The sequence below is a fragment of the Macrobrachium rosenbergii genome, chromosome 22 (assembly GCF_040412425.1).
Source record: "Macrobrachium rosenbergii isolate ZJJX-2024 chromosome 22, ASM4041242v1, whole genome shotgun sequence".
NCBI lineage: Eukaryota > Metazoa > Arthropoda > Malacostraca > Decapoda > Palaemonidae > Macrobrachium > Macrobrachium rosenbergii.
Window position 1 is genome coordinate 16113601 of NC_089762.1, and position 72089 is coordinate 16185689.

Consider the following 72089-nt stretch of genomic DNA (forward strand, 5'->3'; position numbering starts at 1 on the left):
AAGTCTGCCCAGAATAATTAGCTAAGTATGCCAACATTCGCTCAGACACAATCCTTAACTGACTCCAGTTAATAATAATGCATGGGCAAAATTGACACAAGATAATCTTGACAATAATAAACACAGGCAACTGAAACACACGGAAAAGCAATACTATAACACACCTTTTAACAACAGTATTAATGGCTTGTTTTCTCACGAACAAAAATAAATAATGTAATCACATCACGTGTATAATTTAACGCCTCGTTCAGGGAAGGCCTTTAAAATACTCTAGGATAGTTTAAAGGGACTTCAGGGGCTATTATTTGCTTTTTTTTTATAAGCGACAGGCGAGACTTGAATGATTCCTTACATGAATCTAAAATTAAATCATGAGCCTTAAATGCTTCAGAATAACACTTTGCTAATACAATTGTTTTCCACAATATAGAGACAACTAAGCAATGAAGAATGCCTTCAGTAACTTCCAAGACACGAACATTAACATTTTACGTAAACTACTTTACTTCTACCTTTTCTGAACTAACTCAACCTGGTTACTTCCCCACAAATGCTTATACAGCACCTATATATAAAAGGTAGGACTTAACTTTGTCTGTGCTTCTGTGTGAGTCTCATCGTCTGTGTCGTGACTCCAACACTGTGTTCTAAACAGGAGAAACTGCAAGCTCAGGTTGGCAGGAGCGATGTCCTCAGTTTTCACACAGTGAAAAGGGTGATCCCTTGACTATCTCTACAGATTCCTGGAGGTATCGACTTTTTCGACCTTGGCGCTGTCGCTTGACTCTCGGGAAACTTTGAGGTGATGAGTCATTACTGTACTCCTCTCCAACCGCCTACTGCTGACCTCAGTGAGTACATGCTCCTCTAGGAGTCTGGGCATATGGAAGCAACTTCTTAGGAAACTCTAAAGGAAGAAAGATCATAGCTGGTTACTGTCATTGAAAGCTTGTAGGTCTATGCAGGATCTTGATGCTTGATTGGTTGGCTCCTATAGAACATAACATCTTAGGAGGAAGTTATCCGTTGTGGACATTATTTCTGAAGGGCATTTTCATTGGAGGAAATGGGATCCATCGCCCCATGATTGTCGGATGCCCAGTTAAATTTTTCTGCAGGTGCAATGTGTTTTGGTGTTGTGCACCTTAAATGACCTGTCTGTCATTATAACACTGAGGGTAGACTGCTTATCATCTCTTGTCTTTGAGGACTTATATGTGGAACGATGTAGGTTTATCTTCGAGGGATTTGCATAGGCCAGAAAACTGAAATTAGATGATCAGTCATAGTAAAAGACGGTCTTCATGTTCGCAATGGGGGATCAACACCCTTTTGTTAATGAAATGATGCAGAGGTGGGCATGGCCCTCCCTTTCCCCACAGCCATGTATCATGGACAACATGCGTGAACTCTTACTTTATTATAAGTGTGGTAGTGTTCTTATATATGAAAGAAAATTTGAGAAAGAATATTCATAAAAACTAAGAATATTAGTAAGAAGCTTTTGACGAGAACTGCAATCTCACAACAACACACACGCACCCATACATACATTCACATATGTATAGTTGTTATGAACTTGAAGTGCTCACATGTGTATTATATATATATATATATATATATATATGTATATATATATACTATATATATATATATTTATATTTTTATATGCACATGTATATAAATATATATATATATATATATATATATATATATATATATATATATATATATATATATATACACACACACACATACATGCATATATATATAAATATATGTATAACTGAATCACGAAAATATGGAACATGATGAATATATAAATAAAGATAAAATCCACGAATAAAAGGAAACATAGTGCTGCGAGGCTTTTCGCGCTGGGGTCCTTTACTTAGCAGACTCAGTCTGCTGAGTAAAGGACCTAGCGTCGAAAGGTCTCGCAGCACTCCAGTTTTCCAATACGCTAAGTAAAGGACCTAGCATCGAAAGGCCTTCCAGTGTTTCCGTTTCCTTCGTTGACTTTATCTTTATTTATATAAATATATATATATATATATATATATATATATATATATATATATATATATATATATATATATATATATATACATATATATATATGTATATATATATATTTTCATGATATTGCCTTGTAATACGTATCTATTGTTGGGCCCCGTTTCTTTTCCTTCAAAGGGCCTAACAACTAAGGTAACGTGTATGGGGTAAGCGGCATGGTAATTAATTAAGTAGGAACAACTGATTCTTTAAAACAATTAACTAAAATCCAAAGGACTTATGGTTAGGGGAAATTGATTAATTGTTCCTGTTTCTTCTTTTATTTTGCACTTTTATTCTTACAGTTCCACCTATAGTTCCTCAACTGGTTCGAGACTTTGAAATAATGGTTTTGAGAGACTTAACGAATTTGATTAAGGGGACTAATGTTCTGAGAGTCAATTATGCACTACACACTTATTGCGCTGTCTTCTGTTCCCCTCACTTTCGGGCTTTCTCTCTCTCTCCTTTCCGCTTTTATACAACTCTCTTAGACTCCCGTTCAACTCTCTTCTTTTCCTGTCTGTCTGTCCTTATATCTTCTATTTTTCCTTGTGTCAACCATGACGTCATATTCTTGGCAGGTACTGCTTTTCCTGAGGCACCTCCTCCATTTGTTTCATTCCAACTTTTGGAGGTGTGTTTTAAGGAATTCCCATTGTTCATTGGGTATTTTGCCCCTCGTAGGACATCCTTAGGTCTCTGGCATTGATGGCATTTGATTGGCCAAAACAACTAGGCCTGACCTGTGGGAGTGGCTTATTTCCTTGGGCTCTCCTTCGAAGGCAAAGGGGGTGAGGGGTGTTTTTTCAAGCCTTAGCTAACATATGTTCCCAGGCGTTTCCTTAAAAGGACCCTCATGGATTTCGAAGGCACGGCCAGATATGATTTCTCTTAGCACCTCGTTAGTACTTGTGTGTTCTTGAAGTTATGGTTGGCGATTTGTTGTGACAGGCAGGGAGATTTATGAGTTTGTGGTCCCTTCTACTGACCCAAATGGGAATAGGATATTTCCACTTCGAAATAATATGTTTTCTCTGTTCTCTCGAATTCATATAGCATTCCATGATTTTGATATGTTTACTATTCTAGTTATAATGTGGTCTGTATAATAATAATAATTATTGAAATATCATATGTAGTGTAGTGTCAGGTCTCAAAAGAGTTAATGATTTGGGTAAATTAACAGTGTAATTTAAAATTAGCAATACATTTTAATAACAATGTAGTATGTGACTACGCATTTTGTCCCCTAGCAACAAGTGTTCTATACTCGTGATTTTGTATGTCGTGTTTTGGTTTGGTTATCATCATGAGAGATAACGAGTTAACAAGCGAAGGAATGACAATTGAGTTGTGTAAGGTTTTGTCTCACACGAGAAAAGAGGAATGATTTCACAATGTTTCATGTACTGTCCTGAAAACCAACTTTGGTTCTTTGTCATGTTTTGAAAGTGTGCCATTTGTGACTGGCCAGTTGATGTCTGTTTTGATCATAATGGGGTTTCGTTAAGAGCTTCGTCCCATATGATTTTTTGTTCGAGTTACATATGTCTTTTTGAGAGTAAATGCACATCTCAATTGATTACATCATGTTTTGTAAGATTATGTTGCTCTGATCATGTATTGTTCTGACGTCGTCTGATTGTTTCGTTTCTAGTTGGAATCCAAAAACTTGTTCGTTCTGCTTTCAGAGACCATTCATGTTGGTTCCCTCTCTCTCTCTCTCTTTCTTCAAAAGAGAGTAATTATTAATGTAAAATATTTGTGTGGTCACAAGAATTAATTTTAGCTTTTGAGGTCTGAATGTGGGAGAAGTGTGTAACGGCGCCTAATAAAAAAGTGTGTTTTGTGAATCTCAAGCAGCTGCATTTCAGGTGATTTTGTGAAAGTTTTCACAAGTTTGTGTAAGGTAAAGTGAATTTTACTTATTATTACCATGGTATAATAAGGTATATTAAGGAAATTTTGCCTTGATGACAATATTATTGGTAAATCTTTTGTGCATTTTTGTGTTATTGTGTTTGCAATCTCTTGATTTTTCCCATTTTATGTATCGGTGATTTATCATTTACTTACTTAGCATTTTAAATATTTCTTGATAATTTAACATTGCATACTTGGTTTGATTTTCATTTACTAAGATTTTCTTTTCAAACCTTGTGTAATTCTTAATAGTTTAAATTTTGCTTGATTAGTTTAATTTCTAGATAAAGTTTTTGTGATTTAGTTTTGTTTATAATTCAATTCAAGAATTAATTAAATTTTGTGTTGTTTTCAAGTAATAGTAATTTTTTTTCAGATTGTGAATTCTAATTATAAATTTTGAATTTAAAAATAAATTTTTATATTTAATGTTTTTAAAAACAGTGTTTCATTTGTCGACCACCAGTGAATAGGATTAATTGTGTGCATAAGGCAAAGTGGTAAACATGTTTTGCTGAAGTGAATTAAGACTAGGGAAACAGTTAAAAGTTGTTTGATGGAGTGATGCCCTTTTGCTCTAGTATATTTCTTGTTTAATTGTTGATACCTCACACCTGTTTTGATAAATGTAGTTTCATTTTCTGACGTGATTAGTAAGCTTTTTAATGGATCACTGTTACCTTTAGAGTACTCAGTTGTAATTTTTATAGTTATGAAAGTTCAGGTATTTGGCTGCAGTGAGGTACATTCCTGAATTCTGTGATTAGTTGTTTAATAAGCAGGTACTTGGTATGCTTCGTGACAACATTAAATTTGGTGCCGAGACCCAAGAACAAAACAAAATATCACTCTGGTTTATGGTTGATAGTGGTGGTGTTAGGGATATATTTTGATAGGGGAGTGACCACAAAGTTATTTTTTGCATTGTATTGGGAATTATTTAGTTGAATACCTTAGAGAAAATGGCTCTGTTCAATGTGCAGAAGTTTTTAGCAGCTCCTTCCATCCAAGAGTTATCTGAATCTAACCTGACTAAGGCACAGCGGACTGCTTTAGCAGTGGCATGTGGGGGTAATGTGTCTAGTGGTATGATTAAGGCACAAATCAGATGTATTGCAATCCAAGCATTGATGGACTCTGGTAAAATAAGTGAAGAGCTAGGAGAGGCACAAGAATTGTTGAATGTAGCTGAGGCAGAATTTATAAATAAGCAAGAGCAAAAGCAAGAGAGAAGTGATGCAAAAGCAGAGATAAGACTTTCAAAAGCAGAAGATAGTTTGATTAAGCTGAAGATGCTGGCTGAAAGAGAGAAAATGCAGAAAGAGAAAGAAAAGATAGGGAGAAAAGAGGAAGAGCAGCAGAAGAAGAAAGAGAAAGAGCAAGATAAGAAAGGGCGAAAAGAGAAAGAGAAGCAGAAGAAAGAGAAAAAGCAAGACATGAAAGGGAGATGAAATTAATAGAAGCTCGCTCCAAGTTACCTGTAACACCGTCTAACCCTACTCAAGGTAATTCAGACCCTGTATTTAATGTAGTAAGAGTACAGAAGTTAATTCCAAAGTTTACAGAAGAAGCTCCAGATGACTTTTTTGATCACTTTGAAAAAGTGGCTTCAGGTATGGGATGACCAGAAAATAAATGGTCAGTCATGGTACAGAGTGTTCTCAATGGTAAAGGAAGAAGTGTCTATATAACCTTATCAGTTGATTAGTGTAAAGAGTACAAGTTACTCATGTGCTGCAAGTTTACTGGATATTACAATGAAAGACTCAGATCTTTGAGAATGGATGACAAAATGACTTTCTTGGATTATGCCTATAAAGTAGGAAGATGTTTCAAATGATAGTTGGAGGCTGCTAAAGTTAAATCTATGGATGAACTTGAGGAGTTGGTAGTCGTAGAGCAATACTTTAGAGGAATTCCTGAACACATAAGAGTCTATTTAAGAGAGAGAGAGAGAGAGAGAGAGAGAGAGAGAGAGAGAGAGAGAGAGAGAGAGAGAGAGAGAGAGAGAGAGAGAGAGAGGTTAAGAAACTTGACAAAGCTGCTGCACTGAGTGAGGACTATAATATCATTTATAGCAAAAGGAATTATAATGTCAAGTACCAGAACCAACAATGCACAGGTTTTAGATCTCATCCAAATTTCATGAACGTCACTATTGGGAATCCTTCTAATGGCGATGCCAATACAAAGCCCAGTAATACCCCTCAGCAATTGAATGCTAAATCCTTGTCAACCAGTTTCTCAAGACAGATACAGAAGACTAATGTTGTCTGCTAGAAGTGTGGAAGAGTAGGACACTACAGTCAAGATTGTTATCAGACACAACAGCAGCCAAGCCAGTTGGTTAAGTGGTTAAAGGTAACCAGGTGAAACCTACTACAAAGAGCAGTGTAGGGAAGACTGAGACAGTTGGGAAGGCTGCGACTAAACAAGCTGAGTATTTAGCAACCAGTGGAAATGTAACCTCAAGCAGTGAGTGGCTGAGCAGCTTGGAGGCTTTTAAGCCATATATCTATGAAGGTACGCTGGCAACTCAAGGAGGGAGTGTGCAGATACCAGTCAAGGTATTACGTGATACCGAGAGTAACCATAGTGTGGTAGTTCGTGGTGCTCACCCACAGTTTGAGAAGAATCTCATTATTTTAAAGGGTACAGGAGGAGAAGAGGTAACTCCAATATGCCGCTTGCACCTGTCGTGTGAACGGGTGACAGGGAATGTTGATTTTACTGTAAAGGACTCACTAGCTGTTGAAGGTGTACATGTTTTACTGGGTAATGAAGTTGGTGGTGCACCATTTGTTTCTTGTCCTATAGTGACAGACAAACCGTTGAGGATTAATCCTACGGTAGATTTAGAGAAGAATAACCCACACCTGTTTCCAAGTTGTGTAACTACCAGGAGTATGAAGAGAACTATATCTACAAGTGAAGAAACTGAGGATTTACCTGCACCAGAAGGATGAAGTGAAGGATCTTTGGGCTTAGAAGAGCTGTTCCAGGAAAGTGAAGTTTCCATTAGTGTTAGTAATGAAGAGATTTCCCAAGAAGACACGGATCCTGTTGTTATTGAAGAGACTAAGAGTAGTCAAAGTGTTCCTCAAGGTAGTAGTGAAACTACAGTAGCAGAGCTAGCAGATATTGAGAGTTCAGCCTTTGAAGTTGATCAAGTGACTAGAAAGAAGCAAATGGAACTGCAGAAGAAGGATACAGCGTTGGCTGATTTGCTCTTCAGAGTTGTTGATCAAGAGGAGATGTAACAAACTCCTACCTGTTATAATTAAAAGGAAGGATTGCTAATGAGGAAGCATCGACCTGCAGATATACCAGGAAATGCTGAATGGGGTGAATATCATCAAATTTTGATTCTATATCCATTGAGGAAGCAAGTGGTAGAAGTAGCACACAAGTCTGGACATATGGGAGTCAAGAAGACTGTTGAGAAGATTATGAAGTATTTTTTCTGGCCTGGACTTCACAAGGATGTTAGCAGGTTTTGCAGAGAGTGTCACACATGCCAGATAGCTGGAAAACCGAATGAAACCATTCAGGAAACCCCCCTACAACCCTTAGAAGTTAGAGGAGAACCCTTTAACAAGGTGATTATAGGTGTGGTTGGGCCGCTTCCAAAAACAAAGAAAGGAAATGAATATTTGTTAACATTAATGTGTCCACTGACAAGGTTTCCTGAGGCGACTCCCGTAAGAAGTGTAAGTGCAAAGGTAATTGCTGAGAAGTTGGTGGAGTTTTTCTCCAAGTCTGGAATACCAGAAATTGTGCAAAGTGATAGAGGAACGAACTTTACTTCAAAATTGTTCCAGGATGTGATGAACTTGTTAGGGGTGAAACAACAGTTATCAACTGCTTATCATCCAGAGACTCAAGAAGCCTTGGAAAGGTTCTACCAGACATTGAAAAGTATGTTAACTAAGTATTGTTATGATTCAGGAAGAGAATGGGATGCTGGTTTACCCTTGATGTTGTTTAAAGTTAGAAATGCTTACCAAGAAAGTATGGGATGTTCACCAAATGAAATGATTTTTGGTTGAGACGTGAGAGGTCCAGTGAAGATTCTTGCAGAGAATTGCGTAGAAAATCAAGAGGAAATCCAAGCAGAATATGTGAAGAATTTGAGGAAAAGGTCAAGATAAATTAGAAAATTCTCTTTAGAAAATCTGAAAATAAGTCAAGAGAAAATGAAAAGAAGATATGATGCTAAGACTAAGCTAAGAAGTTTTAGTGTAGTGCAGCAAGTTCTAGTGTTCTTATCAGTGAAAAGACTTCCCCTTATCAATAAGTTTCAAGGTCCTTATAAGATTACAGAAAAGTTAAGTGATCGAACTTATGTGACTGAAACACCAGGAAGAAGGAAACGACAGAGGGAGATACATGTGAATCTTTTGAAACCTTACATCTCAGACTAAAACTGAAACGGTGTCAATAACACAGACAACTTCATCTAAGAATTGGGAGCTGAAAGCAAGATGAACAATTCTTCAATATTGAAAATTCTGGAGGTTAATTTATAACATCTGAGTGTTGAGCAGTGGTGAATTAAGTGAGGTGATTAGAAGTTTCCCAGAAAATTTTGCAGATGTACCTAGGTGTACCGATCTGACAAAGCATGCAATAAAGATCGGAGAAGATGGAAAACCTTTAAACTGAGAGCTTATTGCTTTTCACCTTTTATCGTGATGTTTTGAAGAAAGAAGTGGAGTATTTGTTGCTGCATGGATTAGCAGAACCCAGTTCAAGTCATTATAGCTCTCCTTGTGTGTTAGTGAAGAAACCAGATGGCTCATTTAGGATGTGTACTGATTATAGGAAACTGAATTCTATCAGTGTGGCTGACAATTATCCCTTGCCTTTTATTGATCAATTACTTGATAATATTGGGCAAGCCAAATTTGTTTCCAAGATAGATTTGTTGACAGGTTATTATGAAGTTCCCTTAGATGAGAATGCTAAATTGCTGTCAGCTTTCATTACTCCTTGTGGACTGTATCAATACACTGTTTTGCCATTTGGTCTGATGAATGCACCTGCAACATTCCAATGAGTGATGGATCAACTGCTAGGATCCATAGAAGGAGTAGGTGTTTACCTTGATGACATTGTGATTTATTCTAATACATGGGAAGAACATCTGAAGATTTTAAGGAAAGTGTTCAAGAAACTATAGGAAGCAGGACTAACAATCAACTTACAAAAAAGTGAGTTTGGAAAGGCAACTGTTCAGTATCTATGATTTGAAGTTGGAAAAGGCCTTCTCGCTCCTGTTGACCCCAATGTAATCTTCTGGGGAGGAATTTCATGATATTGCCTTGTAATATGTATAGCATTCCGTGATTTTGATATGTTTACTATTCTAGTTATAATGTGTTCTGTATAATAATAATAATTATTGAAATATTGTATGTAGTGTAGTGTCACACCTCAAAAGAGTTAGTGATTTGGGTAACGTATTACTAATTTAAAATTAGTAATACATTTTAATAACAACGTAGTATGTGACTGCACATTTTGTCCCCTAGCAACAAGTGTTCTATACTCATGTCATGTTTTGGTTCAGTTATCGTCGTGAGAGATAATGAGTTAACAAGAGAGGGAATGGCAACTGAGTCATGTAAGGTTTTGTCTCATATGAGAAAAGATGAATGATTTCACAATGTTTCATGTACTGTCCTGAAAACCAACTTTGGTTCTTTGTCATGTTTTGAAAGTGTGCCGTTTGTGACTGGCCAGTTGCCGTCTGTTTTGATCATGTTGAGGTTTCGCTAAGAGCTTCTTCTCATTAAATTTTCTGTTTGAGTCACATACGCATTTTTGAGAGTAAATGCACATATCTCGATCGATTATGTCATGTTGTGTAAGATTGCATTGCTCTGATCACGTATTGTTCTGACATTGTCTGATTGTTTTGTTTCTAGTTGGAATCAAAAACTTGTTCATTCTGCTTTCAGAGACTGTTCTTGTTGGCTCCCCCCTCTCTCTCTCTTTCTGCAAAAGAGAGTAATTATTAACGTAAAATATTTGTGTGGTCAATGGTATTAATTTTAGCTTTTGGGATCTGAATGTAGGAGAAGTGTGTAATGGCACCTAACAAAAAAGTGTGCATTGTGAATCTCAAGCAGCTGCATTTCAGGTGATTTTGTGAAAGTTTGATCAAGGTTGTGTAAAGTAAAGTGAATTTTACTTATTATTACCATAGTATAATAAGGTATATTAGGGAAATTTTGCCTTGATGACATTATTATTGGTAAATCTTTTGTGTATTTTTGTGTGTTATTGTGTTTGCAATCTCTTGATTTTTCCCATTTTATATATTGGTGATTTAACATTTATTTACCTATCATTTTAAATATTTCTTGATAATTTAACATTGCATACTTGATTTGATTTTCATTTACTAAGATTTTTTTTTCAAATCTTGTGTCATTTTTAATAGTTTAAATTTTGCTTAATTTAATTTCTTGATAAATTAAAGCTTTTGTGATTTAGTTTTGTTTAACAATTTAATTCAAGAATTAATTAAATTTTGTGTTGTTTTCAAGTTATAGTAAATTTTTTCAGATTGTGAATTGTAATTATAAATTTTGAATTTAAAAATAAATTTTTGTATTTAATGTTTTTAAAAACAGTGTTTCATTTGTTGACCACCAGTGAATAGGATTAATCGTGTGAATAAGGCAAATTGATAAACATGTTTTGTTCCTTTAGTTTTGCTGAAGTGAATTAAGACCAGGGAAACAGTTAAAAGTTGTTTGATGGAGTGATGTCCTTTTGCTCTAGTATATTTCTTGTTTAACTGTTGATGCCCTCACACTTGTTTTGATAAACTTACTGTTACATTTAGAGTGCTCAGTCATAATTTTTATTGTTATGAGAGTTCAGGTATCTGGCTGAAGTGAGGTAAATTTCAGAATTCTGTGATTAGTTTGTAATAACCAGGTACTTGGTATGCTTCGTGACACACACAGACACACACACACACACACACACACACACATATATATATATATATATATATATATATATATATATATATATATATATATATATATATATATATATATATATATATATAAAGTCCATGTATATGGCATCATTTAGAAATGCCACACTAATTCCGGTAGTTAGAGAACCTGGTCTCAAAATACAGCCCAGTCTGAGGCAATCTGGTGATTGTCTCATAATAGCCAATATGCATCAGTTGACGTAAACTGAATTAGATACCTGGCACTAGATGAAATTGTGATTTCCTGGCAAGGTGAAGATAGTTAAGTGGATAATGACTTTATCCAAAAGATACTTAATGACGACAGGAGGCTGATATCCAAAGAACTAATGTATGTATATACACACACACACACACATATATATATATATATATATATATATATATATATATATATATATATATATATATATATATATATATATATATATATATAGTCAAAAGGAATAAGCGAGGAGGTTATATAGGAAGAAACAGGATGAGAAATTGGCTAAAGAGAGAGAGTTTGGGGCATATGAAGATTGAGAGAAATTCCAGGATTGGCTCATGATGTTAGGAGGGGGCATTTGTGATGCAGGAGAGTGGAAAGAGGATGTGAGAAATCCAGTGAAGGAAATATATATATACTGTAATCTCAGATGCAACTGCAAGACAAAACAGAAGATTGTGTATGGTAATTCAGGATAGATAAGTTCATCAAGAAGGTGTGAAAGGAGAAGATGGCATGGAGGGGCGAGGCAAAGATTTGAGAAGAATAAGTAACTGTTTTACAAGGAAGAAGATACAAAGGAAAAGGGTACAGAAAGGAATTACAAAATAAAAGATGTATATGGAGGAAAGCATCCGACAGAGCCTGGGTTGACAGAATAAGTAACAGAGAAACTGCTGAATGTTGTAGATAGAGGAGAGGCAGAGGTAAATGATCAAGAATGGAGAGGGTTGATATAAGTATGTGACGGCTCTTGAAAGTTACTCTGGGGGACATAAGAAGGACATTTAAGAGGTCGACAAATGGAAAGACACTAGAAATTGATAGGATTACAAGTGTGGAAAGTGTCTGGAGGAGAGAAAGGTTCATAGGAAAGGATAAGTGGAAAATTATTCCCTTGTAAAAGGGTAGCAATTTGCTCAGTCGTTGCATCCTAAGAGAAAAAATATATTTTCACAATGTTCACAGTATTTGCCGTTACTATGAACATTGTAAAAATATATTTTTTCTCTGGTTGTGTATATACATATACATACAAACACATATTACTTCATCCACGCACCATCTTGCTGAAACCTACACAGTTCTTTCCTCCAAATCATTCTGATTGATTTTCAGTTTTTCAATATTTTATGCATATATATATATATATATATATATATATATATATATATATATATATATATATATATATATATATATATATATATATATATATATATATATATATATACACACATACATAAAAAATATTGTTTGTCTAGTGCGTGAAGAAAAGTCAGTAATTTCTGTTGAAAAAATAAAAATTCAACAGAATATACCATGAAACAATAAGTGAAGCATTTTCTATAATCACTGTTTTCAATCTAATAAAAAAAATGTCAAGGAATGTTTACCTCACTGATATACAACCAAAATTAAATAACTAAAAAGCAGGCAGATGGAGTTCTTTTTAACCCTAGAGTAAGTACGAATTAACTAAAGATATATTTTTAACTCTGATATCCAATTCTCTCTCTCTCTCTCTCTCTGGAGACATCTTCAATCTCCAGAATAAGTACGAACTAACTTGAAATATATTTCCAACTCTGATTTCCAGTCCCTCCTCTCTCTCTCTCTGCGAATAAGTGAAACCGACATGGTCGTCATGTGGGTTAATGGTACAGAATAATATTATCTGAGACTGATGTGTCCTACCGAAAGCGTATGATATACGGAAGTTTCCCATACTGAATTTTCTATTCATAACACCAACTGCATTGTTATATTACTTAATAGAATATCAGTTTCCTTTATTTTCAGTGTAATCAACTGAAATGACCAGAAGGTAGAAAAACTAAGTAAAAATACCACACAAAGTTTAAGAATCATAACCATTTTCTCGGCAAGTACCAGCTTGATATGTGAGGATACTCTTCCTTTATTCTTCCAGCTTAAAAAGAACAGCGAGCAGGAATTCTCCTTGAAAAGTTACTCTGCTATGAGTGGTTTTTGTTGACAATTCATTCTTTCTTTTATGCCCTAAACCATTTTTTTTTACAAAAAAGTCTGTCTCGATTCAAATAAAAAGAAATTCATCGCAAAATCTGTCATAAAATGGTATGACAGATTTTTGGAGTTAGCAAAATGCGTTAGTTCATCTCCAAGGAACACTGGAATATCAAGGTGAATAACTTAAGCAGCAGAAAATAACACCACACCCCACAACCTTTACCCACGATTTCAACCCATATTCAACTATAGAGTAACTAGCCCTCCCCCTTTTTTTGTAAGCTCAACAAAAGCGATTGGATACCCAAAACAACGAGGTTCCTCTGAAATGTATTTTGGAAAGTGTGATATATTGTTGTGGTCTAGAAAAATGTATCATACTAAGAGCACGGTTTTCATTATAATCATGAAATGTCACAACAAATGCAGGAGGCCTAGTCCATATGCTCTATTCATTACTTTTAACAAATGCCAAGTCTTTTCTGACATTTTTTAAAGCTATAAGGTCTTCAACTTTCACCTCTGAGAGTGGCGTTTGCACAGGATATCGTTTATACCAGAGATATATTTTCTACTTGGTTCCTTTATTAAACTAGCCCGTCTGTGACACAGAAAAAGCGCAGGAAGCAGCATCCAGAGGTATATGTGTACTTAAGGTCATCTGCAAATGTATGCATGCATGTGTGTAGCATGTATATTTACATTTGCTGGTTAACGTGAATAAAAACAATTTTCCTCTGTTAGTGCATATTATTATGTGTATATATATATATATATATATATATATATATATATATATATATATATATATATATATATATATATATATATAAAATGGATGTATGTATGTATATATGTGTATGTTCCAGAATAACTCTGAAACGCATTGAGCAATTTCAACCAAACTTGGTATACACGTGATTTATTATCTGGAAAAGAATACTGCGAGCACCAAAGGACACCAAAGGGGGTGGGGGTGGGGAGGGCTTACCTGAAACAGGGCTGGTTCTGGCCATACACTTAGTAACTAAATAAACTTTACAGGTTTATCATACCTCATTCCGGTATACATATGACTTTCTATCTGGAAAAGAATACTGTGGGGGGTAAGACATCACTGGGACCAAAGGGGGTGGGGGTGGGAATGGGGTGACATGTAAAAATAAGCGAAAACGACAGATATTAGTGTCTAATCCATAACTTTTAAGGTTGCTGAGATGAATGGTGGCACTGCCGATGCCATTTAAGTCCAAGTTCAGCCTCGATAGGAAGAGGGGTGAGAAGGGGTGAGGAATAAAATGTCAAAAATGACAGATATTAGTGTCTAATCCATAATTTTTGATTTGAGATTGCTGAGATGAATAGTAACACTAACGATGCCCTTTAAGTCTAAGTTCAGCCCCGATAGGAATGGGGGGTGAGAAGGGGTGAAAAATAAAATGTCAGAAATGATGGGCATTGTAATTGAAGCAACTATCTTAACAGGAAAGAGAGAGAGAGAGAGAGAGAGAGAGAGAGAGAGAGAGAGAGAGAGAGAGAGAGTAGAGTAGAGGGGGTTTAGGGGGAGAAAGAGGGAGAGTTGGATATATATATATATATATATATATATATATATATATATATATATATATATATATATATATATATATATATATATATATATACATATAGTTTTTGTTTCACAGTGATCCTTTATGTGACCGCACAAATAAAACATATTTCTTTTTGAGATATCTGTATAACTGAATGTATCATTGTAAGTAATTCCACCTCCATCGAGTACGCTGAATACGATAATAAATCTAATGTAAAGCAATATCACTCTCTGGTTTAACTAACATCACGGGCAAAAATGTGACAAAATCACAAAAGGGTTAGTAAAGCCCAGCCACAAGAAATAAATATGGAGGTCAGGGGATACAAAGGAAGGGGGAAGGGCGTAAGGCTTTTCTCCGCAACCTGATAAATTATGATGAGAGCAAAAAGCAGAAGTAGGAGTCTTTTCTCAGTCAGTATAGAAAGCGAGTGCCATTATACTGAATAGTCTTCGGTTTGGACGAACCACCGCTGAAGATGTGAAAATTAAGCAAGTGCCTAATTCCAGTACCACCCAACACTGACCCGGCCCGGTTTTTGTTGAACATTACTCCAGCCTCCGCAACAGCAACAATCGGAATGAGTTTGCCCGTATTATATTCGATAACAAAGGAAAAAAAAAAGTAACCCACAAAGAAGCCTTGCGTTTATATGATCGCGCGCTTCTGAGTGGATACATTGTAATTATGTCCTCAAATTATATTGCCTGAAGAAGTGCCAGTGTCTATCTCTTCAGGTATGGTTAGCGTTGTGCGTATTATAATGGCGCTTGCTTTTTATACTGATTGAGAAAGAGCTCCTACTTCAACTTTTCGCTTTCATCATAATTTATCAGATTGCGGAGTCAAGCCCTACGACCTGCCCCTTCCTTTGTATCCCCTGACCTTCATATCTGTCTCTTGTGGCTGGGCTTTACTACCTTTTGTGATTTCATCACTTTTCTGCCCGTGATTTCTGTCACTTTTTTGCAATGGCAACGCCATAGCTCGAGAAAAATGTGGTAACAAAGGAATGAGGATTATTTAGGTTTTAGATATAGTTTTCTTAGACGTATATGGCTTCTCCGTGATTATGGTCAGCTCAGCTCGTTTGCTGCATAATTATACAATATATATATATATATATATATATATATATATATATATATATATATATATATATATATATATATATATATATATATATGTGTGTGTGTGAAAATATATTTTAACGTAGATAAATTCAATGTGTGTGATATTTTTTAATTAAGATAACTGACAGTAAATCAGCCAGTTTCTCCTAACACCACTTGCTATTCACACGCACTAAGAAAACGGCGTCTCTTCTAATGCTGTGAGCAGCCCGTACATGAGCATCAGGAAATTTGAATTTTGGTGGCAAACTTGAATGGCATACTGTAACTTTAAAATTTCATTATTTGAAAAAACAAACCCCGAAAGACACCCCGCCAGAATATGAGCTTTCAGAAAAACTAAGTATCACGGCTGTATTTTTAGCGTTATTACCTCACACATATGTTAGGTCCCTCACCCACCCACCCCCTACAACATCGTCTGAACGCCAAGAATCGAGATCTGGATCCCCAGAACAGCTGAACGGATTTAGATGTAATTTGGCACGATTAGAGACCTTAGTGGGAAACCTCTAAAGCCAAAGTTTCATTCCGATCGGTTGAATATTTCCAGAGTTATAGAGAGCAACAGTCGGGGTGTTTGTGTACTCCGGGTGGCTAGGCTTTACTAACCGCCAACTACTGTGGCAGTTGATATATTCAGTGTCTGGATATTTCAGGGCCAATTAACATATTTTTCGTGATCCTGTCTAATGCCGTAATTAATAACAGGAACTTCAAAAAACGTAACAAACAGCGACTTGTCATGATTTCCCCCAATTTTACCTCGTACATTTTCATCCCTGGAAGCAGAATAAACTGAAGAAGCTCAAAACTGTTTACCACTTACCTCCCGATTTGCTATTGTTAAAGCTACAATACACTACATACAAATATATTCTAAACAATATGAAAAGTGAGCTACATATTTCCATTTAAAGGAAAGAGAAGCAAAAAAGTATGACGCCTCCCATGCTGATCAGAGGAGAATATGCTTAAGACTTCAAGTAAAATGTTGTGCACATGCAATGTACTTGTGAATTTTGAAAATCCAGACGTAAAATGTTGATGTGAATTTTACGTAATAATCTCTAGTCAACGAGACGGCCTATTTGCTTAGAATTCTGAAAGCTCAAGCTAGTCACTAGGACGAGTTAAACTCTCATATACTTGATCTACCAACTTCACGAAATCTAGGTACAGCCTTGCCCTCAGAGTATACTAATTTCCTTTGAAATGTTATGCGTCCTGTGCGTCTGAGAGCCGGACAGTCAGAGAATAATGAATCAGATTTTTGCTGGTTGCTAATCCTACTTCCACAAATGCGATCTTGAAGAGCCGTGCTTGCCACTTTCGGATATCTTGTGCATATGCCTATTTATCAGGGCTTAATTTAGATTTCTGACTTTCTAATGGATTTGTTATTTTTGTCATTTATCTACACAGTAGATAAATTAGACAAATTTATTTTATTCCACCTCAACACAGGGCATTAGTTAAGGAAAAAAATGTATCCTGCATACTTGGTTAGAATAGTTTTCACGCACTTGGTCATTTAAACCTTTTCAAGGGAAATGTTTCAAAAGTAACTGCACTTCCAAACAAAAAGTCTTAAATGTATGGATATCAGTTTCCCTGACGACTCAAAATTATTGAAGAGTAATTCCTAGGCTCTTCACAGATTACGACATCCGTTTCCTATTGGTTTCCTTTCTCCTGAATAACAGGAAAAGGTGTTCTTTATGGCCATTGCAGTAAAGCGATTATTGCTTAGTTTTGGAAGCTTGTAGTGATTTCCTCGAGACCTAGAATCAATATGAGCTCAATTCTCTTCTGACGTCGAATAAAATTGCAGGACGGATATTTTCTTGGACAAATTTTAAAAATGTGCTAATTAAGGCTTCCCACTGAATATTTTTTTTTTTTGCAGAAATATACAGATCTGTGAAGTTGCGATGCTATTTTGCGGCCTTGCTTAGAGATCCTCAGAATGAAATAAATAATTTTAAATTGTAGTCATTACAAACTTGAATCTTTCTGAATCATGGCACTGAAAGGGAAAGATCGAAAATATCAGTCTAAAAGACTTGGACGAAGTGTAAACAAGCCGAAGGCACGAAATAAAAATTTAGGCACCTGATCAGCTAGACAATTACTATAAGTGCTTTAATCATTTCTATGGCGCGACTCTTTTGACATGAAAAGGAACATCTGGATACTGAGGTGTTGGTGTCTATAAAACATACGAACGTAAAGATAGTTCCATGAAGTTAAGTCCTAAATTTGAAAAAACTAAAATGCTTTTATTTAACTTTAGTATATAATAAATAAATGCCATACAATAAAATAAATCTGAATTTGCAGCGTTAGGAAATTACAGTGTGTACATAAGAGCAATGACAAAAAGAACTAAAATTGTTTTATCCTTTATTTTTCAAGCATGAATTACATTTATTGCTTACCAATCTTCACTTTCTTTAAAAGGTGACGTGCATAAAAAAGATTAAAACCTTTCATTAATAATCATATCACTAAATGAAGTGACGATTTACAACAGCTCTTCACACTCGCAATCCTGTCATCAGTACGGGGAATATTCATTGGCGAAGTTATAACTGCCATCTGCGGACTGCCCCCTGAAAGAAATGAGAGAAAAATATTACTCAAATATCCTCGAAGACAACTTTAGACGTAATTTTTATAATATTTCATATTCTTCGGAAGAGTTTTATTCATTGATATTTAATATATAAGGGGTAGATACCTAACATAGGAAATTATAATCTTCAGTTTCACGAAGATGCGTAAGTATATAATTTAACTCCCCGGGTATTAAGACACTAAATGCGTGTTTCTCAGACAATTAACAAAAGCTCTTATAAGGACTGGCAAAGGACGAAACGGTAGGGCAAATGGTGCGCCTTCCATATACATTTTGTTATCTACAAATTCCAGTATACCTGTCGCAGACCATCTGTTTGGACAACTCTTTTAGAAACAGAAACAGAAAAGAATTACAAATCAACAGTTTCCATCTGCTGGTATTTTCGGAACTTTTATGTTCATTCAACGAAGCAAATGCAAGCACAGATAAGGGAAAGACATTTTGATGTGCTTAATTGGAGAGTGTCACCTTTAATGCTTCCCTGCGTGTTTGTAGGAGAAAAAAAAAATTGAGTTACGAATTTCATTTCAAACAGAAAAGTAAAAAGAACAATAAGAAATTTATGTTTCAACAGTATCAGGATCAGATCATCGAAACTGATGACTGAATTAAGCGAGAATGTCTAAAATTGAATTATGAAGTCAATGCAAAATGAAATGAATGCATTCATTCTAACAAATGAGAGTCCTTAGTGAACAAAACAATGAGAAGTCGTGACAGGAAGAGAAGGGATCAATAAGTTCCCCCTTCATGTTCCACCCTTAATAAGTTCCTCCTTCATGTTCCATCCTCAATGTGTTCCCCCTTCATGTTCCACCCTTAATAAGTTCCTCCTTCCTTCATGTTCCATCCTCAATTCCTCCTTCATGTTCCCCCTTCATGTTCCACCCTTAATAAGTTCCTCCTTCATGTTCCATCCTCAATGTGTTCCCCCTTCATGTTCCACCCTTAATAAGTTCCTCCTTCATGTTCCATCCTCAATGTGTTCCCCCTTCATGTTCCACCCTTAATAAGTTCCTCCTTCATGTTCCATCCTCAATGTGTTTCCACCCTTAATAAGTTCCTCCTTCATGTTCCATCCTCAATGTGTTCCCCCTTCATGGTCCACCCTTAATAAGTTCCTATTCATGTCCCACCCTTAATATGTTCCCCTTCATGTTCCATCCTCAATAAGTTCCCCCTTCATGTTCCACCCTTAATATGGTCCCCTTCATGTTCATAGGAAGGGGAGAGGGAGGAGTTCAGAGGAGAGGGAAGATGGGAGGGTGAGGGAGAGGAAGATGGGAGGGGAGGGGAGGGGAGGGGGGAGGGGGGATGGGAGGGGAAGGTAAGGGGAAGGGAAGGGGAAGGGGGAAGGGGAGGGGAAGGTGGAGGAAGAAGAGGGGATGGGGAAGGGAGAGGAAAGGGTGGAGGGGAGGAGGGGGGAAAGGATAAGGGCAAGGGATAAGGGAGAGGAGAAAGGATACGAGAGGGGGAAGAAGGATGGGAGGAAAAGTGATGGGAAAGGAGGAGGGGAGGAGGGGGGAAAGGGGAGGGGCTTATCGTTTTTCCATGAGGAGTTGAGGTCCTGGGGAGAGGGGGGTGTGTTTAGGGACCACCCTGCCTAAACCGGTTTTTGGGGGTAGGGAAATGGGAGGAATGGGGACACACACACCCACAGAAATAAAGGCAAGGAAATTGATATATATATATATATATATTATATATATATATATATATATATATATATATATATATATATATATATATATATATATATATATATATATATATATATATATATATATATATATATATATATATTACAGTATATATATATATATATATATATATATATATATATATATATATATATATATACATATAATGTATGTACAGTATATATATATGTATATGTGTGGATATATGTATGTATATATGTACTGTATATGTATGTATGCCTACATATATACATATATACCTATTATATTATTATCCTTGACTTTATTTCTGCTGGTGTGTGTGTCCCCATTCCTCCCATTTCCCTACCCCCAAATACCGGTTTATGCAGGGTGGTCCCTAAACACACCCCCTCTGCCCAGGACCTCAACTCCCTCATGGAAAAACAATCTCCCCTCCTCCATCCACCTCTCCTCCCCTCCCTCTTCCCTCTCTCCCTTATTCCTTATGCTTGGTGTGTGTGTGTGTGTGTGTGTGTGTGTATTATATCAATATTCTTTGCATAATATATATACTAATAATATTAAATGGAGAAGCGAGAAAAATACAAAAACAATAATCTCGAACTTACTGGTGAGGACTGCCATGATGAAAGTACCCTTCTAATTGTGAAACGGCAAGTTCAGTTTTGTATTTTTCATCTTTGAGATCTTGGACTTCTTGTTCTAGACCGTAAAGTTTTCCTTCGAGTTCATCTACTTCTTTGTCCTTCTTTTGCCTGTTTTTGAAAGCCTTCACTGCTCGTAGTCGCTTTTTTTCCATTTCAGGGTTTTTCTGCACATCCAAGAGATATAATTTTGTTTTTTTTGAGAGTCTGGGCTTAGTTCCGGACGGACCAGGACTCTGATCCATCTCCAAAAACGTCGGATGTTCTGCCCGCTGGAGATCTGGAGAATAACTGGATACGCGAGGACTACCCAGTGATACTGAGGCAGAGTAAGCCTCTGTGTCTCCTGGTATCCAGCTACTTGGGTTGGGTACCCTATATGGAACAAAAAACAAAGTTATTGTATATTCCCGTTTGATACGATTAAGGGACTTAATATCTGCATGAATTAGGTCCTAGCATTTGACAATCAGCTCGCAAATGTGAATATTCATCGCCTTTATCTAACACTTTAACACCTTTTCACTCTTTTCAGAACTTTATTTTCTCTATCCCAGTTCAGTAACGGATTCTCTGTAAACATGCACCATTCTACACTCCATTCACAATTCGTTTTCTGCATCAACAACGTGTGGCCACATCTATTTTTTTTTCCTCTTTGTGGATCCTTCCATCCTTAGATATTGAGGAGACATGGATACATAACAGAATCTTATTTGCCTCAGACCCATTTTAACATCAAACCATTAATTTTTTTTTCTCTGCATATTCTACCATTTCTATCCAATATATGCTCCAAACCCTCCACACTAATTTTTATATCGATGCTGTCATAATCTTTTTCTGGGTCTATGTACACACATTTCTCATTTACTTCCAGACTTATCAAATGTTTAATAACAAACACCATCAAATTTGCCTAAAGCTATGTTATCCTTCCATTATCAGTCCTTCTTTCAACTGTCTCTTTCAATTAAAATCTATCATACACATTCAGCTCGTATACTAAATATATACTAAATAATGTTATACAACCCTAATTCTTATGGTAAACTCTATCACCTTTGCCTTAATACAATAAGCACAATGTTCCTCTCATGCATTCTTTCAGAACATTTCCCTCATCTAAACAACGCGTACACCCTGCTTAGTGTGATAATCACTCTGTTTCCATCATAATATGGCATCTCATTTGCCCCTGGTGTTTTTCCATCGTTCAGCTTCTGAACTTCCCTCATTACTTCCTCAGATTCGATTGGGAGTCGACCCCTAAGATGTTTCCCCCTTGTAGGATCGAACTCAAAATCAAAGACCCATCTACTGTCAGTCTAAAGCCTGGCCAATGTTAACTCTGTAAGAAGATGAAAGTACCATTGTTAAATAAATTCACATAACAAAATGGCCACTGGTACTTGGTAGCCTTCACCTAAGTAGAGGGTGCAAATTACCCGGCCTAAAATAAAGATCAAGCACTCTCAGCGCAGTGAGAACAGTAAATGTTTAAGCGAAAGTAGGAATAATTACGAGGTGGTGGAGATGCTAGCTAGCAGAAACAGCTATTTGTTGTGAAGAAAAGACATGATATAAAGGAGCTGGCACAAAAACAGATAGAAGTGGCACAGAGATATATATGTTCTCGTGGAGAAGATTAATTAAATGCACAATGAAGGAGGCATTCTGGTTCAAGATGAAGTGGAAAACGCAACAAAAGTGGAACGCATAAATAAAAGGGTATTGATGATTAAAATTATCTTGGGAGAAAAGCTAGAGCATTTGTAGTCAACATGCTCAACAATGAGGGAGACCAGGCAAAGAAAAACTGGGAATTTTTGGGGCTACGTTATCGGATACAGGGATAGGAGCGCCACAATCCGATGGGACACTGGTAGGGAGAGAACCAAGGGACCACAAAGGAACTGGAAAAGTTGGTTTTGAGGATTTCACGGAGAGATAGAGTTTGTAAAAAAGGTACCAAGAGGTAGAAGCAGTATCAGAATTATTCTTCAGGAGCAAATGATTTATGTTGCTACACATGAGGTTTAGGAGGTCTACACAGAAGCTGATGTCATGAGAATTAAGAAGAGGAAAAACAAACTGATTTTATGATACTGAGAAGTACATATGACATTTTAGTATAGGATTGCACGGTCATACCAACTGAGAAATGCTTAACACAGCATAGTCTAATGCAAGCAATTTTGATGTTGCGCTGTAGAAAGCTAACGAAGGGAGAGACAGCCTCTACAAAAAATAACATGGAAAGCGGAAGAAGGTAAATAAGTTTTGTCACAAAAAAAGCAATAAAAAAAAGTTGTCTGTAAAAACCAATGAAATAAAGTATATAAAAGGCAGCAGTAGGAGTATGTTGTAAGAAATTAGGTGAGGTATATAGATAAGGAGAAACACAGTGATTCGAAATAAGAAGCATAAAGAGCAATGAACTGAAGAGAGAACCTTCAAGAACTGGTAGAATCTACATAGTAGGGAATGATGGAGACGTATATACTGTACGTAGGAGAGGAGGGAGGCTTAGCTTATGAGCTGGGAGAGAGGAATGGAAGCAGGCTCTCATCACAGCAGAGAGGAATGAGAGAACATTTTGGATAAAAAAAAGTCTCGGAAAAGATGATAACGATGTAAAGGGGATATAAATATAGAAATAAGATAATGGAGAAATTAATGATGATGAGAGAGTAATGTTGGAATGATGGAGGCAGTATCTGAAAAGGTTCTGAATAAAGAGAATGAAAGGAAACATGAAATGCTGGATGTTGGCATGATAGAGGCGTCAATAAAGATTATAAATCTGAAGTGGTTAAAAGGCCATTGGGTTGATGAGAAGTGCAAAAGGTCCAAGACCATCAGGAACAACAAGCGATTTATTGAAAGTAGCTGGGGAGACAGTCAATGACATGATTTACAGAAATATGCTAATGTGCGATACAGGAAGGAGTAGGACCAGATGAAAGGAAGAGCATCAACAATAATATACAAGGGAAAAGGTGGTGTTCTACAATATGAACATTACACTAGAATAAGATCATTTGAGCATGCTATGAGATAGGTTGGAAAAAATAAGAAGAAAGTGATTACTTAACTACTGATAAATAAGTGCAGTAAGAAATTGCTTAACTATTGATGAATAAAAAATGAGCAGAAAGTGATTGAATAACCACTGCACGATTCTATGCAGAAGGCTTGGGCACTGAAAAGAAATGCTAAGATTCATGGTCAGGGTGTGACGATATCATACTACAAGTAAGGAAGTGGTGGAGAGGGCATCCACTGGATAATGGTCTGAAGTCTTCAAGACTGATATAATGTGAAAAAATTATGGGATGGGATGAACAACAGCACGTCAAAAGACTACAAAAGCTGTAGATTTGGAAGCTGTAGGTTGAGGACCCGTAGTGAAACCTAGGAATTCATAAAAGAATTGCATAGGTGAAATAATAGACGATGCAGTATTGGAAAATTGCTTATATGAACCTAAAAAAACTTGACAACAACGTTTGTAATGATGAAGATGACAATCTACATGTGTGTGTGCATATATATATATATATATATATATATATATATATATATATATATATATAAAAATAATATATATATATATATATATATATATACACACATATATATATATATATATATATATATATACACACAGGCAGTCCCCGCTTTACGACGGGTCCGGCTTATGACATTCCGAGGTTACGATGCTTTTCAAATATATTCACCAGAAATTATTTCCCGGTTTACGACGCATGTTCCGCGGTTACGATGCTTATGACGCTGATCCAACGGAAGAAATATGGCTCCAAAATGGCAGGGTAATAAAAATTTGGAGGTTTTTTGATGAAAAACTCAAAAAAATTCAGTTCACATCATTTTCTATGCACCAAAAGCATTAAAAGTAAGGTTTTCTTTGGATTTTTGACGATTTTTCGGTTTATGACGATTTTTATATTTATATACATTTTATATATATATATATATATACAGTATATATATATATATATATATATATATATATAATATATATATATGAAATTTTTATCACATCGTGATTTATATACAATCATGAAGCTACAAATGTCGCTTAACATTGAATTCACGCTACCTTGGGATATCTCCGTTGGAGAATTGTTGCCGAAGGGGAATTTATATAAGTGATAAATGAATTGGTATCGTTGGGACACGAACCCAATTCATTTATCAATTATATAAATTCCCCTTCGGCGACAATTCTCCAACGGAGATATCCCGGTAGCGTGAATTCAATATAGCTTCCATTTTTAGCTTCATGATTATATATTATATATATATATATATATATATATATATATATATATATATATATATATATATATATATATATATATAATATATATATAGTTTTAGGTGCAAAGAACATGTATGACAACATGTGGTTAAATAAATATTCAAAATATAATACCATACACTACTGTTTCCTTAAATGTGTTTAAAATTTAGTATAATCTTGCATGTTAGTTTGCAAATACATAAAAAAAGGTACAAATATAAATAATATTTTATAGCCTACATAAAGGTACAAATAAACAAATGTCTGTTTATACATAAATGTGTATAATATTAAGTTTGAGTGTATGTATGCGTCCAAATGGTCTACGCTGATTAACGGCTGGAGGTTCGTGTTGGGAGGGGCATCAGTGACTTGAGCTAGCATGTTACTTGGCCTTCGCTGGGCGCTCTCGTGTCCTCCAAGGGGCTCGATGTACCCGGTGATTTGGGGCATGCTGTCTGGTCCCTGTTGGCTCGTGCATTCCTTCTCCTGCTGGAGGGGAGTATATGGTCCAACTCTCGTTGAATATTCAGGGTCGGTTCCTGGATAGCAATGCTTACCACTTTGGCCATTAAGAGGTGACCATAGTTATCCTCTCTGTACACGATCTGGGTGCTTTCTATCAGCTCTTGTAGGGATGGCTTCAGGTCATGAACATCTATGCAATGTTGATGAATGGCCCGTTGATTTCTATGAGTCAGTAGATGTCTCCAAAGGGTCGTTGTAGTGTGCCCAATGTAGTTTTGGCTGTGAGATTTACACATCTCTGGACAAATGAATTTGTAAACTGCATTCCTGCACACCTCCTTCGGTCCCACTGGAGCAGTGCTGTTCTTCATTATTAGGTCTGCTACAAGGTTAGGCTTACTGTAAATTCTGAGACTTATTTTGTGGTAAGGGGCTTTTGGGGTTACGCCTCTGTTTACTGTCCTACGTACGGTGCAGGAATCCTCCTTGTATGCAGGCCCATAATGTAGATGATGGTAAATAATCAGGTTCTCCTCCTTTTTCATCGTCATGTCGGATTGGTAAAACTCATCCATTTTCTTTTTTATTGTAGTTTCAATCATTTGATCTGCATAGCCGTTATTTGTCAGCAATTGGCGAATTCAGTCAAGTTCGTTATGTATCTCTCCACGATGTGCTGTGTGTGAAAGCTCTACTGACATATGCACTCACGACAGACTTTATATATGTGACCGGGCATTCTCCTCATGCGTTCAAGCAACAGCCAGCATTCATTGCTTTTGTATACACGGTCGTTTTAAACTGCCCTTCTTGTTGTTTTACCAAGACGCCAAGAAACGGTAAAGTCTTCTGCTGGCTGCACTCTGTGGTGAAGTTGAGCACCGAGTTTCTTTTCAGGGCATCTACTAGTTTTCTGGCATCACTGGTTTCTTTTATTGTGATGAATATGTCATCAATGTACCGCCCATAAATCTAATCTCAGGTTTTTGATGTTCTCGGAAGGTCCTTTCTTTGACGGTGGCCATGTACATATTTGCAAAAAGGACCCCTAGTGGGGATCCCATGGCGACTCCGTCTACTTGCCGAAATAATTCCCCCGATGAGAGAGGAAAGGGGCCTCCGTAGTACTGGCCTTCAGCACATCTCAGAGGACACCTTTGGAAATGGGCAGCAGGTTCTTGTTGGACCTGTATACATGACCAAGGATGATGCTGATCGCTTCTTCGACAGGAACATTTGTAAACAAACTTTCAAGGTCGAATGAGGCGATGTCGTCCTCTGGTCCTTTTTCATGCAGGGGGTCAATGAACTCCACCGCTGATTTCAGTACATATGCGCCAGGTATGTAAGGTACCAGCAAATCATTCAGGACTTTCGCTATCCTATAGGTTAGGGATGTCATCTGAGAGATGATGGGCCTTAGGGGGTTGCCTGCCTTATGGGTTTTCACTGTCCCATAGCAGTAACCAGGCCCATAATCTCCTTTCACCTTGGGGAATTTTACGATGTCTTGTTGATTGTTGGCCCTAGTCACAAGCCTTGACATTTTCTTTCTGAGGTCCTCGGTGGGGTCCTATGTTAAATTCCAAAGGAGCATATTTTAGTTTTAAGTGATCTGTTTAGCAAATATGTGTGGGCATATCCAATGAAGGATCAGAAAGCGACAACAGTGGCTAAAATTTTGGTGGAAGAGTTCTTTTATAAATCTGGAATTCCTCAGCAGCTTCATCTTAATCAGGGGAGAAATTTTGAAAGTGCTCTCGTTAAGCAAATCTGCAAAAGATTTAATGTAAAGAAATCACGTACTTCTCCATTCACCCTGAAGGAAATGGTCAGGTGGAAAGAATGAATAGAACTCTGTACAGACTACTTAGAAGTTTGGAGGAGGAAAAGAAGAATAAATGGCCATTATATTTGCAGAGTTTAGTATTTGCGTATAACATAACACCTCATTTGGCGACAGGGTTTTCTCCATATTTCTTGTTTTTCGGAGGGGAACCATGTATTTTGATCGAGACCTGGGGGTATCTGGAAGATATATACAAATTTCAAGACGGAGACTGGTTGGGTCAGCAATGCAAAATGCAAAAAGAAGTCTGGGATTTGGTTAGAAGGAACACACAAAAGAACTGGGTATCAAAAGCAAAGCCTTTGCTAGCGAAGTCCAGAGAAGTGATTTGAAGGTAGGACACAAGGTTTTATTACGAGAAAATAAAATCATTGGAAGAGCGAAACTAGGAGACAAATTCAAATTCTGTAAAAGGAAATGGGTAACTGAAGAAGTACTTAACAGGGATTGTGGTTTGGATAGAGTTAGGCCAGAAGGAAGTGAAGCTGAGGTTATCCACCGAAGGAATATAAAACCGTTAGTTGAGGTAGAAAGGAATGAGGGAAAAGAAAATGTTGGTGATTTGGATACGGAAAATAATAATGTAGAAACAACTGATATGGATGACAGTATTTTAGAAATGCCTGATATGGATGAAGTTTTAACTATGTTTGGGCTTGATTTTAGCAAACAAGGTAATAGGGAACCTAAAGTTAGTGTTGATGAAGAGGTTGAACAAGAGCAAGAAGTAATAATTATTGGCCCTATACTGAGAAGATCAGAGAGGATACGAAACAGAGAGTGATCAGAGTTGTAAATTGTTTTTCTTTGTCGGGAGCTGTGTACGATGAGGGCATCGTAAAATTGTTGGAGGGTTGTGTGTAGCACTGTATGTTCTCCGGCAAATGACCTCTTAGCATTAGCAGCCCCAATTACCAAATAACAACCCTTAACAGGACAGCTAATGAGCGGCCAAATAGATTTTCACGAACGGAACTACCTTCACGGACCTGTTAACCAGAGGAATTAGCCATTCATTGGTTAATATGTCAGCGGAAAAGAATATTTTTAGAAAAATGTAAATTAGATGAAGGACCTGAAATTTACCGAACTACGAGTAGGCTCATTCTATCCCCACTGTAAAGCGAATGCTTATATAAGCTCTAAGCAGAACTGCCTGGTATTATCCAGTCTTGCTATACTGCTATACTGTAACAGAACTGGGTTGGTTTTGTTCATTGTTTGAAATAAAATGAAGAAACGCTGCCGTGATTTGTATCTCCCCGAGGATTGCTGTATACAGCACACACACACACACAGACACACACACACACACACACACACACACACACACATATATATATATATATATGTGTGTGTGTGTGTGTGTGTGTGTGTGTGTGTGTGAAATAATAGACCATGCGGTAATTGGAAAATTGCTTGTATGAACCTAAAAAACAAATATCCCTGTTGAAGAAGCCATTGACATTATTATGCGCAAATTATTTTCAGATCCTAAAACCCTACTCCATAATTCTAACTCGGATGATTTTAGAAGATTTCTTGAACTAGCTGTGCTGGACACAGCCTTTATTTTTAATAACACTGCTTTTAAACAAATTGATGGTATGGCGAGGAGCAGTTGCTGGACAGCTGCCCACTCAGCATTTACCCTTTATTCTACAAAAGATATGTAGATGATACTTTTACCTTGTTTAAATCTCGGTTTGATGCTGAAACTCTCCTCGATTTCGCAAACAGCAGACATCCGAATATAAAATTTAGTATTGAAGATGAACAGGATAATAAGTTATCCGTTTTAGGTGTTTCAGTCTCACGAGAATCAGATTGTTTTAACACGAGCATGTGGAGAAAAGCTACTTTTACTGGTTTAGGAGCCAACTTCTATAGTAGTCATTTTTTAATTTTAAATTAAATGCCTTGTCTATTCTTTTATATAGAGCCTTCCATTTATCCTCGAATTGGCAGGTTTTTAATAAGGAAAATACACTTTTCACACAGGGTTTTTACCAACAATTGTTTTCCATCTAACTTATTTTTTCAACATGTGCCAAAGTACAAAATTCCAGCTGTTCCCAAACTTCAAATCTATGCCAGTGTTCAATTTTTGCATGATAAAACCTTTAGCCAATAGCTTTCTCAAATTATTGCTAGACATTATGGAGCCGTAAAAATTAATCTAATTCCAAAGAATCCTCTGAAATTTGGTTCTTTATTCAAAATTAAAGACCGTTTAAAATTCTGAATAAGTTAAGTAATTACTTATTTAGAATTTTTTTTTTAAAATTCGACAAATGCTATAAGGGTTTTCGTGCTTTTATTATTTATTTTTTGTATTTTACTAATTAAATCGCAGTTCCTCATGAACATCAAAATCAGAACGACTGAAAATGTAAAAGATTCTGACAAAATTTCCTTCACTGATTTATTTCTAAAAGTTGACAGTCGCTGTTGGTCATACTTTGGATACTCAAACAACACATGTCTGACCGTTATTGTCACCTTACACTCTGAGCACTCGGGAGCCGGGCCACGAGGGCTGCTCATTAAGTGTCCATGTGTCAGACGAGTATGGCCTATTCTGAGACGTGTTAGAATTAGTTGTGCATGTCTCTCTCTCTGATATGATGAACTCCTTTTTCAACATTAGGTTTTATTTAATTTATTATTTTCAGGTTCTTCATTCCATATGTGCTGCCATTTGTATGATACCCACCTTTATGTGTGTTACATAATCAGTAACAAGGATATTCACATCTGGTTTTGTCATGTGGGCTGCTTCTTTGGCTGCTTTATCTGCCTCTTCATTTCCTTTGATCCCTACATGGGCAGGGATCCTGCATATTTCTACATTTTTTCATTATTATATACTGTACGCTATGGAGAAATAATTTGATTTATTGTACAATATTATTTTTTGATTCGTAACTCTGAATAGCTTCTATAGCACTTCTCGAGTCACTAAAAATCACAAAATTATTGAATGACGTTTCTTTAATTATTTTTATAGCTGACGCAATTGCACACAATTCTGATGTAAATATTGAAGCATTATTAGGTAGAGAGAATTGATAAGTTTTGTCTTGGGACACTGCAGCATATCCCACTCCATGATCTGCTTTAGATCCATCTGTATACATTGCGTAATGTGGACCCTTTCGTCTTATATGCTCTATAGTATGTTGTCTGTGGTGTTCTGGTGTATATGAGAAACTTTTTGATAAATACTTGAGGTGTGTACAAGTTCTCATTTTATTCATTGTCCGGGGAGGAGGTGATTTTATTATTAAAGGTACTTGTATATTTATATTCAGCGACTCAAACAGTCTTCTAGCTCTAACTGGGAAAGGCGGAGGATGGTTATTTATAAATACATCTTTTAATTTAAATAATTTTTTTGTTGGAGAATCGCTTGTCTGAATTCTTAGAGCACTTTTCATTGTTACTAGCTCTCTATGGAGAGACAGAGGTAGTTCACCACATTCAACTTGTAAAGATGATTTTGGTGATGATCTAAAGACTCCTGTGCATATTCTAAGGCCTTCATTGTGAACAGGGTCTAACATTTTCAGCACTGTGTCCGATGCTGAGGCATATACTTCGCTTCTACAATCAATGATAGACAGCACTGTTACTTTATACAGTACAGTAAGGGCATGTCTATCAGCTCCCCAAGTGGTGTTTGATAGTTTTTTTAATGCTCTTTTACATTTAGATTTTACGTATGTTACGTGGGCTTTCCAGTTCAAGTGAGTATTGAATAATAATCCCAAGAATTTTGCTCTTTGGCCGATTGGTATACTAAGGTTTCTAATTTTTAAATCTATTTCTTCACCTTTTTCCACCTTTTATTTTTATAAAACATGATTGCATGAGTTTTATCTATGGAAAATTTAAAGCCTACAGATGAGGCCCAGTCATCTATTCTTACTATGCTTTTATTAATGATTTGTTCTGCATGTTTTATTCGAGATGCTGAATAATATGTGGCAGAATCATCCATATACAGGTTACTTTTAATTCCGATGGGTAGATTATTACTGATATCATTAATTGCTAGAGTAAACAGTGTGCCACTAAGGATGCTTCCCTGTGGAACACCATTTTCAAGTGGAAATGTTCTAGACAGAACATCAATTCTCAACTGAAAACTGCGATTTGTCAAAAAGTTTTGGATAACCCTAGGTAAATGTCCAAGGATGTTGTTTTGTAAAGTTTTTAATAGAGTATACCTCCATGTAGTATTGTATACTTTTTCAATGTCAAAAAAGACAGCTACAGTGATTTGTTTTTGTTCAAAACCTCTACGTATATGGTCTTCCAAGTTAGAGAGAGAATCTAATGTAGATCTGTTACACTGTGACCAAAACTGAGTGGGAGTAAAAATTTTATTTTCTCAAATGTGCCATGTTAGTCGAGCATTTACCATTTTCTCTAACAATCTGCATAAGCAGCTTGTTACAGAAACTGGTCTGTATTTATTTACATTACTGGGATCCTTTCCAGGTTTGGGGATAGGAATTATTATAGCTTTATGCCATTCATCTAGAAATAAATTTCGAAGCCATAATGATTATAAAACTCTAATAAGCATGATTTTGCCAAAGGTGCTAAGTGGCAGATCATTGCAAAACAAATATTGTCACCTCCAGTAGCAGATTTATTGCTGTTCAAGAGAACATATTCCAACTCTGACATTAAATTTTCGGTTATAATATATAACTTCTATTGTTTAAAAATTTATTGTTATTAATTCTATTTTTCTTTGTGCGGAAGTGTTCATCTACATTTTTATCACCACTTACATTTACTAAAATTTGCCCCATTATATTACTTATTTCTTTTGGATCAAGTGTTCTTTTCCCATCTTTTAATATGGCATGTCTAGGTGATTTAACGTGGGTACCATTTGTTTTCCTGAATTTTTCCCATATTTTTTATATTGGGGTATTATTAGAGAGATCTGATACGTATTTCCTCCATTAAATATTTCTTCCTTGAATTACTTCTTTTTTTAAATTTTGCAGATATTTTGTTGTATAGAGGTTTTAATGTATCAATTTCTAGTAATAATATAGTCATTTTTTGTACAGTTCCTTCTAATATCGTACTGTTTTATTTATTTTACTGAACTTTCTATTCAAATTGTCTAATCGTCTCCCTATTGAGTGTTTTATATTTATTAATTCTGTTAACTTATTGGACCACCATGGAACTTTGTGTTTTGTTGGATGGGGTTTTGACTTTGGTATTGCTTTGTCAGCAGAATTTTTAATGAAATCAACAAGAAATTTATTAGTTTCATTATGGTCTTTTAAATATTCAAATGGTGGGAGATTTCTAGTGTGCATTTCATATCGTTCCCAATCTGCTTTATAAATGTTATAGTGAGGGACATGTTTTGCAGGATTATTTTATAATAAGGAAACTAACATTGGGAAATGATCACTTGTGTGCAAGTCATCAACTGTATTCCAATCTAATCTGTCATCTATACTTGTACATACTGTAGAGTTAAGCCTACTGAGGAAAATGTTCCATGTGCTTTTGAAAATTTGCTAATTTTGCCGTTATCTATACAGCACATGTCGTTTAAATCCATGAAGTCTTCTATTTTACTACCTATTATATTTGAGTTTGTACAATTACAGTCACATTTTGGGTTTTGAGCATTAAAATCACCTACTACTAATGTAGGTTCCTTGGTATTGTTAAGTAAATCTTTAAGTTTATCAGTGTCGTAATTTTTATTAGGTTGGTTGTATAAATTATAAATTAATTAATTATCGTTTTTTTATTCGTAGTTTAATACTTGATATTTCCAAGATAGTGAAGTTTACAGGTACTCTGTCATAACATACTTTGTTATGTACATATATAGCAGTACCTAAATTTCCTTCTTCTCTAGATTTAGATACTAAGGTATATTTACCTATTTTTTATATTGTTTAGTTGACATGTTGTAAACATAATATCATTGGTTCATATTCCCTAAGTAATCGTTGTATTTCTCCCAAATGTAATCTATTCTGTAGACCATTTAAGTTCCACTGTATAATTTAATTATTGTAAATATTACGTTAGCGTGTTCAAGTGTTATTTTCTTTTTGTGGATCATCAATATGCATTTTTTCTAACATTTTATTTACGATATTTATTTGTTTTTCTTTATAAGATATTAGGTGTCCAATGCACATACAGCCCTTTTTGTGAGTGTCTAAACTAGTAGTTTCTTTATCTGTGTATCTTGTAAAATTTCGTATAGTGTTTGATAAACTGTCCTTTGTTATGCTTTTGTTTTTGTTGCACAGTTCAATGAAACATTCATTACATCCACATGTGTTTTCATGTGTCGTTTTTTCGTTTACTCTTGCTGCACCAATTATTGGTGATGGAGTAATCTCTTCTCCCATCACATAATCATTCTTGTCAATGGTTTGTTCCTCTACTATTTCTTTGATGTTCTGGGTATCTATTTCCATTGGTTTTATTATTATTTTAGGAGAAATATGTATATTATAATTTTTTTTATTTATGTTCTTTCTTCAGGTCTCCCGTCTTTAGTTTAATTGACGTATCTCTAATAAAAGTCGGTTTTTTGTTGGTCTTGGATGGGGTTCTCTCTAAAGGCCTCTTTTTTTTCTTTAGCTTCTAATTCATCATAACTTTCTTCTAATATTTCTGTGGTACTTGTATTATCTTCTTGTGATTCCATTTCCCTTAATATTTCAAATGAATTTGAACAAATATTTGTATAAGTTTCTTGGTTTTTTGCTGTATTAGTTTCTTCTTGCAAAGTAGTTATTTTTCCTTGGGATTTATGTATCAGGGTTTTGTTACTCTCACCTTTTTCCATTTTTGTTTCATTGTCTGATCTTATTATAGTAGAAAACGTTCGTTTTCTAGCGGGATCATGCATTCCTCTAACTTTTAATTCTAATTTGACATCTTTTATAGGCAGTTCCGTTCTTTCCTGAAGTGATTTTAATTCTGTATTGTATATATAATACATACACTCCTTAGATTTTGCATGGTGATTCTGTCCACAGTTAACGCATTTCGGTTCACCACACCTGCACTGTGTGGTATGTTTGTCAGATCCACAATACGCACATATGGATGTATTACTGCACTTTTTCCTTGTATGTCCATATATACTACAGTTTTGGCACTGTAGTGGTTTTGGAACATACGGTCTCAATTCTCTGCTTTGGCCCATCGTTTTAATATTTAAGGGTAATTCATGGCCTTCAAATTTTATCTTTGCTATTCTCAGTGTTTTTCCATCACTCCGTCTACTGGCTATGTTGTATATTTCGCAATCTTGTACATTGTTGTAGCTTTTTTTAAGAGAATCCAGGAATATATTCTTTTCTACTGGCTCTCCATCATTATCAGGGAGTACTATGGTAACCTGCACACTGTTCATATTGTCATGTTTTTTTACATGTACCTTTATATTATCAATATTTTTTTTAGTTAAGTAATTTTCTGATAGATTTTTTCCTGTGGTTTCTATCAACCACATCTGGTCTTTTATTTGTCTGAATGACATTGCAGTAGTTGAATGTCGATTCAACAGGAGGTTTTCTCATTTTAATGCTGATATTTTCTTCTCTGTTTCGAAGGTCAGGAATCTTGACCAACTTCCACTTCCGAAGAGGGAGTCGAAGTGAGTCAAGGTTGGGTCAAGATATTTGCTTTTTTTCGGTTCGCTTTGTACTGGAGCATAGGGTTCTCGTATCACTACATTAGGATTTTTATTTGACTTTTCCAGAGAAAAGTTGTCAGAGGAAGTTCTAGCGGTTGTCAACTGTGCCGAGTCACTACCATCAAAGGGCCCAGGGGTACTTAAATCCTTATGGTCACTATTCATAAAGATTGGAGACAAAAATTAAAAAAATAAAAATAAAACCTGAAAACCTTAAAAAGATATCATCAGCCTTTCATGGAGTTTATTCTACCACCAATGGCACAAGTGAGAACCGACTCCCAAATGTCCGCGTCCCTAACCTACCCCATAGGGGATGGCACAACACGATTAAAGTGGCCCAAGTGTAAGCCAAACCCGCTTGCTAGGACAGAGAGTATTACAAAAATACAATCATCCCCACCCTAATCATGTTATGGGCAAACCAGATAGAATGCCAAGATTCCTATCCCTAGAACCAGATGCCCCTGGAATCCGTGGTCCAGGCCTAAAGAACAGCTCCGCCTTTGAGCTATCGATCTGATAACTCTCAGGTCCGAACATTATCGGGCAGTTGATGGTCCTACCACAATTCCCACTATTTAGTTTCGGATATAAACCCAATCCCACCTATGATATCTTTTCCTATTTAACAGGTCCAATGAATTTTAGCAAAAGTGGAAAATTCCGCAAAAATTAATCCAAACAAATACCTAATCATATATGACTCTTGGACTCAAACCCGGGAACAAATTCCTGGGGTTCAAGAGCCCCCCCTCACCACGTCAAGGTGGTCCCACATCGAGAGGGATATGCATAATTACATAAACTTATGAGTTTGTGTGCATAGTGGATGTATGCATGTATGCATGAATGAGCATTATTATGTATGCATGAACTTAGTTATGAAAGTAAAATCATTCTTATTCACTTATGTGAATACTGTGCGCACACAAAATTAAGTGTTCATATGTGTTCAAGCGTGAGAAACAAAAACTAGTAGAAGGAAGGGAATACATTAACCTGCTCTTTACTTACTGATAATAAATTGAAATTCATGAGGTTCACTAAATTTTCAAAAGGGTCATTGTGATTATGGTAAAATTCTGCCGAAAGCCAATGTTCTTAGGGCGTCCGGACGATTCAGTACTGGATAATTCGGCACTGGACAATTCGTTACCGGATAATTCGGTACTAGGTCAGTTTTGTACCGGACAATTCAGTAACGGAAGGCTTTTAACTAAACTACTCATTTGAGATATGAAACGATTATTCTAAGTCAAGTGGTGGTGACCCATTCATTTGTATATTTTTGGCTTATTTTGAAAGTATAGCACTGTTGCTGTGGTCAATTATTTTTTTAACTGAGAGAATTTCACTATCAGTTATCGACCATGAGGTATAGAATGACCACTTGGAAGTTTGTAAATTCGGAAAAGGGAAGAAAGGAATTGGTCGATAACGGAAATTACATTTACCATAAACATAAAGAAATTGCTGATGGTTCAAAAATATACTGGCGTTGTGAAAATCGCACGTGCAAAGCTCGACTTCATACAGATGAACACTGAAGTACTGAAGACGACTGGAAATCATGATCACAGTGCGAATGGTCACAGCGCGACTGCAGCAGAAGTTGATGCAAAGGTTGTTATCTCAAATATAAAGCAGAAGTCAATTTCAAGTCTAACTCTCCCTCGTTCAATTATAATTGAAGAACTTCGGAAATTCAATGAGTGTGCATTGGCTGAAGTGCCAAGAGTTTCACATATCAATCGCAATGTTAGACGGTGGGGATCTGCTGAAGCCAATCATCCACCAATTCCTTAGACGAATGTTGGCTTCTCTGAGACACCACAACAGTATTCCTGTCTTGATGATGGATCCATGTTTTGACAATTCGACAGTGGCTTAGATGGCCCTAAGCGAATTTTAATTTTTGTAACCGGTGAAGCCCATGAAGATTTGAGATGTGAGAACTGGGCAGGAGATGGAACTTTCAAGAGTTATTTGTTCGTGCTATATTCTTTCAGCTGTATGTATTACAAATTCAAAAAAGCTAATACTTGGTGAATAATGAAGGACCTGAAAATATAATCATGGACTTTGAAAAGGCTGCGCATAATATGTTTTTAGACACTTTCCCGAGAAGAAAGTTGTCGTGCTGTATGTTCCATTTAGGGAAATATATATGTATATATATATATATATATATATATATATATATATATATATATATATATATATATATATATATATATATATATATATATATATATTACACGAAGATGACAAATTTAGTATTAAAATAAGAAGCTTTGTACCACTTGCTTTCCTGCCTCCAAATGAGGTTGCTGACGGGTCCGGAGAATTGATGGATGACGAAGTTATTCCTTAACCACTTGTATCATACTTTGAAAATACGTGTGTAGGACCAGGGGTGGGAAGAGGTGACAGAAGGAGGGTAGATCCTAAATTTTCGATAGAATCATCGAACGTACACGAACGTTGCATAAGAGAAGAACTGCGTACAGAGGCGTAACTTGGGTTACTTGCGCCCAGGGCAAGCACAGATAATGGCGCCCTTTGTCATGGAATAAATCTTAAGGCTTCTGGATCTGTGCCACAATGATTCAGTTGAAACCATGAAGAACAAGCTATCATTATTTCCTGCCAGAAGGTATATTGAGTTTACTAGTACAAGTTAACATTATTTATTACCAGAAGGTATATTCATGGAGTTTAGTGTTACCAACATTTATTGAGGGAGATACAAATGTTTTACCAACACTATTCTGCACGAAAAAAGAAATAAGGATCTATTTGAAAAAAAAAAACACTCAAAAAGCAATACATAATCCTGAAGTTCTGAACTGAAAAACTGTGGAAATCTGCATTGATAAAAATAGTTTTATATCAAATTTTTAAATGCACTCAAGCTTCACAGTGATGCAAACTCGTTAGTTTTATAAAATCATGGAGTTTAGTGATACAACATTATTGAGAGAGATACAAAATATTTCACCAACACTGTTCTGCACAAAAATAAATAAATGAAATAAGGATTTATTATTTGTAAAAAAAAATCAAAAAGCAATACATAATCCTGAAGTTCTGAACTAAAAAAATTGTGTAAATTAGCATTGATAAAAACAGTTTTAGAGAGAATTTTTAAATGCACTCAAGCTTTACAGTGTTGCAAACTTGTTAGTTAGAGTAATGATTTGACTGGTATTTCTCTAATAGCTCTTACCAATCAAAGAACTTTCATTAAAACTGAATAAAAAAAATGAAAACTAATTTGTCAGCTTCTGAAACCGCTTAGATTTAACATTTAAAATGCAACATTGACTGTAAAGAGATTAGAAAAAAACAAAAGTTGATGGCAATTATATTTGGACTCTGCGAGACTTTGCTGAAACAAAATTATCAATAATATCACCAAAGTTAATGAGTTCTACCTCTTCACGCTCAATACTAAGAAATGCTAGGGCGTTAAGTCTATCCTGTCCCATTGAGGCTCTGAGATAAGCCATTATCAATTTCAGTTTACTGAACGAACGTTCACAGCTTGCAATTGAAATTGCTACTGTGAGCATAAGTTGGATTGCTACTCTTCAGTTGGGGTAAACATTTTCATCACCATATTGTATAATGAATTGAATGGGCTTCCCTGGAGTGGAAATCTGAACATCCGTTCTACTTGCTAAGAGCATTCTGCAGTCTAAGATTTCCTCATAAAGTTCATTATCATCCAAATCACTACTGTAGAATTCGCCAACATAAACAGTTTTCCTTCATTCTCTCGTCATCCAGTAATCCTGAACTTTTACCTTTTTTAAGAATTTGTTCTACATCTAGCAGAAACCCAGACTTGTTGTCTAGATCTTCAAGTCTTGTGCTACGTTGTTTCATTTCAGTATGCAGTCTATCTATTGTACCTTTCCTTAGACGCATGATCTCTTGTTTTGCACTGAGGCCTACATCAGTAGCTGTTTCTCCTGACACCCTTTTCTTTATTCTGGTCGTCAGGTCTACCATAACATAATTCTCACATAGTTCTAATGCTGCACTGAGCGACTCATTACAGATTGTTTCTCTGTTTTCATTGAAATACATTGCAAGTGCCTCTAAGTGTTTGGCAGCATTGTGGAAATTTACCTGATGGTCTTGAAGTCTCTTTTGAATGCGGTCTGTTTTTGATAATATAAGCTTCCAAAAGAAAAGTAATGCAAGGAAATGAAAGGTAAGAATCCGGTGCAACAGCTGACTAGACCATCATTCTCTCTCTCTCTCTCTCATTTCATGTGTGTGTGTGTGTGTGTGTGTGTGAAGAATACAAATGCTAGAAACTCTTTATGATATGTATATATATATATATATATATATATATATATATATATATATATATATATATATATATATATATATATATATATATATATATATATATGATAGTGATACAAAATCCTTTTTTTCTCTCACAGCTCCCTGTAAGCAGCATAAATTGTTCCCAGGGTCATTTTGGCGTCCCCCTAAGGTCGTCGCCCAGGGCACGTAACCGCCCCCCTCCCCAACTTACACCTCTGACTGCTTACTATCAATAGTTTGGAAGCATTTCACAATACGTTAATCAGAGCAGTCTCTAGTAACCATCCAAATATTTGGATTCTCACTGATACCCTAAAAAAAACAGAAGATATGCCTGTATTGGCAAAAACAAAATGACACAAATTGAACAAAGTAGAGAAAGTATTTCAAAAGAAAAAGCACAAGGAGTGCAACAAGCGCATCCACCAGACGTGAAGAAAACACGCGCTAAAAGGTCTCCCTTACTTCAAGCTTAATAATAAGGTGGCATCACAAAAATAGTAAAGATAAGAGTTCTTGTTAAACTATCATAAGACTTTCATATTATGCTTTGAAATAGATTCTATTAATTTCACAATATTTATTACTTGCAGATGGGCTCGACCATGTTTTATCCCGAAGAAAAAAAATCAGTTGGGGAAACATGTTATGGGGCTATTGAGTCGGTAGAAGAAAAATATATGTCCAGGGAACAAGATGCTCAAAAAAAAAGTGAAAACAGAAGGGGGTGTCGCTAAATTGCGTCCCATCCTGAACTTGGGTTTGATAAAATTTTAGACTAAAAGTAGAAAAAGGTCATCCTTTATACAAATTACGATAGCACCAAATGCCCAAAGTAATCTAACGTTTATCTGCGCATTACTTTTCATAACAGATATTAGCAAATGCTTATACGAAGATTCGAAAAACGTATGAAGGATAGTAGACAAAAGTCTTGCAGTGCGAACTGAATTTCATCGATTGGGAATGAGTCCGTCGTTGGGTTACATCATATGAAGGTTTGCTTTGTTTCAGGAATATTTGTTAACTGGTTATAAGAACCACAATTTACACAATTTATAATAATTTCCAACAATATAAAATAAGGATAACTTCAAAAATAATGAATCATACACGAAAACTTCCATTTCCTTTAAAAATCCATATAAGTTAAATAAGATAAATCTAGGCAAGAAGGGCTCATTACTTAATAATCAACCATATATATCACAATAAACAAACTAGTCGTTTAGAAATATGTTTGAAGACCATTTCTCCAACACTTTAGAAAATGAAGAAGCTTGTGAGCAAACTTGAGAAAAGGTAAATAAGTCTTTACAGATGAAAGAAATGTGACTGAGAATATTCTACACTGCATTCCTGACATCATAATTTTAAATGTTTGACTCATTTTCTCCCTTTCATCCTCCTCTGCCTATTATTATTATTACTATTATTATTATTATTATTATTATTATTATTATTATTATTATTATTATTATTATTATTATTATTATTATTATCACAATCTTCACTTTTAATGGTGGTAGTAGTAGTAGTAGTAGTAGTAGTAGCAGATTTTTTGTATTAAGTTTCTCTTAAGTAAGTGGCTTTGATATTCAAAAGATTGTAAAAGAAAATCTTTTATAACAAAGGCTTCATATCCATTTTACTTATGTTGCTGAATAATTATTGTAAGTCAGAGGTGCGACAATGGGTTCTTCTTCTTCTTCGTTTAACGTGCTTTTTCCCGTTTTTTATATGGGGTAAGCACGATGCCTTCTTTTGAAGGACTTTGATTTGGCGTTGGGGTAGACCGTAGCCTCGATCGGCTGCCCTGCCTGACATCGCTTAGACCCCGGTAGCGCATGTGTACATGTATCGTACGAGAATCCTAATGCTGATCAAATATTATCGCCTTGGTCAATATTCTTCTATAATATCTTATATATATATATATATATATATATATATATATATATATATATATATATATATATATATATATAATATATATAATTATATATTGTAAAGTGCCATTACTCTTTGCAATAGCACGTGAAGCTCCACTTATTTAAAATTAACATAAAGAAGAAAGCATGTAGAGTACAGATGATGAGGCGACTTCACGACCACCCTGAACCGAGGAACAGGGAGAGGTCAAAGTACCCCTGACATTGGCACCAGCTAAATCCTCAGCGCCATTACGAAAACTCTGCCCATCTTCTCTAAGCCTATTATCCCACCTCTGTCAGCCTTTAATTTCCCATGGGTACTGTCGTTCATCTTGTCCCAGCACCACTCCTGTGGATGCAGCCAAAACATGGGAACTGGCGAGTTAACGGACAAATTGCCCATACTAGGGGCAGAGACTGGAAGGTGGGAACAAAGGTTATATAGGGTTCCAGCCAATGGTCATACGATGAGTTCATTACTTTCCAGAATCAGAGTAGAGTCCTTGCCGGGTAAGTCTCCGACCACCCTCTCCCTTTCTGACCCAGTCAATCTTTGTTGTGCTAACACAGCCCCACCAAAGCCCCTTGCCTTATTGCACAAAGTCTGGCCTGTGCATCAAGACAACGTATCCTACAGGAAAAGGTAAAGCCTGGATTGGAGTTTGTAATAGGCCCATTCTTCCACTATAATTTTCATTCTTTCTAATATTTCTGCCCCTTGGAGTTCTGAGAAAATAAGTGAAATGTTAATGTTTTCATTCCAAGTAACTTAAGCATCTCATAGCATTTGCTATTTTACATTGTTCCCTCTCAGCCTTCAGCACTCCCTGTGTGAATGTGAAAATGTTTTCTTTGCAATAAAGTGACAGTAAATTTGTCTTGCAGAATAGGCATTTTGATACTGTGTGCCTACCCGTTCGTCGACAGTGACAATTCCTGAATTCTCGACGTGGAAGAACACTTCAAGAGTAATCTCTGAAGACTTACATGCCTAAGTGGCAGATTACCTGTATATTTACTTTCCTTTAGAGGTCCCACCACAGTGTGATCTATTTCAGATTAGAATTAATTCCATAGTTGAGCAATTTCACCATAGATCGCAAAGTCTTTTGATATTGGCACTACTTGTTTTGTGACTAACGTAAATCAGTGCCAAGGAGTTAGCGGGGAGCTCCCTTTGCAATATCCTTCTGATCTTTGTAATAAAAACCTAATTAGTGAAGTCTTGCATTTCTTTTGAAAACCATTTAATTTACTGTTAACTTAGTAGTCAGACGAGTTTAAATTGTGTTTAAGGCTAGATAGACCAACCCTGGGCTAGGCTCGTAAAAGTGGCAACCTTGCCAGGATCATTGCAATCTTGCATGATGTTGCATGGTTCAACAGTGCAACTTCATCCCTAACCTTGGTAGAATAGCAAATCAGCTTTTGCTGGCTGTCTGAGTATTTACTATCATAAGTAACCTCATATCCCTCTAGAAACTCACTTTGGCACTCGGGGAGAGCAGTACACAGCATAAGTATTCTCATCAAATTCTATTGCAACATAAATACCGTGTCACAGATGTTCATCGCCATATGCTTAAATTCACTCAGAGAGTGAGAGAAAGCATACAACCAGACATGCATGTATTTAGCTGTATTTATCCGTAGTGCATGCTGTTATGAGACTACGTGTCTCTAGTGGCTAGGAATTAGCTAGGCAGTGAAGTGATGGTAAGTAGTAAGTGTTAAAATTCCGAGAAAGTGGAAGGGCAGTGAGCACTCGCTTCTTGGCTCACACAAAGTATATGATTTTATTCGTTCTACTACATCTTTACTTGTTCCAGGTAATCATTGTTACTCTGCATCTTACACACCACAATACAAATACTATTAACGTAAGCACTTGTGAATAAATTTTATGTTAATGAAGAAAGCGAATAGTATTCGCATTCCTTTCAAGACAATGTAAAGGTTGTTCTGGGAGGCAGCCTGCCTCGCTAGTGCAGCACTCACACAGCTGAGTCCGTCCCTTACCCACTGAACTGTCACTCACTAACGTAAATGTTGCTGTCACACATCGTTTAAAATTCAGTCTTAGTGGAAGAAATCGCAAAAATTTTGCATTATTATCATTTATATATCATTACTGGTATTATTTATCTATACCCACACGGAAAGTGTTAAAGTTTTTACGCTGTGTGAGAGCAATATGTTATTCTTTTATGTTATGTAACTTTTAAAACTGGAAATTTATCTTGGGATACAAACCATAAATTTTACCAACTGTCCTGAAAGTCAAACCTCATTAAGCATAAAGCTACTATCAAGGATTCTGTTCTAACTCTAACCTGTGGGTCCATCTTGGTTCTCACTTCATATTACCAAGCCTGTTCTACACTCCAACTATCATACTTTGAATCAGTGCCATTTGTCTGGGACTCACCATTCTAGCCACTCCCATGCAACTACTGTACAGATTAGTACTTATCGGTGTACCTTTCAACTGACACCATGTCTCCCTATGCAGAAGATTATCGAACCTTCCTAACGCTGGGGAGGAGAGGAATCTCAGAGGAGAGTCACTGAGTACCTGGGTAGACGCTCAGGTAGCTAAGGCTCTGGAGGAAAGAGAAGCAGCAAAAAGGGAGCAGGAGGAGAAGGCGGAGAAGCAATGCCAACACAAGTTAAACCTGGCTCGAGAGAAAGCCGCCCTTGCTGAAGCCGAAAAGGAGGGGAAGCAACGCCAACATGAGCTAAACCTAGCTCAGGAGAAAGTCGCTCTACCCGAAGTGGAGAGCAAGCAAGGGAAGAACAGCGTGCCCACGTCCTAGCAATTGAGGGAGCTCACCATGTAAACTCCATGGCTCTTGCCCAACAAAGGGCAGAGAATCCTACTTCTGCTACCCCCTAGTCAACACTGTCGGGCATGAGCAGACTTATCCAGAAATGGTCAAATTATGAACCTGACGCATGGCTGGATCACATGGAGAAAGTTTTTGAGAATTTCACCCCAATGCAATGGAGATAGATTTAGTATTAAACAAGCATATGGGTGGAAAAGGTTTAGTTGCGCTGCATGCTTTGACAGCCACGGAACAAAGAGATTTTACTGTAGTCCAGAGGACTTTCAATAAAGCTTATGAGATAACACAAGACCGTTGGAGACAATGTTGAGGCAACTTACCCAAGGATATAGGTCAACCCTGGGTGGATTGGAATTATCACAAAGGCAGACACTACAAACATTGGCTAGAAGCTCACAATGTCACAACGTTCGACAAGCTCTCTGAGCAAGAGCAATTGGAGAATTTCTTCCACTATGCTCCAGGTAAACTCGCCACATATATATATGAGAAATGCCCAACAACTGTCGCTGAATGCTGTCGGTTAGCACAGTGCAATGGACAAGAAGCTTGTACCTGCTTATCCTACCTCCTCACAAGCCCAACCTAAGAATGGGCTCTCATCTAAAACTTCTGCGTGCGCTTATTGTAAAAAGAGGGCACTTAGAATCCCAGTGTCACTTTAAAAAGGAAACTGCTGCAAAGCAAGCTCCTGATCAACAAAGGCAAGCTCCACAACCTGCACCAGCTCCTAGCAAAGATTTTAATAAGGTCTTTCGCACAGCATGTAAGGTCTATGGGACTTCGCCCTCTGGAAGCATTGCTCTAGAAATACAGCTACTCCTGACATTGCTTTGGCAGTCATAAATTGATCCCTTGGCCCTCCAGCTGAAGGTCCAATATTTGTGGCACCCCTCTCGGTCAAGATACTGGTAATCAAATCTCCCTTATACGGGAAGACAAAGTCCCTTATGGGGGTGTGAGAACAATCGTTGGCCGATTGTCCCCTTTTGCCTCCTTTATTTGTGTTTATTTTTCTTGCTGGCGAGTTGACGTCTGTTGGATGGTGTCAGACTTCATCAGTCAGGTCCAGGGCAGCAGCAAGTCTCGGCAGCAGAGCAGCGGAGAACATTTTTGGACGTGATGGTTGTCATCTTGACTCTGTCATGGGCGTCCAGTGTTGGAGAATTGTTCCTGAGGACTAGATGGTTGTCGTGTCGGCTCTGTCATAGTTGTCTTGCAGTGTTTGTTTTACTGATTATGTTGTTTGATTTTCTATTGGTTTGCTGATGTATTAATTGTGCTGCCTATTTTTTTGTATGTTGCTGCTTCTGACTTGTTTATGGGTTTATGTAAAATTTAATTACATAAATTTTACTTGCTGCCTCTGTTATTTGTTTATTTTTGATCATTTTAAGTTTTTTTCTCTCCTGGCTCACTGGTAAATCTTGTAAATAATAAATTAATATTAAGGTAACTTCTTGGTTTTGTTCTGCTCCTTTCTCCTTTGTTTGTCACCTTTCGTCAATCATTTCGTACAGCCCAATTGCTTGATTTTGTTTAGAACCTGCTGGTCTCAGAAAGACAAGATCGTTACAGGGGGTAAGTTGAAAACCACAATCTTATCACGATAGCAAGTATCAACAATGTAAAACTGATTATTCCAACAGTTCGTCTGAGGGTCACTAGGTCTCACAGAACTTGCATCTGCACTCTTGCAGTTGCAAAACATATTCCTGGAGGAAATGATCTCCTAGGACAGGATTCCCTGTCTCCATCAATTCCAAGACATTGGAGAGGCCCTGACCTCTCACAATCTCGAGCAGGCTTAGTTAATCTACATCAGCCTGCCCCAAAAACACTGTCAGTGCCACATGAGTGCCATGAGCACTCGTGTGGAGCCCTAACCAAACCCAGTTCCCATGCCTGGCCCCGCCTTAGTGCCAGTGCCAGAGCACACACCATATCTCATTTTAGGAGAGCCAAAATTTGACTCAAATTCCCACATGAATGCCCTGAGCAGTTCCATGCTTCATCTGCCCTGGATGTCGAGCCAACCTCAATTGTAAGTCTTACTCCTGGCCCTGCCAAAGTGACAATGCCAGAGTCAAATCCAGCTTTAATTCCTGCACCTGGCCCTGCCTTAGTGACAGTGCCAGAGCAGCACATAGTTCTCCCTTCAGGAGATCCCAGTCCGGCCCCCGCCTCTCTTCACCTGGCCTGGCCCTGCTACCGGTGCCAGAAAGAGAGCCACCCCAAAATTTACTAGGGTCTATTCCGGACTCTCATGACCTTGGCAGAAGCTTGCCCCCAGTGCGGCCTTGCAACTTGTGCCTGAGTTGGCCATCATAAACTGTGAGCCACGCACACACACACAAAAACTTCTTCATCTATGTCCCAGGCCTCAGAAAATAATGTCTGATGGAAAACTCAGCCATATCTCAGCTCGCCGCAGAAATCAAAGAAATGTGCCGGCAGATAGTAGAAATTATTAGCACTGTCAGTGCTTCAGCTATCGCAGCAGCAGGAGTAAATAGCACCCCAGTACCTCCCTCGGATTTGGCTTCACAGATTCCTCCTGCAAACTTAAATCCTCAGTCTGAAAGAGGGCTCAAGACAAAAAACAAAAGGCGTAGAAGCTCCAAGTAGCCAAGAGCCTTGAACTCTCCTGGCACTTGTACCTATATGGCATAGCGCCACCTTCATTTGAGTAATTTGGTACCCATACCAGAGTCGGATGCCATGTCACTCCTTTATTCTCCATGTAAATTGTAAGTTATTCTCTTCTTGTAATTTTGTAATGTTTTCCTAATTTTGAAAGTTAATCTTTGTTAATCTCACTTTACATCTTATAATGGCAAACATTTACTTGCACCATACTCTGCCCAATGCAGAGTGACATAAGCTAGATACACTGGCCCTATAAGTCATTGACTTTTCCCTTTCATGCAATTGCTTGCATGATTAATCTGCAACCCTTGCACTAGGGAAAAATTGTTTGTATTTAAAATTACCCAAATTTGTAGTGAAATAATTACCTTTTAACCTCAACTTATGCTGTGTATATACTTGTAGAACAGCACACCACGCTAACTAGATTTACTGGCAGGGTTGTTAAAATTACAGTAGCTGAAAACTGTAATAATAATATAAACAGCCTGCAGGTTAATATATCCGTAAATCGGAACAAGAAAGTTTGTATTTTATGACTCAAAAGTAGCTAGGGATAAAATTTGTCTAGTGAGGATGTTTGAATATACTTGCATATATAATGTTTGTAATATACTACTTAAACTTTAGTAATAACTGCATTTTCATTAAAATTGCTAAGTAGTAAATAAACTCAGTACAGTAAAATGATGCTAATGAGTTAACGTAAGCTTATGCTGTAAGCAGAAATATAATAATCTTAAATTTAAATCTCATTTTTGGGGATTAAAAGGCTGAGAGAGAGAGGAGTTATTTTAAAACATAGAGCTAGACCAACATTCACGTCCGAATAGGGCGTAAAATGACTTCCAATGAATTGTAGCGTGCCATTGCTATTTGCAATAGCATGTGAAGCTCCACTTATTTAAAATTAACATGAAGAATAAAGCATGTAGAGTACAGATGATGAGGCGACTTCACAACCACCCAGAACTGAGGAACAGGGAGTGGTCAAAACACCCCTGACATTAGCACCAGCTAAATCCTTGGCGTATTCACAAGAAACTCTGCCCATCCTCTCTAAGGCTATTATCCCGCCTCTGTCAGCCTTTAATTTCCCGTGGGTACTGTTGTTCATCTCCTTGTCCCAGCACCACTCATGTGGATGCAGCCAAAACATGGGAACTGGCGAGTTAGCAGACAAATTGCCCATACTAGGGACAGAGACTGGAAGGTGGGAACAAAGGCTATATAAGGTCCCGCCAAGGGTCAAGTGAAGAGTTAGTTACAAGCCAGAATCAGAGTAGAGTCCTTGTCGGGTCGGTCTCCAACCACCCTCTCCCTTTTTGACCCAGTCGTGCTAACATAGTCCCACCAAAGTCCCTTGCCTTATTGCACAAAGTCTGGCCTGTGCATCAAGACAACGCATCCTATGGGAAAAGGTACAGCCTGGATTTGGAGTTTGTTACGAAACCCATTCTTCCACTATAATTTTCACTCTTTCTAATATTTCAAGAGTAATCTCTGAAGACTGACATGCCTACATGGCAGACTACCTGTATATTTACTTACCTTTGGAGGTCTCACCATGGTGTGATCTATTTCAGATTAGAACTAATTCTATAGCTAGTCAATTTCACCATTAATGGTAAAATCTTATGATATTGGCACTATTTGTTTTGTGACTAATGTGAAATCAGAGCTAAGGAGCTAGTGAGGAGCTCCCTTTGCAATATCCTTCTGATATTTGTAACAAAACCTAATTAGTGAAGTCTTAAATTTCTTTTGAAAACCATTTAATTTACTGTTAACTTCTTTTTATGAGTTTAACCAAGTAGTCAGATGAGTTTAAATTGTTTAGGGCTAGATAAGACCAACCCTGAGCTAGGCTTGTAAATATATATATATATATATATATATATATATATATATATATATATATATATATATATATATATATATATATATATATATATATATATGTATATATATATATATATATATATATATATATATATATATATATATATATATATATATATATATATATATATATATATATATATATATATATATATATATATATATATATATATGTATGCATGTATGTGTATTTAGCAGAAAAACGCGAAATAAAGAAGAATAATAATCATGAACTTACTGGTGAGGATTGCTGTGACGAAAGTACCCTTCTAATTGTGAAACGGCACGTTCAGTTTTGTATTTTTCATCTTTGAGATCTTGGACTTCTTGTCCTAGACTGTTAAGTTTTTCTTCGAGTTCACCTACTTCTTTGTCGTTCTTTTGCCTGTTTTTGAAAGCCTTCACTGCTCGCTGTCGCTTTTTTTCCATTTCAGGGTCTTCTTGTACATCCAAGAGATATAATTTTGTTTTTTTTGAGAGTCTGGGCTTAGTTCCGGACGGACCAGGACTCTGATCCATCTTTAAAAACGTCGGATGTTCTGCCCGCTGGAGATCTGGAGAATAACTGGATACGCGAGGACTACCCAGTGATACTGAGGCAGAGTAAGCCTCTGTGCAAGGTCTATCCAACTACTTGGGTTGGGTACCCTATATGGAACAGAAAACGAAGAGTTGTTATATATTTCCGTTTGATACGTTCATATCCGCAGGCAACAGATCTCAGCTTTTGACTATCTGCTCTCAAATGTGAGCATTCATCGCCTTGTGAAGATATGTTTTCGTTTGTCGTTTGAATAGGTGAAAGACATTGCTTCCTGTCTTTAAAATTAATCGCCCGTTTTACAGAAAGAAGACGAATAAATGAGGCTTTTAATATCTGCGCCCATATTTTATAATTATGCAGGTGTGCGTATGATATGGTAGATTCTGAAGGATGTGCGAAGCGTAAAGTAATAAGCAATTACAAAATGACTGTTATGACTGTTAGGTTGGAAATGCGAAGCATAAAGTAACTATTCTGTAAGCATTATCTAGTTCAGTTTCCATATTATCAGTTTCGTATTTAAAAGAAAACAGGATGTAGAAGTAGCATGGTTTTGAGGTTGTTATTGACGATTTTATTCCAAAACTCCGTCATTTTTCAACTTAATTACAAATACTTTCGATCTCTTATCACTGTGTTTATTTGTAATTAGCGAACTTTCTGATCACTTGTGTTTTGTTTAGCGTGGGAAGCATGGTTACCAAAGATAGAGGTTCACTGATAGCGGGTAACAATGCTTCCTTCCCTCAGGGCAGCGCTTTAACTTATCTGGAGGAAGAAATATATTGCATATTACTTGATAAGAGTGATGGTAAACGCTTACCGTTTTTTTTATTTTTACATTTTCCTCTCCTGTGAACGTTTAATAAAGGTTCCTTTGTAAGAATGGCAGAAAATTTCTTGTAAAGCACCAAAATATTTACTACATACCGACATATCCACGATCAACACTGAGTTAAACTGGTGACTCTGACATGACCATAACGCCTAAGCGTGTCAGATGCGCACTCTCCTTTTTGTTCTCGTCAGAACAGAGCAAAAGTTATATCCAGAAGTCAAACGTGGAAGAAATTCAGGTAGATGCAAAATGCAAAATTTCTGAAGCCTTGATAAGCCCAAAAGTATGTTTCCCTGAAAACCGTAAAAAGTATTCCGTGACATGGACGAAGAAGGTCATAAACTTTTTTTTTTTTTACAGTAATAATGCATGCAAGTCTAATAACATAACCTGTTATTTCGTAACGCCATCTTGGTAAAGTATGTACAAAAAGATCTAGGTAGCAAATATTAAAAACAAAAATATGGACAACAAGTCATTAACCCGTTGGATAAGAGTGTACAAAAGGTACGGGGTTTTGTCTCATGATATTGCTCGAAATCGTTTATAATTATTTGTTATTTTGTTGCCTGTTTAGAAGACTTTGATCATGTTAATAAATAACAACAGTTTCCTAAGTCATCCTTAATTTTGACAAGTGACGGCTCCTATTTTCTTATATAAAGGGTATCCCACTTTATTCAAACTGAATTAGTCAATGAGATGATGTGTATGAATATTGTAGAAATAAAAAAAATATACAGATGACATAAAGATACGTTATTCGTAATGCAATGTCTTTTCCTTTGCATTTTTTGAATTTTATAATTTTGTTTGATCACACAATAAGGTAACTTTTAAAAGTGAATACTATTATTTTTCATTAATAATTAAAATCCACCGTTTAGAATTTGCTAGACTTTCATATCAACCTTATTCTGTCATATGATAAAAACCAGAAATAATAATAATAATAATAATAATAATAATAATAATAATAATAATAATAATAATAATAATGCAATCTTTAAAAAAAGTTAAAACTAGAATGAAATTATTAAGCTTTTTAAAGCATGTCCCGTTCTTGTCCAAATGAGATGATCTGAACTTTTCTTCACAAGTGAAACAAACTCACTGAATAAGTTGTGAGAGCACTGTGGGTAGTTTTACACTGTTTCACTCGACTGAATCATATATTAAAAATAATCATAATTTATTTGCGCACGATTATCAAAGCAACAACAAATCCTAATTCATTTGCGCATGATTAATGAGGAAAGATTAAGCTTTCTAAAACTACAGTGACAGCCAGTAAAATCCAATGCCGTTTGATTACTGCAACAAAGGGAAATCGTCCGAAATTATACTGTGAAACCATAGGCTGGAATGCCTTTTAAAATCATATTTATTATGAAATAAAAAATGTTTCTCAGTTTCTCTCTCCAGTCCTCTTGCGTACTCGCTTGCAGTATTTTCCAGTGAAGCTCTACGGATAATCATCGTTTTAGCCGGAATCTCCCATTTTTCTCTTGATATGTTTATAACAAACTAGATTCTACTCCAAACGGAAGCCTGTTGCGTCTCTCTTCCTTTCGCTCGCCATCCATTTTATCCCTTGTCATGATATATTTAACTGATATTGAGTTTTGTACACCAATTATCTTACTACAACAGGCAAAGAAAATACTTAATTTTCTAACAAGATATATGCAATAAGTAAACGCGTGATATTCATGCCAGAGTATATGTACTTACAAATATCCTCTATTGCACTAATGACCAAGAAACAGAAAACGTTAATGAGTGAACATAATGTAATTTCTTTTATTTACCACACCTTTAAGCCCAAGAGCTCATGCAATTGTGCTTTTACTGTCGCTATATTTAAGAAAACACGTAAACACAGTCTCGCATTAATGAAACAGTGATACTGCAATGGTCATTATTCTCTTTTGTTTTCTAGATAAGTTTTTAGACATAATTTACTTCTTATTAAAGTTACAGTACTGAATATAAAACTCCAGCGAAACTGCATTACCCACCAGTACAAATTCTTCCTTGTTTGAATATTCTTTTCAGAGGCTTAATAAATTAATTAGAGAATCTACGACCGTTTACTATGCAAGACAGGTTATCGTTTCTTGGTTTGCACTCTTGAATAATGATTTCATATACAGTGAATATGATTTCTTTAGGATAACAACAGAATTACTAATGTCTATGATAATAAATCTATTACAACTCTAGCAGGAATTTTCAGAGTTAAAATAAGCAGTGTCACTTCACAAAATTAGCCGAGACATAAACATAGGACCAGGGTTAAAAACTGTATTCTATATAGCCTAACGGTGAAAATAATTTTGCTTCATTCGGTGCCCTGCTAGTTTGTTACGTCTTTTCTTGATGACCCCTTAGTTTTCTCCTCTTCTAGCTGAATCCTGGATAAAACAGGAACCATTTTCTTCATCAACGCCTCACTAGTGCGGTGTGGTTGACACTGGGTGGCTGGAACTCTTCCTTCAACAAGTGTATGGGTTCTTCCTTTACCTCCGGAATGCCTTTCCTTCCACTCAAAATGAGATGAAGAAGCCCACAAAGCCCTTACTGACATAAACTTCGACATGGACTTTAAGAACCCCACAGTACCTACCTAGAATGACAAAGCTTATTTTACCTTTTGGGTAAACCTGCTGCTTCTTCTGTGACAAGTCAACAACTCATGTGTTTGCATACGATGGCTTCTCTACCCGGTGACTGATCACGACGACTGTAACCGTCAAGCAAGGTCTAACGAATAATGCTTCTTAGATCTTTCTGACGATGGCCTGCCTGGGCAGACTTCATCAAGTGCTACATGTTCTGACGAGAGTATCGGTAGGGTATGAATACAAGTTAAGATCGATCTCTTGAAGAATTTCACACAGATATGAAAGGAAAAGAGACAGACCACGGGTTACTTTCAGTAATGCGTTTGATACAACCTTGGTTTGATGCTAGAAGAGGAGGAGGAGGGTGAGGCCACAACAACGATGATACGTAGGTACTTTCTGAGATTGTATTAATAGGAAATTAACAATTTCACTGTACAGTGACAGTGACAACGTATATATACGTAGGATTAAGTAAAACCCACTATTACAAAAAATGAAATTTATTTAGTTTTCGAAAAAACCATATCCCTTCCTCCTAAGCATACAACTGATTCGAATTCAATCGTTTAAAATTATAATCAGTTATATTCTGAAGAGGAAGGGAGGCAGGCAGTCCTTTCGAAAGATAACTACATTTCGTTTTCGTGCTTATAGGCTTCATTATATATTGTGGACATGGATAACGAGTATTTTGCAGTATATATATATATATATATATATATATATATATATATATATATATATATATATATATGCATAAATAATACATATACATACATGCATAAATAAATATACATTCGTATATATACATACACATATACATATTCAAACCGTATTATGATGAGGGAATGACTGACCGACAATTATCTAGCTCGCGCAGTCAGTCATTAATTAATGGGCCAGTCAACCATTTGCTTACCCGGTTATAAGCAAGAAATTTCTCTAAGAATTATTTTTGATAAAATCATATGAAGAAAAAAAACAGATATTTTATTTGACATGTGAATTTCCAAATGTTAGAATAATTTCGCATTAATCAGGTGACACCAACTTATATGTAATATAAAATTTTACTTTTATTTTGTTATTTTACTGCTTTTTTCGTTAACTGAAAATTTTAATAACTGATTAAAAAATTAGACTTACTATCTCAGCAAAACCTACATCATTTTCCTCTAACCTAAGTTATAAGATTGAACTAATTCCTTGTCATTTATCGAAAAGCTTGATCAGAATGAAATATCCGGATATCATATATCTTAACAGCCTGGGTTCGAGAGCCACCTTTTTACTGATGTATCTGTTTTAAGAACAGAATTCAGCATCTCACCTTTCTTGAGATGTTACTGGTAGCCGTGGCTCTTCCCTTGGGTTAGCAGATCCCTTCTCCTTCGTTATATGATTTCACTAAACCTATCTTTACAAGAAGGCCTACTGAAATGAGACACTGATATAGAAAGCTAGACTTTATTGGCAAAATTAAGGAAAGTGATTCAGCAAAAGTTACTGTCATAAACTGGAGTGATTCACACATAACTAGAGGTGATACTGACTCACAAGCAAGTAGGATAAAGATTCTATGCCAAGCTATACTAGTGATTAACACCCTGGTCATCAGACAAAGTAATAAGGTCATAAAGACCACAACAAAGTCATATCATATGTAAGAGTAAAAACACCACTTCCAAATATTTGTCCCTCCCAGGACAATGTTCGAATTCCTGTAGAAAGAAATATATCATTATATTGAAACCTGCAATGAATGTACACACTGCACATAGATGTTCAAACAGAAAAATGCGTAAGGGAGGAACAACAGGATTTCACTGCAGCACTATACAAAGTCTGGAAAAAATATGTGTTCATGAGTTATAGTACTCACTTTCTATGGTCGTTAGATAAGGTATTTTCACGATGGTGGTCTTTAAACACTCACGAGGCAACACACACACACCACCCACCAAATCCAGTCCTCCCGTGAGCCAATGTTCCTCCTGTCATATACCATGGGGGATCACATATACAGGTATACACACACACACACACATACCTCCCCGGAATCTCAACATTTCCGATGCATTAGTTCAGTGACCAAACGAACACATATTGTTTCCATGCACTTAAAACGTGAACAGACTCTCTGTATCTAACTGAGCAAGCTTCCAATGTCAGCACAAATGCATTCGTCAGATCCCAAACGCATACGTCAGACACCACCGCGTCTACAGCGGAAGCGCCCTGCTAGGTCGTCACAGAGTTCTTTCAAAGGTCACCACGTGACTGTTACATTATATATATATATATACATATATATATATATATATATATATATATATATATATATGAAAAACATTTAGGATGAATATTTTATTTCCTTTTTTTTAGCTAAGCAGTATTCTTGGAGACATTCTGGGCTCACAAAGGCCTAGCGTCAGTATGGCTTTTCACGGAGACGAGGGGACATTGTACCCTGGGTGATGCGCTGGCTATGCCACCGGAAATCGTCAAGTTCCAGCTAGAGTGTTCGTTCGTTCGCTTTCATGGGCGTGTCACACAAGGTGTGAACTTTTCAATTTCAATACAGGTTCAGTGATTCTTAAACTGGGGGGCGCGCCCCCCTAGGGGGGGCGCCAGAAGCTTCCAAGGGGGGCGCAAGCAGAGTTGCCAGATGGTGCCTATTATTTTTTTAATTTGTGATGTTAATTACAAAATTGCTAAAAACGTTATCACTGCTTCCATATATTTTCTAATTATTATCTCAAAACATGACAAAAATTCAAAATATAAGTCAATTTTAATTTCAAATCTTGCTTATGAGTTGCCTTTTATTGTTATGATAAGTATAATAGCATACAAATAGACAACATATTGTTTATAGATTATAGTTGGCAAAAATTTCAGGGGTAGGGGGGCGTGGGATCTATACATAATGCAGAGGGGGCAAGGCAAAAAAGTTTAAGAAACCCTGGGTTAGACATTTCAGGGTTAGATCCCTTTGTGCTCAGATCCACTTACCTGGAAGATTTTGTGACTGCCTGTGAGGTGAGCTGGAACTTTATTTTCAAGAAAACCTGAATGGGTTTAATTAACTTTGTTTAACATGTACTGATTTATTTATTTATTTTTATCTGCTATGTCTCTTTGATTTTATTGATTCTGACTTTATCATGTTTAATTCTGTGCATTTCTTTTGGGGTTGGTAACGTGGGAAAACATCCCATATTTATTTTCCTGTGTGCCTATTTTCAAAAGTTGTGTTTCTCCCTTTGTTTCCTCAGGTGTACTGAATAGAGGCCAAGAAAAATTCCAATTGTCAAAAACCACCTGGCTCTCATAGGAGAAAGATCCGGCTTATTAACAAGATCCAACAATGGCTTATGATCTGTAAGAACCTCAACTTTGTTGCCCAACAATAACATCTTAAAATGAATGTACGTATGCATATGTTTGTGTATTTGTAACAGCCTCAATGATCTCTAATCTTTCGACTTTCTCACAATTTTTTGATAAGCTCTTTACTACAAGGCTTGAATGCAGACAGAAAACAAATAAAGAAGCCTTGCCTCTCATCGCAGAAGTGATACCATGATCCTCACCTTAACCAACTGTACATGGGTTCGAATTCCACTACGGAGGGTAAAGGTTCTTTATTTATTTCCCGTATGCAATCAAGACATGTGATGATAAGCATATTCCCCCCCCCATACAAAAAAAACCCTGAGGAAGTCGAGAAGTTAGGTCACTGAGGCTATTACAAACGCATATGTTTCTAGGGATTTGGGCTCCTATACATTCAATCGAGTCAGTGCTCTGATGCCACACGTATCCTCATCCAGTTTCAGATATTCATATTTATTAAAAGATAAATCAAGAAATGGGTAGTTGGGCATATATATTCTCTTGTAGAAATTTATTTCGTTTTTTAGATCATAATCATCATTGTTTTCGATTAAAATTTAAATAATAAACCTAGACACATGGCATATGTTTTGAAGAACTCTGACAATTTTCCTATCAACTTAAAACAGGTGAAGATTGGCCCATGAAGAAATTAAGGATTATTCTCTTAAACCAATTTTAACAGGCCACCACTTGTTCAATCTTTGGCACATTTAGACCATGTAGATAAATGTTCTTTATGAAATACTAATAAATGTGCATTAGAAAGAAAATCCCCAACTTAAAAGGATTTCACTATAGTTATGTAATATAGGATTTATATGAAGCAAAAAATAATTCCTTAAAGGTATAAATAAATCTGCCTTTAAACATAGCAAAAGAAAAGTAATAAGAAAATGCAAACATATGACGTAAAAAGGAGGTTTCTATAGAAAATTAAAATACATTAGTTTTAAAAATAAAAGGCACATCTCACTGAAATATTATAGGTCTAAGAAATTTCGTATTTTTCTTAGTGTTTTCATATATTTTCAATTACACGTGAAGTTAAATAGCAATATAAAAAAAATCCATCACGAGAAAACTCTAGTACACGTAGACAGTAACACGAATAAAAAATATGACAGCGGCGATTTTAAGAACGGATTTGAGCATTTCCAAAGGAAAAGGACTCTCCTGATAAGGGTAGGATTTAAAGGACGACGAAGCAGTGGCCAGAGTCTCTTCCTAACCTTGTGGCACTATAACAGAGAATGGCCCTCTCGCGATATCATTTTGTCTGTGTTAACTATGTTAACTGTTAAGTTATAATTTTCGAATAGCAAATGATATCAGTGTAAAGGTGTTGGCTTAAAATAGCAACTTTTGGGGAAACAGCCGCGGGAAGTCTCATCACAAAGCGTGATGCTTTTCTGTACGTCTATGCGAGAACTGCTTTGATGAAGCGAATGGACAATGTGCCTGGTTATGCTTCTATAATATGTATGGAGGTACTCTAGACTGAAGGTCGTCTCTGAATAATTACGAAAACTTCATATTCATTAAATGTCGTTGTTTGCGTTTTAATTCTTTTTACTTTTTATAGTTACCCATTGAATTGCTTTTTAATTTAAATAGCCATGAATAACAAAGCTATTAAATGTTAATATCCTGCTTAGCATTTCAGTTATGATTTGAATATTACCAATTTGTTTTCTTCCTTCTTGATTTGGATCAATATAATATCCAAACAAAAACAGATCACTGGAAATGTAAAAAAAAACTTTCAATATACCATTGCTTACTCCATACTTCCCGATATAAACATGGGTCACATTTTTGTCAGAAATAAATGAAGCAAATTTGCGGCAAAGCACATGTAGTTGCAAGCATAATGCCCTTCATTGCAAAATGCACCAATCTAGGCTTATATTTGCATAAAAATAAAAGCACCATAAAAATGGCACAAGGTCAGGAGGAAAGACGACAAGAAACCCTATCTGCACCAAACTATGAACGCTGAAGTATACAAAACAAATGTTTGTCTGTATTTTCCATCCATTATCAAATATTCTGATAATGACACAAAATAAAACTACGCTAAAAATGAAAGGGAAAAGGAATCCTCCCACACTGATGAGATAAATACAGACAGAATATTACGAAGATCAAAAACACAATAAAATGTGACGTATTTTCAATGAAACGAGCCGAGAAATATGGATAAAGGATGTGACCCAATCTACAGAGAACTATGGTCAAATAAGGAAATATGAATACACAAGAACGGCAAATGAGATAAGGGCGTCTGAAGAAAAATGCAATATTATCGTTATGAAAAATGAAGACAAACCATATAGGAAATAACTCTGCAATAAAACTAACCACCGATATATCTTACATACAACCATTCTCTCATTCTGGGTGAGTGGTCTTGAGCTGAAGAATCCAGGACAAAAAAGGAAAACAGACTTTTTCTTGTATGTTTTACCTTCAAGAGTTAAAATATTTAGGTGTTTACATACGAAACGCTTGAATCATAATACTCGTAGCGACTGTCAATTCATGTCCTCGGATTAGCAGACTAGGTAATCTTTTCTCGTCTTTGTTATTGGGGATGATGCAACTGCCAAATCATTTTATATATTACGCATGCATGCTCTTGTCTACACACGCGCTTATGTGCGCACTTGTGTATATATATATGATGCACGTCTACGATTGTGCTGAAAGCTTTGGATTTGTGGTAAAATGCATGCCTTCCAGAATTAATGACTTTTTAGAAGAAAAAGCGAGTGAAAATATAATATTCAATATTAATTAAGAGAAAAGTACATAACGTAATAACTTAGTTGTAAAAGCATAAAATTCGGGTTTTTATGACAACTTTAATGGAATAAGCAATTTCAGTACTACTAAATGTCGATTGTGAAAGAGAAAAGAAACTGAAAGGCTTAATTTTCCAAAAATTCTTCCATTACTAGTGGATTGTATCGTTCGTTGTTTTTGACATTGATGATACCACAATAAAATCTGTGACTGAAGCAATATCTCCTGAACAAATACACGATGAAATGTGCTTACTTATTTGATCATTTCTTAACTGGAAAAAGTATAGCTATGAAAAGAAGCAAGAGGAACAATTTCATAATAAGAAGAAAGAAAAACTTTCATAAAACGTTCCAACTGTTAACAAAGTATTATTCTCAAAATTCTACGGACCACAGAATTGTGTCACCAGTACAATAAAAATTGCTTTTTAAAAATCTATCACAAGGGTCAAACGAAAACCCATTGTTTCACTGATTAATTTTTAATACTGAATTGCTACTGCGTATGCTTACCATTTCGAAATAATGATACAGGGATGGATTTGCAAAAACGAAATATAAAGGAAACTGAATACCGGTATCAGTGGAGTCCCAATCAGATCATGCTTGGCCCCCCCACCGCCCCTACTTCCCGTTGAAATTCCCTTTGTAGCTAAACTTTAACCCTCTGGTGGTCAAAAGCAGAATCATAGTTATAGGTTTTTGACACACATGACACATTTGCTCATAAAATTGTGATCCAACTTAATGTTATCAACTTATGTATGAAGTGACTGAAACTATAGTTACAGTTTTGAATAAGTGCAATGCAGTTTGCTACTGCTGCTTAGAGTTAATTTTCAGGGAGAGGAGATGAAAAGAGGGAATGGGATAAGTTGAAATTTTGAAGAGATTTTGGAGGGTCATAAGTTTTTTGTGTTACTGATGATATGCACTATTTTGACATATTTACATGACAAAGATATTATTCTATAGTTAAAAATTCAAACTTGATAGTAGAAATTAGGCTAGTGTTGAATATAAGGTTGTGAGGAAATTTACATTACGTATTCGATACATTTGCATATAGTAAGAGTTGAAAATTAATTGAAAACTTAGGTCTACAGTTTCAAATACAGGTTTACTAATTACTAATACTATTATTTTCCTTCATTCACATGGATATATACATTCGAGAATAGTATATTTTACTCATTACAGAATTGGTACATTAGTTTTGTGTAATTTTCTTTGGGCCCCCCAAAAAATCTTGGCCCCACCTAGGCCGCCCCCACAGATGGAATGCCAACTACGCCACTGACCGGTATGTGCATATTAAGCATGTAAGTAATTCCGTATTCTGATACACGGGACAATCATCAAGATTTCTATTATCGGTGATTTACTATGATACGATCTGGGTTTTTATGACTGTTTAGTCAACATTCCCGGTGGCCATAAATGATCCTGGAGTCCGCCTACTCAATTAAACAATGACTCGGTTCATTTTCCGAACGTCCACTAAGCCTTGGAAGACCACATACAAGACGGATGTAATTTCTGTCGGGTTGTCTCCGTTGGGTACGCAGAGTCTGTAGGTCCACACCAGGCCTTCAATCCCCCTCGACACCTTACCATCCGTTAGGCAAAAATCCCTTGCAGACACAAAGCCAACTTAATCTTAACCAACCAGTCAACCTCCCATTGTGTATAAATGGCGCGGGATTAACACCATGGTTTCCAACTTACACTTGGTAAATATTCGCTCTGAACGCTTTGTTGCTAGATCTTCTGTTCTCATCGAGGCATTGCCAATTGGGTTCGTTTAGAGTCGAGTAATTCTAAGTAGTCATCTTTATGCAGTACGATAATCTAGTGCATTTTTACCCCACCACCCCCCGTCAAAAAAGAACAATGTAAAAAAGAGTGCAAACCCTACTTTTTCAATTAATGGTATAAAAAGATGTGTATAAATTTAAAAAAAACGACTAATGAAAAATTCTTTAATTACAGATATTACGTCATCTTTCTGGATACAAAGAAGACGCGAAAAGTTGGCCGATAATCGAAATTACGCCAGTTTTGATTATCATTCAATATGGGCAACATATTAAGTTCTTAACTTTTACAGCCACTACTGCATACCTTGGGTAAACTCTGACATCATGGTGTTGTAAGAAGCAAATCAGGTTCCCATTCACGTGCCACTCTCCCTTCTCTCTTCCACTTCCTGAGAAGATTTTTTTAACCTCATCGAGAAAGTGTTTGCTTCAGAATTGTCACGTGCGTCGTTATTCTATCGCAGATAAAGCAGAGCGTTAGTGTCAAGCATTACAAATGCCAGTCAAATCAGACGAATATTAATATTCTTTCATCCTGGATTTGTTTTTAGTTCCCGTTAATGCTGAAGTCCACGCCGATGTGAAAATTCGGTACTGCGATGAAGTATAATTTCAAAAACAGAGATAAGGGAAGTAAAAGAAGGGTGTGCTTAAAAGAAGGCCAGTGAAAATATCTGGCGAACCAATACCAAAGGCCTAGCATTTGCTCGTTCATGCTTCATGCTCTAGCGGTGAACATCATTAAATGTGATATTTCAGTTTACGGTACTAGATATTACTTTGGTATCATAGTTCAGTTATTTTTATATGCACAGAAAACTGTACAAAGAATAACGTACGAATTATAAGAAATCTTGTGATTTGAACAGTTTGTGACCACAGGTCTACGGGAAGCATGGGCTATGCTAATAAAGCATAATTATTTAAAGATCATTGGTTTGGTCGTTTCTATTTGATCTGCATAGGCTGTTTGATACATGCTCCTCTTGAGTGTGCTTGTATTGGTATTGTGAGGTTCAAGAGAAATGTCAAAACAGAGACTGATTCTTTATTATTCTCAACAGGTGTTTATAAGACAAAAAAGCAGACGGGAAGGTAGCGGGCGACCCAAGGGCCCCCGCTGCGCCCATACAAGATTTGTGTTTTCTGACAAGCATAAAAATACGTACAACATTCGTAAATGGCATATAAAAGGTAGATATACATATCGGCAGAAAGGCCGTACCATGGTACATAAGATGAGGTACATAAAGAATCTGAAATAAAGAGGTAAAATACATGATGTGATTAATGTACATCTGAAAGGAGAAACACAAGGAAGGAGAGGCATGATTTGTCGCCCTTACAAATGCTGCCTTCCCCCTCCCCAAGACAATAATTAGAGGAGCAACTATTGGATGAAACAATATTAATCATGGAGGGGCTGCGGCAGTCGGAGTGGGCCCATTTCTGGAGAACTGTGGGCGTGTGGTGGAGTTGACACCTAGGGATGGCTGGGAGCGTTTCCTGGGCCGCCCCAGACCCCGCCTTGGTGGGAAACAGGTACCCTGGGGCACCTGCCTGGTTTGGGGAATGCGGGTTTCAGTGCGATGGTGATCCTGGATGTCAGGCAGGTATTGCAGGGGAACTCTGGGGCACCTGCCTACTTCTTTGCAAACTTTGCTGTCCAACAGGAATGCGGGTTTCAGTCTGTCGATGGTGATCCAATCCTCCCAACCATGGATGTCGAGGAGGAATGCTTTGCTGGCCCACCTAATGACTCTCTGTATTTTTCTGGGGCCCCCTAAAAGGTCAGGACCTGGTTAGAATGCGGAAAAGCCAAGTGGAAAAGTCGGCGGCGTCCATCCTGATGAAGAGAGAGCGTCGCCCATCAAACGGCGCAGGAGTGTAAGTCGGGTGGGCTGTAGGTGATGGTCCTGTCGGTGAAGGTCTTGTGGCAAGGGCATGAACCAGGATCCATTTGGCAAGGGATTTCGAGACACTAATAAAAAGTGAGTTCCCAGCAAGATCAACCTTGGGAGGGGAATCAATGTTAATTAATACCCAAAATAAAAATTAAAACCATAGGTAACGTTTTATGTAACTAAAACTTTGAAGGTCGATTGGCTGATTGGCTAAATGGGGGAACATGGTCAAAGCCATTTGCTTTCAGTGTAATTTTTCCGGTGAGGTTTTAGACCCAGCAGGACCCAGGGCAGCTGTTCCTTCCACCTCTCCTGTCGTTAAAAGTGCAGCGTGCCATGAGAGCTGCTTCCTGATGAAGAGAGCGGTGTGCCCTCTGTAGGTGATGGTCTTGTCGTTCGGTCTTGTGGCAGGGTTGTATGCCTTTGTGCTGTGTAACCGATTGTACCCATCAGGACGTGCCAAGGAGACCCAGAGCCCTGACAGGAAGGCAGGTCCCCTGTCCGCTAGTGATGCTGTCTGGCACTCTGTACCCATCAGGCGTGCCAAGGAGACCCAGAGCCCTGATACAACTGGAGAGGGAGGGCCTCAACTGGAGAGGAGGGCCTCTGCGCATGATGTTGTTGATGCTTCATCTATGGGGGTTGCTTCGAGCCAGAGAGTGGAGTGGTCTATGATTGTCAGGAGGTATCTGGCTCCCCCCGACTGCGGAAGGGACCCAACAACGTTGATGTGGATGTGGCCGAACCACCAACAAGGCTGGGGAAAATCGCCGATCCCGGACTCTGTGTGCTGGGATGTTTTGCTCGTCTGGCATGGGATGCAGCTCCTTGCCCACTGGCGGACGTCCTTGTTGATGCCATGCCAGATGAACTTGTCAGTCATGAGGCATGCTGTCGTAAGCCCCGAAAGATGGGAGAGACCGTGGACTATGTCGAACACTTGTTTTCTCCTCGATGCGGGCACCAGGGGCCGTGGGCGGCCTGTGCTGGTGTCACAGAGGAAAGTTATGTCCGAGTTTGCTAGGGGCACGTCTTCCCATTTGAGAGCCGTCACTACTGTCCTGTAGTCCGCCGTCTCTGGGTCTGCTGCTTGTTCTCTGGCAAGGTCTTCGTAGTCGATACCGAGGTGAAGGGAATTGATCTCTATTCTTGACAGAGCATCAGCCACTGGGTTTTTCTCGCCAGGGATGTAGTTGATGGTGCAACCGAACTCGGAGATGGCGGTCAGGTGCCGCTGTTGCCTTGCAGACCACACATCCCCGTTTTGCAAATGCGTGAACCAAGGGTTTGTGGTCTGTTAGGATTGTGAACTCGGTTCCCTCCAGCAGGCACTTGAAGTGCCTCACAGCCTGGTAGATAGCCAGCAGCTCTCTGTCGAAGGCACTGTAGCGGGCCTCAGCTGGCAAAAACTTGCGGCTGAAGAAGGCCAAGGGCTGGGGCGTGCAGTTCACCAGCTGCTCGAGTACTGCACCGCAGGCGATGTTGCTGGTGTCCATTGTCAACCTGAGGGCAGTGGCGGGGTTGTGGTGAGTAAGGTGGTGGCAGTGGAGAGGGCCCTTTTCGTCTGGATGAATGCCTGCTGCTGCGGAGCTTCCCTCGTTAGTGTTTTTGGTTTCCCCTTCAAGATGGTTTGTGGTTCTGGGAAATTTTCTATAACTTTTACTTTAGAGGCCGTGGGGCGCACTCCTACTGGGGAAATCTCGTGGCCAAGGAAGTCTACTTTTTCTTTCCTGAAAATGCACTTGTCGAACCTGATGACTAATCTGCTGTCCTGCAGGCGTTTTACAACGGCGCGGACGTGGCGAAGGTGTTCCTCTGGGGACCTGGAAAAAATGAGGATGTTGTCGACGTAGCAGATGCAGAAGGGCAGATCTCCCAAGATGGTACCCATCAGGCGCTGGAAAGTGGTGCCTGCGTTCCTGAGACCGAAAGTGGAATAGGAGAATGTGTAGCTCCTGAAGGGCATGATGATGGTGGTCTTTGGGACATCGTCGGGATGCACAGGGACTTGGAAGTACGACTTCAGTAGGTCCATCTTGGAGAAAATTTTGGCTCTGTGGAGGGCACCTATCAGGTCTTGCATGTTAGGGAGGGGGTGGTGGTCTGGTGTTGTTACCAAATTCAGGCGCTGATAGTCCCCACAGGACCTCCATGAACCACTGGATTTCTTTACCACGTGGAGGGGGGACGCCCAAGGGCTTGATGCCTTTTTACAGACGCCCATGCGTTCCATTTCTGCGAAGGCCGGTTTGGCGTCTTGTAACTTCTGGGGGGACAGACGTCGGAACTTGGCATGGGTTGGTGGGCCCATCATGGTGATGTGGTGGAAGATGCCATGCTTTGCTGAAGACCCAGGTGACTGGCGCAGTTCTGGTTCGAACACGTCCGGGAACTCCTGTAGGAGGGATGTGTAGCTGTTGGGGTCGAAGGAGCAGATGGAGGGCATCCTGGGTCTGGTGGAGAGCTGACGGGAATGGCACGTCCCTGTGCTGAGGAGGCGTTGTCTGGCAACGTCAACTTGTAGTCCGTGGTGCCCTAGGAAATCCGCGCCCAGCAGAGGGAACTTAACATCCGCTATAACGAAAGTGGTATCTGCACCCCAGGATTGAGATAACCCAGGTCGTTTTGCCATAGGTGCAGATGGCAGTTCTGTTTGCTGCTATGAGGGGAGTTCTGTTTGCTGCTATGAGGGTGAGTACTGAGTCAATATTTTTTCTAAACCTTCCCTGGATGGCAGGAAAACTGACTGCATTGCCCCTGTATCAACCAGCAACAATCCTGCTGGGCAGGGGAAGTTGGGTTTCGCAGCCACAACTGTTACTTGTGGCCACCTTTGTTCTTTTTTTGTGAAAGAACACGGAGGCCTGCAGGTTCTGGCATTGGTCCCAAACTTTCTATGATAGAAACACCACGCTGGGTTTGGCCATGTCTTGTGCTCTCTGAGTGGCAGTCTTTTCTTATGCTCTCTGTGTGGCGGTCTTTTCTTATAAACAGCGTTGATGTCTCCGTCATCGCCGCCGTCTTCCTCCAACAGGTTGCAGGCTCCCAGGGCGGCGGCGTGTGTCGAGGCCTTGGTGGCCTCATAAAGTTTCTGGGCGTCATCGACTAAGGCATACATGTCCAGGTTCTCCGCGTCCCTTATCTGGCGCTGAACATCCCGCGGGAGGCGCCAAAGGAAAATTGCTTTTGTCAGGTCTATTGTCCTTTTCCTCCCGTTCTTGTCGCGACCTGGGAGGGTTATCAACCCCCGCAGCTGGTTCCAGGCTTTCCTGGGTGATGCATCTCTGAGGGGTTGGGATAACAGGTCGAATGCGCACTGTGCTCTCTCGGATACGGCATGGAGTAGGAATTCAGCAGTTTGTTCTTTAAGTCCTGTATGTGACTTTGTCACATTGCACGTCCAGCCAGGGAGAGATTCTGTTGAATACTTCTTCTGGGAGCACTGTCATGACTGTGTCTGATTTTGTAGCATCGTCTGAGATGTGTGCCATGCGAAAATGCGCGTCTGCGAGCCAGAACCATAATGTGTGCTTTGCCATGAGAACTGGGGAAGTTTGACTGTCTGGCCTCGTTGGTGAGAGAGGCGTACAGACGATGCTTGTGGGTTGGCATTGAGGTTCTGTTTCTGACATCTTTACTTCTCACGCACAAAAGCACGGGAAAATGCGCCGTATTGAGTCCATTAATGGTGCTGATTTGTTCGAGAGGTTGAACTAAGTGCCAAAACGTGCCCTTTTAGGTATGCCGTATTTAGTACGTTAATGGCACGGTTTCCACCAGAGAGGGTTCTATCAGAGGCCTAAACTTTATGCTGTAGTTAGTCCGCTAAAGGCTTTCTGATGGTAGGGTGTGGCCATAGTTAGTCCGTTAATGGCTGGGCAAAAACCGCGCTACCTGTCCCTGACCCGGGGTCACCAGTGTGAGGTTCAAGAGAAATGTCAAAACAGAGACTGATTCTTTATTATTCTCAACAGGTGTTCATAAGACAAAAAGCGGAAGGAAAGGTAGCAGGCAATCCAAGGGCCCCCGCTGCGTCCATACAAGATTTGTGTTTTCTGACAAGCATAAAAATACGTACAACATTCGTTACATGGCATATAAAAGGTAGATATACATATCGCAGAAAGGCCATACAATGATACATAAGATGAGGTGCATAAAGAATCTGAAATAAAGACAGGTAAAATACATGACGTGATTAATGTACATCTGAAAGGAAAAACACAAGGAAGGAGAGGCGCGATTTATCGCCATTACAGTATATTATTGATACAAATTGGCATGTTTATGATTTATTTCAGAAAGGACCAGAGTTCGTTATATTACATAAACATTCAAATATGTTACTGAAGAAATAGTTTAAAATTTATCCCATTGCGCCAACCGTATCGGAAACATTGATTGTCAGTCAACCACATGCTACCCATGTGCATGTGCCACATCTTCACTTGTCGTTGGAACAATGAGTAGAAACCGATTATAGCACTGGTTAGCACTGCAGTTAATTTAACTAATAAATACCAACTTTGAAAATGTTCAGAGGACTCAATCTACAGCTAAACTAAAATGACATTGTACGCATTCATAAGATTTTAGTTTTGCAAAAACAATATACTTACCTTTCTTGTTTTTTGGGAAGCATAAAAAATTATGGCTCTGCCCTGTTTCCTCCTCCAACCATATTGACATCTCTGGTTGTTGCTATTATGATCCAGTGTGGTGGCGGGTTAAGTGCACAATCTTGGTTTATAAGGCATCTGCAGTACTTTCACATTTACTCGACTCATTTGTCCACTGCCTTGTATAGGGTTCATTCAATGATACTGCCCTCAGAGAAGGTCTCCTCCCATAGGCAGTTTGAGAATATTAAGTAAGCAGTCACATTTGAAAACTAGATTCGAGTCTCTACCAATCTATTTTGAATAAAATATAATTCAGCCACTGTAAATCCTAGTGAAAGGCCACCAGATATTCAAAAGATGGGCATTACTTTGTTAAGACATTTTTCACGATAAAAAATATGATATTTGTAGTTATTCACACACACAGGCATATACATTTAGCCATACATATAAAAGTACGCACAGTATACACACGTAAGTACGTACAATATACACACACAAACATTATATATATATATATATTGTTACGTGTGAGGTCTTGGTTGATCATGTATTATTCAATTTACGTAATTTTACGGCCCTGCAAACCAAGATTACACGTAACCTGCCACTTGAAGCCAAAGTTAACCTCAAAGACAGTCGTTAATTAGCCAAAGGTCGCCAGTTAAGGGTTATTAACCTTGACAAAGAATATTTGAGATGAATTTGATTTTAAACGCAAGCGGTTCTTCCAAACATTGGACGCTTGAGGCATACAAAGCATCGAGATTTAACCTGATTTTGCTTACCTAAATCCTAGGTATTTTACTGGAATAACGGGTTGAAGCTAACAATATATAATTAGGCTTAATCTAGACTCCGTAAACACATATACACTAAGTGGTGGCTGAAGGAAGAAAACAAAGAAATGCGAAATACAGAAAAGAGGTTAAAAGAATGGATTCAACAGCACACGACTATACCTTAATGACAAAGCGTTGCGCGCCTTTACAACGGACGTGCTGAAGTTCGGGTGTGTGTTTCTCGTTCCACCATTCACTAATAAAATAATAGACAAAGGCGGGGACAGGGCCCCCTTCTGGACGTCAGCTATTTCTCTCTGTAGTTCCCTGACCGGCCTGGGTCAAAACAGGCCTACAGTCATGCCTTAGGCGTCTATGCCCTGTTAAAACATTCGCCACGAGAGACAGGTAGAAAGGAAAAAGGACTTTAGGACCACCTATTCTTAAAGTTGAATATGGAATTTCTCCTATGGGGTTAAATGCCTAAATGCTACCTATTCCTTTCTCCAACGGATGCTACAGTTTGAACTGAAGACGCTCCTAATGCGGACAATGGCTTTTCCCGTCTTGGTCAGGCTGATATTATTTACAATCAAATGTTACGAGGGCGAACAGCAGTAATATTTATAAAAATATATATATATATATATATATATATATATATATATATATATATATATATATATATATATATATATATACACACACACTGATGTATGTGTCTCTTTGAATATTTATAAGTATCATATTTTACTTAAAAAAAATGCCTAACCAAAGTAATGCCCCTTTTTAAAATATGTTTGCCTTTCACCTGGATTTACAATAGTGGCATTATATTTTATTCAGTATATATATATTTTCCTGTTTTTACCTGGGAAGGGACTTTAAATCCTGAACAGGGAAGTTACCTGTATGATCTAACTGAGGAAAGGATTTACTTACATGAAAATTTACATATTTGACTGAAATTGGGGGTCAGGTAAAACATAAGAAGCAAGAGATGAGGGAATGTTGCAGATTAAACTCTTAGGTTCACTTAAAATCACAGATATTTACATTTGCACAAAATCAGAAGAATGGGGAATAAATCTGACAGGTAAACAAAGTCCTGCCGAAGAACTAAATTATGATAACAAAAGGATGACTGAAGATGCCAGGGAATCCACTTCAAGGGCACCGTACAGCAGGTTGCACCGGTTAGAACCATGGCACACACACGCACAATTGGAACGGGTGGATTCCACAGCAAGCAACTCGGTCTGCAATTGAGAACGCATGCGTTTACATGACGGAAAATTAGAACAATCATAGGAAAACTCGAAATGTGCGTGGAAGGCACCAATAAGTCTTGATTTGAAACACTGGTAAACACTTACAAATTTAAATTAACGCACTGGAAAAATGAAGGTCAGGTCTATGGGGAAAATTACACTTGGAATTCAAAAAGTAAATCAGTAAAAGATGAAAGAATTAGCAACTGTTGAAAAACCTCAAATTGAAGCACACTACCTATGTCAGAGTGTGGGTCCTCATCGTTTTGCCAGATGGGGGGAAGGAATTTAAGGGACTTAGAACTGGAAGAATACTGGGCCAAGAAAGCAGCCACATGTTTTAGGATATGGCCCTGATGGGGCGGAGATCAAGGGGAAAAATGTTGCTGGATCTGCTGCTAGGGCGTCTATCCTTTGGTTCGGGTCACATAGCTCCTTTTATGACGTCGACTAGATTATCTTCCCATGCTCTTGGCTCCCCATTTTCTGTGGGCGCGCACATGGGATTTGGTGCGATCCCGTGACCTTGCAATTGTCTGGTCAGCCACATGGTAAGGTGACAACCGCGTGGCAGTTGGTTACTCAGGGGCTTTCCAAAACTTTCTCTTTGGGCAAATCCCCATCACCAGTTCATCTGGTGCCTGCAGCAGGGATTTTGTCTCCAAATGGCTTCGCACCCAGAAGAGAGGTTTCGAGCCAGTCACAGGGTCGAGAGAAAGGATTAACAGGGTGTCCAGGGATCGATAATAAGAGATTTAAGAGGGGGCAATGTTTTTCATTACCTCCTTGTCAGTCAGCAGTGTGATTAAAAGTTACTGTACCTTTTTTGAAAAGAATAAAACAATTCAAGCTTAGGTAAATTCTCATAAAGGAATACACATTATGTTTTGCAAAGCTGCAAGTTGACTTGAGAAGGGCATCCTTCGTTACTATATATATATATATATAATATATATATATATATATATATATATATATATATATATATATATATATATATATATATATATATATATATATATATATATATATATATATATATATATATATATATATATACATACTTGATGTCCGTATTAGCTTCGCTATTAGGGCATAGCGTGTTTGTATGCTTAGATGACATAATCATAATAGGGGCTACAGTAGAAGAACATAAGAAGAACATCACTGAAGTCTTAGAAGCTTTAAAGCGACATGGTATGAAAATTAATCTAACCAAATGTAGATTCTTTTAGCAAGAAGGTGAATTTTTGGGGCACATCATAACATCTGAAGGCCTTAAGCCTTGTGCAGATAAAGTAGCAGCAATTAAAGAACTCCCCCAACCGAAGAATGCAAAAGAAGTAGCCAGCTTCCTGAAGCTTGCAGGCTATTATAAATTCAATAAAGATTTTGGTAAAATAGCAAGACCACTAGATTCACTGAGGAAACAGTTGGATTTTCACTGGGGGCAGGAGGAAGAAATAGCTTTTCAAGTATTAAAGATTTCATTCACTAGTAATAAATTGTTAGCTTATCCAAAGTTCGATCGACCATTTCTAATAACCACTAACGCGAGCAGTATAGCTATTGGGGGAGTGATTTCTCAAGTTGACGATGCAGGGAATGAAAAACTGATTTGTTTTGCATTACGAGTATTAAAAGGGGCAGAGAAAAATTCCAGTACCTTCGATAGAGAGGTATTGGCGATTCTATGGATGCTGGAGAGGCATAGCTACTTTTTCCTGGGGCATAAAGTCAAAATAAACACAGATCATCGCCCATTGAGAGATTTATTCAAGAGAGGGGATTTAACCACTCGCCAGGCTCGTTGGATCATGCGGCTGTTAAGAAGGTGATATTGTGGGAATTGAACATATAGCAAGGAAAACAAATAAAGTAGCTGATGCTCTCTCCAGGATTGTCATAATGGGAGTTACAACTCGAGCAGCAAAGAGAGAGGAACAACGGCGAAAGAAACAGTTGCATGCCTCAGAGGCATCCGATGTAGAAAGCGGGAATAACTCGGTAACTCAAGAGTTAGGGAGAGAGAGAGAAAGGGTGCAAGTCGAACCAGATGTGACAATGAGAGGGCTGATCCTCCATGGGGGTCAGGAAGAGAATGCCCTGGGAGTGAGAGAGAGTGTGATTAATATGTGTGGTTGGAGTGTGGAAAAGGTGATGGGGGGTCAGAAGTCCGAAGCCTGGATTGAACGGGTTAAGGCTTATGTAAGGGGGTACGAGTAACGAGTTTCCCGATTTCCTAACGGTACCCAAAGATATGTTCTTCCTTGAAGGAGATATCTTATTTTGTAAATATGAGAAGAGACCGGGCGATGTCCAATCTCGCATCGTCCTTCCTCCCTCTTTGGTAGAGAAACGCATCCAAATGATACATGTAAGTCCCTACAGGACATATAAGTATAGAAAGGTCCCTCAAGAGCCACGAGAATCCTTTTTAGGGATGAAAAAAGACATTGTAAAATTCATCTCCCAGTGCCACATCTGTAATATCATGAAAAACCATAGACATACTATTCCGAAG

General features: G+C 37.5%; 2 protein-coding genes across 2 annotated transcripts; one reads left to right on the forward strand and one right to left on the reverse strand.

Annotated features, from left to right (window-relative positions):
- Positions 1–5117: 5117 nt before the first annotated feature.
- LOC136850426 (merozoite surface protein 9-like) lies at positions 5118–5438 on the forward strand. Its single transcript, XM_067124007.1, has one exon. The coding sequence runs from the start codon at positions 5118–5120 to the stop codon at positions 5436–5438; it is 321 nt and encodes a 106-aa protein (XP_066980108.1).
- Positions 5439–18404: 12966 nt separating this feature from the next.
- LOC136850375 (uncharacterized) lies at positions 18405–49543 on the reverse strand. Its single transcript, XM_067123986.1, has 3 exons — positions 49184–49543; positions 20868–21278; positions 18405–18548 (listed from the first exon to the last, which is right to left on the reverse strand). Exons 1-3 carry the CDS (start codon positions 49462–49464, stop codon positions 18494–18496), a joined length of 747 nt encoding a protein of 248 aa, XP_066980087.1. The 5' UTR covers positions 49465–49543; the 3' UTR covers positions 18405–18493.
- Positions 49544–72089: the final 22546 nt, after the last annotated feature.

What these genes read in the sequence shown, in the direction of transcription:
- LOC136850426 (XM_067124007.1), top strand. Translation starts at nt 5,118, where the DNA reads ATGGACTCTGGTAAAATAAGTGAAGAGCTAGGAGAGGCACAAGAATTG.
- LOC136850375 (XM_067123986.1), bottom strand. Translation starts at nt 49,464, where the DNA reads ATGGATCAGAGTCCTGGTCCGTCCGGAACTAAGCCCAGACTCTCAAAA. An exon ending in CGTCACAGCAATCCTCACCA is followed by an intron (nt 21,279 to 49,183) that starts GTAAGTTCATGA and finishes TGTTCCATATAG; the next exon opens with GGTACCCAACCCAAGTAGCT. An exon ending in CATCATGGCAGTCCTCACCA is followed by an intron (nt 18,549 to 20,867) that starts GTAAGTTCGAGA and finishes CATTTCTTTCAG; the next exon opens with GGGGCAGTCCGCAGATGGCA.